Genomic DNA, 72,089 nt, shown 5'->3' on the forward strand with positions numbered 1-72,089 from the left:
CTCTGCAGATTTTCTTTGCCAATTTGAACATGATGGTGTAAAATATCTGGCATTTTCCTTCCTATGACACCTACCTGAAAGCCACAGGGACTTCATCCCTTGACAATTCAATTCAATAAATATTTATCAAAAGTGTCTACTTAGTACAAGGCACCATGCCATTCATGGGGATATGAAGACAAAAACAAAAAACGACAACAACAAAAAATTCCTCAGTTTTGCCTTCATTTCTTTTTTGACATGCATATGTCTTTTTTAATATTAAGAATTAAATGGGGGGCAGCTAGGTGGCACAGTGGATAAAGCACCAGCCCTGAAGTCAGGAAGACCTGAGTTCAGGAAGACCTGAGTTCAAATCTGGCCTCTGACACTTAACACTTCCAAGCTGTGTGACCCTGGGCAAGTCACTTAACCCCAAATATACAGCCAAAAAAAAATTTAAATGGACACAGTATTTTATTGATCACATGGAAAAATTACTATAATACAGAATTTTCATGATTTTCCTCTTCTTCCCCCAATAGTGGACCTGGTTATTGATGATAGAAGTAACAAGCATTAAGAATGACCCTGATAGAAAATTCCCAATAACCCCAACTCTTTATTTTAGGCCAGGATTTCAATACCCGCCACAAACAAACTTGACTGGTTTGTCAACAAGCTGCTTATTAACAGTCTTGATTTTAGAGTTTTCCTTCTTTGATTTCCTGCTTGTCTATCTTGAGAACAGTGACTGATCCCTGAAAACATTCAATGAAAGGCAGGAATGAACAAAGGGAAGGAAAACATGGAGCACAACTCAATTATGAGCAAGTTGTTGAATAATCAATTATTATATTGCTAAAGATGGGAGGCAGCATGATGGGGCTGAGAGCAAATGGGTACCAGAGTCAGGACACCTGATGGTCAATTGCCTTCCTTTCTTCATCCTTTCAGTTCTTCAATCATTCAGCTCCATCCATATGAACATACATTATCTTAAGTGATTTCTACATGCAAGACATTAGGTTTTGATCTCTGTGACTTCTCCTTTAAACTTTCTTCACCTCTCAGCATCCCTCCTCATTGTTCATTCATGCTTCCTTCCTGACCAGAATGGAAAGATAATTAAGTCATACAGAGTAGTAGACAAGCCACTGGCCTGGCAGTCTATGTCTTTGCAATAGCTGTCCCCCAGGTCTGGATTCACTCTCTTCTCACTTCTAACTTTTAGCATTCCTGCTTCTGTTCAAAATCCAGTTAAACGCAACCTTTTATAGCATGAAAGCATTCCTGATTCTCTGAGCTGCTAGATTCCTCCCTACCAAAATGACTTCTACTTTGTTTTCCATAGCTCTAAAAAATGTACTTATTGTTTTCCCTTTTAGAATATAAGTTCCTTGAGAACAGAGGCTGTTTTTCTTTTGCCTTTTTATGCCCAGCACCCGCACAGTACTTGATACTTAGCAGGCTCCTAATAAATGTTTGTCAATTGGTTGATTGATGATTCTGGCTCTGCCACAGTTCCTTACATGACGTTTGGACATCAGTCACTTGCCATACTATCTGCTATGGACAAGTTACATCCGAGGATTCAAATTCATTGGGACAATGTAGGAAACATCTCAGTAAATACTGCATCCAGAGCACTATTCCAGTCTTGGGAGAAATGAAGAATGTGGAAGAGATAGAGCCTTCATGGAACCTGTGGTTTGGTAAGGAGATAAGACATAAGGATGAATAACTTTTATTATTGTTCTGTTGTCTTTTTCATAACCCCATTTTGGGGTTTTCTTGGCAAAGGCACTGAAATGGTTTTGCCATTTCCTTCTCCAGCTCCATGAGGAAACTGAAGCAAATCCTGAAAGAACTTGCTCAGGATCACACAGCTAGTAAATGTCTGACATTGGATTTGAACTCAGGAAAATGAGTCTTCCTGCTTCCAGGCCTGAGTATTATGGAGCAGCCAAAGGATATACTGGATAATGGGTTAAATCTAGAGTAAGGAAGATGTCAGAAGCCTCATATACAAGTTATGTATTCCTGGGCAAATCACTTAACCATTTCCAACCTCAGTTCTCCTAGCTGTAAAATCAGGAAAATAATAGCACTATCTTTTTAGGGTTTTTTGAGGGTTTTAGGGTTATTTGAGGATAGAATGAAGATAATATTTGTAAAAAAAATGCAAACTTTAAAGTATAATAGAAATGCCAGCTAATATTATTACTATTATTATATGAAGACCATTATGGGTAGGAAAAAGTGCTCTTTGAAATATAATAGATTTTTCTTATGCAACATAATAATTGTGGAAATATGTATAGAAGAATCACATATTTAACATATATTGGATTACTTGCCGTCTAGAGGAGGGGGTGGGGGAAAAGGAGGGAAAAAATTGGAACACAAGGAAGAGTTTTTAAAGTTTTGTAAGAAATTTCTATCCTAATTGTATAAATATGTATGCATATATTGGATTTAACATATATTTCTGCCATGTTTAACATATATTGTACTACTTACCATCTGGGGAGGAGGGGGGAAGAGGGGAATTAGAACACAAGATTTTACAGGGGGTAATGTTGAAGAATTATCCATGCATATGTTTTGAAAACAAAAAGCTTTTTTAAAAAAGGAAATATAATAGATAAGGTCATTATTCACAAATACATGGTATCTGCCTTCAAAGAGTAGTTGAAAAAGTTGTTGGACTCCTAGCCCCATTTGGAACGTACCTTTTTCCAGCCTGTCTCTCCAGATTCTGGTGTTCAGTGAGGACTATTAAAGGACATCTGCCTGGAGCGTGGGTGCTCCTCAGGATGACTCTGAATCAGTCCCTGCTTCTCATTTTCTTCAATTATTAAATGAAGCAGTAGAAATGGATGATCTCTAAGGTTCTTTCCAGTTCTGTCAATAATCTTAACAAGCTATGCCCTTATTTTCTCCCCCTTGGGGAAAAAATGATTTCTTCCCTGTCTTTTTTTTGTGCTTGGTTGAAGCAGTGAGCAATTGTGGGGTGTACCTGGGGCTCCCCAGTTGGGGGCATTTAAAAAGTGGTTTCTGGGCATCCCTCAGGAGATGCTGTGGGCTTAACAAAGGCAATGTGTTTTGCAATGACCTTGGCCAACCTTCAGCTTTAATAAGCTGCCGGGACTCAGAGTAGATCACAGCCGCTCCCTCCCTTCCCTGGCAGCTGGGGCTGGTCGGCTGACAGGCAGATGTATGCACCTCTTTGAATTTAGTGATGCTAGAAATGACATCCTAGAAATCGGGGGCCAGATGCCCAAAGATTACCCAGACAACCAGGAGATGATAAAGAGGAAAGGGAGCAGGGAAGGAACAGGATGGAAGACAAAGAAGGTCCCTTTTAAAGCATTAAGTCAACAGACAGAGAAAAGCCTGTGTACAGCCCTCATTTCCACTCGGAAATTCTATTCTTCCTACTTTATAGCCAGATGCCAGTTCTATTAGGGACCGCCGATGATGCTCACATGGGCAAAGGAAGAAAACAGAGACCTGGAAGGATGAGGAGATCGCAGACAAAAAGGACCTTAGATTTCAAGCTAGAAGAGACATTACAAGTGCCCAAATCCACTTTACAGATAAGACCAGAGATACTCAGCATATATCCAAGGTTACATAAGAAGGAAACAAATAAAGCTGGGATTTGAACCCCTATCTTTTCTCCTGAAGCAGCTTTCATTCCATTACACTTTAGTACCTGAAAAGAAGCTTTATCACAAATGAAATCTGTTGGTCCAGAGCCAGCCTCGGGATAAATCTAACTGGTGATGGGTCTGCCAACTTACTCAGAGCAAGAGAACGGAAAGAAAGAAGGTCAGCTCTCAGGAGGCCCTGAGACTCCCAAGAATACAGCTTGGCATTTGTATGGATTTTTTTTAAAAGCAAATCATGCCATATAAGCTGCTACGTATAACCCCTCTGTTAGAGATTTTCATGACCTAGAGGATCCTTTTGAGAGCAGGAACAGTGGGTTTAGTTCATTCTTTCTTGGTTTTTAAGAGACAGACACCAAAAAACAAAAACAGAGACAGACACAAAAGATACAGAGAAAGAGGCAGAGACAGAGAGAGAGAGAGACATAGAGACAGACACAGAGAAAGATAGAGAGAAGAGACAGAAAAAGAGACAGAGACAGAGAAAGACAAAGATAGATACAGAGACAGACAGAGGCAGAAAGACAGACAGACAGAAACAGACAGAGAGAGAAGAGAGACAGAGAGAAACAGAGACAGACAGACAGACACAGAGAAAGAGAGGGAGAGGGCTAGAGGGAGAAGGAGGGATGAAAAGAGAGAGAGGGAAAGGGAAAAGAAGAGGGAGAAGGAGAAGACACTTCCTAGTCCTTAATACAAATTACCTTTAGCACTGAAGGTTCTTTTTTCATGTAAATTATGAAATGGAAAGCAACTGCCAGATTGTGGCCTTTTGTTTCAAAGTGAGAAAAACTTTTGGAAACTGATTAGCCAAGCCAGGTGTCATAGCTGTCATCCCCATCTCTCATGTTTATCTTTGGGCCTTTTTCACTATTCTCAAAGGAGAAACTTTAGTCCTGATTAAATGCAAAGAACATACAGGTGAGGGATTGAGATCAGGGGGAAAGAAAAGGTCAGAAGATCTGAACACTTGTCCTAGCTCTAAATAACCAGCTCTGACTGGCCAAATAATTTCCCGTCTCTGCTCTGTTTCCTCTTTTGTCAGATGAGAAGGGTTGGACTTGATCACTGTGCTGAGAACTTAAGTGTATCTTAGAAATCAACTCTTCCAATCTTCTTACTTTAAAGTAAGTAACTTGAGACACTAAATAATTTGCCCATGATGGTCATGGCAGTGGAGTGAAAATTTTAGCTTGATCTGACACCAAGTCCAGCCTAAGGCCCCTCCTAAAGTTTGTGATTCTGTGAAATAATAGGTTTGCCAGAGTCATCTCTAGGAATTCTGGGAACCTAAGCAAGGTCAGTTGAAGAGGAGGGGGCATGCCTGCAGGAGTCACTTTACCCATTTAAAGAGTCCCCAGGAAAAAGGGAAAAAGCGACGGCAAATGATGGTATAACAGTGGGACAAGAGAGAAGCAAAAGTGAATGGATGCCCATCAATTGGAGAATGGTTGGGTAAATTGTGGTATATGAATGATATGCAATATTATTGTTCTGTAAGAAATGGCCAGCAGGATGAATACAGAGAGGCTTGGAGAGACTTACATGAACTGATGCTAAGTGAAATGAGCACTTCACTTCAACAATGATACTGTATAAGGATGTATTCTGATGGAAGTGGATTTCTTTGACAAAGAGAAGATCTAACTCAGTTTCAATTGATTGGTGATGGACAGAAGCAGCTACACCCAAAGAAAGAACACTGGGAAATGAATGTTTGCATTTTGCATTTTTGTTTTTCTTCCTGGGTTATCTTTACCTTCTGAATCCAATTCTTCCTGTGCAACAAGAGAACTGTTCAGTTCTGTACACATATATTATATCTAGGATATACTGTAACATATTTAACATGTATAGGACTGCCTGCCATCTGGGGGAGGGGGTGGAGGGAAGGAGAAGAAAACCCGAAACAGAAGTCATTGCAAGGGATAATGTTGTAAAAAATTACCCAGGCATGGGTTCTGTCAATAAAAAGTTATAATTATGAAAAAAAAAGAGAATGAGAGAAGCACAACCTCATGGAAGAAGGCAGACCCTCATAGGACCCTAGTGTTCACCTCTTGAATGTCGGTACCTTGGATTAAAATTGGATTAAATCCCAGAAAACCCTCCCTGGTTATAGCTCTGATGGTTGTCCCTTGGTTCCAAGTTCTTATTTTTATTTTGTATATGTAATCACAAACAAGCTTCCCATGCTTTGAACCCTTTTAGTAGTGATATGAATATGAACCTTAACCTTCCTCAGATTCAATTTTTCATTTGTGAAAGGGAATCATTGAGTCCTACTTTGGACTATTCGACAGTACATTCAGTGGGAGAGATTCTCCTGCCTCTTTCTGAGCAGAATGAGAGCCAGGTTTTGAGGCAGGATAACCCTAGCCAGGGACTGGGTCTTCTGACACAAGTCCAATGTCTTTACTCCTACTCCACACAGCCACTAAGTTACTAAGGTATCAATTACATGTTGGATCCTTTCCTGGAAGCAGGTGTTGATTTAATAGAGAGAAAGAATCAATAGAAAGCAGTGAAAGCCAGATGAGAGTGTTGAAAGAGGGAAAGAGCCATGGAAGGGGAAGCAAAAAGATGGAAGACAGATTTCAAGAACTAAACAAAACAAAAAAAAAAAAGTCCAAAGCAAAGCTGGGAAGTCCATTAGAATAATCTCTTAGAATCTTGAAGACAGGAACAATCCCTTCCAAATTCTAAAAAGGATCATAACCTCACACAATATTAGAACTGGGAAGGACTTCTGAGATCCTCCAAACCAGAGTTTTTTAACCTATTATGTGTCCTAGACCCCTGGGGTAGTCTATTGAAGCCTATGAACCCTTTCTCAAAATAATTTTTTAAAAAATTAATGGAAATGTTCAGTTACAGGTTCTGATCTAAATTCTCAGACCTCCTTTAAGGATACACAGAATCCAGGTTAAAAACTGCTCTAATGCAACCTCATCATCTCATAGAAAAGGAAATTAAAGCCATAAAAGTTCAAATGGCTGACCTAAAGGGGCAAAGGTTTTTAATAGGCTAGTTGATAAAGACCACTGTTATGTTTGCAATGTCAAGAAAAAATAAGAATAGTCCCCAGCACAATTAGCACGTTCCCTGTAGTAAAATTATGGGAGAACTTGAACATGGGTTGCTTCACATGGGAAGATATATCTTGTGGTTTGTACTGTTAAAGTAAACATTATAGTAATCTAGATCTGGGATCGTAGAGATCTTAGGCCCAGGGAGGTTAACTAATTTGCCCAAAGCCACATAGGTAAGTATAAGAAACGGGATTTGAATCCAGCACTTCTGACAACCAATGCTCTCATCATTGTCCCATCTCCTCCTTGATAACATTACACATGCATCTGAGTTACAGAAGGGATTCTTAACCCAGAGCCTGTGAATTTGATTTTTAAAAAATATTTTATAACTATATTTCAATAAAAATTGGTCCTTTTTATAATTCTGTGTATTTTGTTTTATTCATTTTAAAATGTTATGCTGAGAAGGAATCCATAGGCTTCAGCAGACATTTGCCAAAGCAAAAAAAAAAGATTGTAAAATCTTTATGTTAGAGGAAGGAATCCTGGCTTTGAGTCTCACCTTAGCCATGTTACAGCTGTGTCACTCTGGGAAGATTGCTTCTCTTTTCCAACCTTAATTTCCTCATTTGGAAAATGGTGACAATGATATTTGTAACCATCTCCCTCCCAGAGTTCTTTGCAGTCTTGTGACCATCTCCTTCCCAGGATTCTTTTTCAGTTAACCACTCTCCAGTGTTATTGAAGTAGGAGTCCACATAACTGTCAAGCCTGCCTGCAGCCCAATGGTCCCTCATCTCCAGCTCTCTCTGGGCAGCCCACTTGAGCAGACAGAGAGAGCCTTGATCAAGCAATTAAGAGGCCAATAGCCAAGGCTGCCCTATCCTGTTCTGGGCTGCAGCCCCAGAATTCCAGGGCTGTCTGTCCCTGACAGGAGTCTTGGCCAGGACAAGTTGGGAGCTTCCATTTGCAGCCCCTCACCCTCCCGCAATAGCCCCTCACTTCCCTGACTGCTTAACATGCATGTTGGAGCCTCCAACACGGAGCCCCATAGATTCGTCTTTGTCTTGGGTGATAATTATTAGCTGTCTCGGAGGGTGAATGCAGGCAGAAACAAAGGCAGTCAGGTTGTAAAACCTTTTATCTCTATCAGGGCATATTATTTGATAAGGTGCTAAGCTAATAGTAACGTATGTCAGATTGTGTTTAGACAGATCACTGTGCTGGGAATTGGAGGTTATATTTGTCTGTGGAAAGTAGCACCTGAAAGACTAAAGAGAAATTCATACTAATATTCTGAGCCCTAAATATACTGCAGACCTTGCAGCCCCAAATGATTATTTCTTACAAATGACTCGGGCTTAGATCATGCACCCAGCCTGGTCCTTATGACAGCCCCAGTAGTCTGAGAAGAAAACCAGGCTCTCATGGAAAAAGCAAAATGAAAGACGGGGGAGAAGGGGGGAGTCATTCTTCTTGGACCCATGTCCACCTTTACTTTTTGTCCTTGACTGTTTCCCCCCAACTGGAAGACCCACCATCCAAATCCTGTCATGGTTTGGCCCAGGTACCACTTATTCCATGAAATCTTTTCAGAATCTCAAACTGAGCTGGAAACAATCTCAGAGATCATGCTAGTCTAACCTGTACCTGAAGAGGAATTCCCTTTATGACATTATTGGATGGCCTCCAGGAACAATGGTTCCCACTAAAAACTAAGGCAGCACATTTTGCTTTTTCTACCAACTAAATTATTAAGAAAATTTTCTTTATATCAAACCAGAAATCTGGCTCTTCAGTTTCTATCAATAAAATCAAGTAAGCAATTCTAATGCATCTACATGGAAAGATATTAAATATGTGAAGACTATATTGTGTCTATCTCTAAGATCTATCTTCTGTAGGCTAAGTGCCCTCAATGCCTTCAGTTAGTTCCAATCTGGAATGCTCTCAATTTTGTTTTCTTTGTTTGAGCTTGGATCTCCTTATATCCCCTAAAATGTAGTAGGATTTCTCAGGTCCTTTCCCTGCTATCAATCTGCAAAGAAACTTTAAGAGGCTTCATTTCTAACTTGAGTTGGTTCAACTATCATTAAACAGCCTGGTACTCAGTCCCCACTCTCCCCCCTTCCTAGGGACTCACCATATTGGTACTAGACTTAACATGGACCCAGTCAACTCTAGCCTGGTTAATGATAGACTTAAGAACATCCATCAGCCTCCCTAGTAGAAGGGATAATAAACATGCACTCAACACCATGCCTAAGTCCCATTTTTTTCACTATCCTGCTCATCTACCTCTAATTTTCCAAAATTAGATTTTAAATGATGTTTAGAATTGGATTCAATGCTTGTCCAAGACCTAACTAAGGCAGAAGACTAAGTGAAGAAGACTAAAAACTTTAGAAGACTAAAACTTCCATTTTCTTCATTTAAGATGCCATTACTGTCTTCATGAAGCCTAAAATCAGAAGAGCTTTTTAGATTCCCAGGTCACACCACTGGTTCCTATAGAGCTTGTGGTCCACTATAACACCCAGAGCTTTTCTACATGAATTACTATTTAACCCAGCTCTCCACCTAAATTGTACTTAAACAGCTAGTTTTTTAACCCATGGGGTAAGAATTGCATTTATTCTAATTCTGTCATCCCCTTAGATTCCAGCCTCCTAAAATCTCTTTGGATCCTGACTCTATTTTCTAAGATATCAGCTATCTCCCAAGCTTTTTGTCATACTTGAAAATTTGATAGAACACTTTCGTTTCTACTTTCAATAGAAGCCTTAGTAAAAATTATTGAATACCGCAAGACAAAAAGCAGATTTCTAGAGTGCTCCATTTACAGTGGCGTCAAACTCAAAAAGGACTAGAAACCTGCCTAGGTTACATTGCATTTTTTTATTTTATTAAACATTTCCCAATTACATGTTCATCTAGTTCAGGGAATTTTCTGGCCCCTAAGTTTGACATTTCTGTTCCACTAGACGTCTCCTCCAAGTGGACCTTTGATCTATTAATCACTATTTTTTAGTCCATTTAGTTAAGTTACAAATCCACTTAATTGTACTGTCATCTGGCCCATATATCTCCATGTTGTCCATGAGGCTATAAATGATAAGAAACTTCATTAGGTGCCTTGCTAAAAGAGAGGTATTCTTTTTATGGCTTTCTTCTGGTCTAGAAACCCTCTGAGGAAAATGTAATTAGGGTTAATGTGCCACACAAAAAAAAAAAAAATAGTGAAAACATGATTACTACACTACTTTCTAAATATTCAGAGATCATCCCTTTAGTAGTAAATTGAATTTTTTTCCAAGACTTCATCTTCTCTTCTTCTAATAATTCCAAGCACCTAACACAGTGTTGGACAAATGGTCAGCATTTAGAAAATACCTGCCAAATTGAAAATACCTGCAAAGCATCTTATGTCCCAGAAATCACACCTACTATAGTCAAATTATAGCACGATCCTGAAACGGTCAGTGTTCTCTCTGAACTAGTTAGGCAAATGAACATTTTATGACATCAATGACCCTGGAACTTGAGAGCTGTTATTGCTCTTGATCCTTAGAGATCTCTTTGCTGTTACAAGGTCAGAAAGCCTAAGGATCATGTCCTGTAGGGATTTAGGTATAGGGAATGTTATAAATCCATTTGGGGAACAAGGCTGATATCCACATTATGTTTAGTTACACTTTGGACAATTGGATGACAGTCACCATGATCCTGAAAAGTTATACATAAGTGAAGCTTTTGAAAATTCACTTTGTTTCTTTCAATAGTGGAAGACTTCGAAAGAGATGTCCTGTATGGGGTCCTCTGGGTATGTGGTATCTTTGGGGGATATCAGAATATCTGCACATGGCCATGGAAGCAGCTTCAGGTAAAGTGAATGCCAAAAGGAAATTCACCAATAAAAATGCCAGTGCTTGAAGGCTCAGCTAACTTCTGTCTGATCATTCTCAATGAAGTCAATTCCCTTCCCTTAGAGCCTGCTTCGGAAGTCATGTCCCCATACAAATAGCATTACTGCTGCTGCTGTTGTTTGTCCTTAATTCTTGAAAAGAACCATGACATCGGGGAGGTGATACCATGACATGCAAGAGGGTTAGATTTAAATGAGAGTGGGTTGTGCAAAGTCACCAGTCTCACTTTCTCCTTCAAAGCCATCTGGGTCCAGTGCCAAGATTTGGAACAGGAAGATTAGATATGATCCTGGATGCAGTGGAAGCAAAGATTTCAGTTTGGCTGAAGCAACACCCATTCAGTGATTAAAAGAATACCCTCCTTTAACTAGTAAAAAAATTCAATCTGGAAAGGGAAGGCTCTCAAGGTTTCTAGCCCCAACACAAAGTTGTTTATATACCTTCACTCTGAGTCAATCAGGAACCAAACAATGATCAACTTGGGCTTGACCTGGGACGTGTTGGCCAATCAATAAGATCCAGAGTGATCTGGCTTTAAGACATGGCCCTTAAAGGAATATAGTGGGTAAACCTCAATATATCTTGGGAAATTTCAAGCAATCAAAATAAAATTTACATTCCTTTGGGCAGAGCACTTGCAAGTAATGATCTGATATGGAATGAAGGGAGGGAGGGAAGGAGAGAGGAAAGAAGGAGGAAGAAGGAATGAAGGAGGGAGGGAGGGAGGGAGGGAGGAAGGAAGGAAGGAAGGAAGGAAGGAAGGAAGGAAGGAAGGAAGGAAGGAAGGAAAGAAGGAAGGAAGGAAAGAAGGAAAGAAGGAAAGAAGGAAAGAAGGAAAGAAGGAAAGAAGGAAAGAAGGAAAGAAGGAAAGAAGGAAAGATGTGTTGCCCAACTGACATATTCAGTTGGTTCCCCAGTGGGGCACCTCTACTCACAGAGATGGTTGTTTGTCTTTCATTGTCAAAGAGGAAAATGACATCAGGAAGGTGATGTCCTTCAACATCCACCTTCTCTATCGCTTTTCCATATCTTTTCTAATGCTCTTCTTCTTCAATCAATGGATTGAACTCAAGCCTTCTCTTAAATAACCTTCTTCGATACTCCCTGCTTCCCTGACCTGTCCCACCAAATTTTATTTTATTTCAAACTGGAATTTGCTTTTCTGTGAATGTGTTGTGAAGCCTCACCTCCAATAGAATCTAAATTACCTGAGGGTAGAAATTGCATCTCTCTTGTAAATATATTTCCAGATATAGCACAAGTGACAGACATATAGTAAATGATTAATAAATGCTTATTGACTGACTGATTATCATGTGAGGCTCATGACAGTTTTAACATTAAAAAGAGACTCTCTTATTTTTATATGTTAGAAACCACTGATCTCAAAATAAAATAAAAAATAGCACTGGACTAAAAGCTCAGGGAACTGGGGTCCCAGTTCTGCCACCAACTAGTAGCAATTCCTAAAGCAAATATGTCATCGGAGTATATGGAGTCTCAGTTGCCAATCTGAAAAAATGAGGATAATATTCCCTCCTCTGTCTGTCTCCACCAGATGAAATAAGGTATTGTGTGAACCTTAAATAATAATGACTCCCTTACCATTGTGGAGCACTTTATTGTTTATGAACACACACAGGCAGTCACAGTTACTGAAACATTGAGGGATGATGACCTCATCATTATAACCCTGATGCCTCATATCATAGACCCCCCACCTTATTCAGAAAATGCTGGGCAGAGTTTCCAAGCCAGGCTGCAGGTCTTGAGTGGATAGGCATTTGTGGGATACAAAAAAGACACAGGAGAGCAGACCTCATAAGAGAAATTGTGTCTGTCCACAGAGCAGGACTGTGCATATCAGATTTTCCACTGTGTTTCCCTGAAATTTGTTTTGCACATCTCACTGCTAAATATAACTCAGTGGATGCCTGAGAAAGAATCAGGGGCCATCAGAAAGCAGATATCTTTGGTGGTTTGAGGTTGGTTTTTACCCAGTTTCATTGGTTTTTACCTGCAACAGCTTCCCTAATGGAAGGTGAAATCTTGATCCAAGTACTAGGGCTTCTCCGGATTCTCTGGCCCTTCTGATGCTCTTATTTCTAATCCTCTTGAGCTTGAGCAAGCTGAAGACACTTTTTATTTGTCACTGAGGGCCCCCAAAGAGATAAATCATGGAAATGGAAAGGGTTGCTAGAACTCCTAATTCCATAGAATGATTGCTGGGTTCAAATTCAGTAGAACTGAATCCAAATTGAATTTCTGTTCCTTGTACCACCTGTGACCTTAAACAGATCATTTTTTCCTTTGGGTCTAAGTTTTCTCATTTGTAAAATGGGAGACATGGACCAAATGACCACAAAGTCCCTTTCTGGATCTAAATATATTATTTTCGTTCGCAATTTTTCTGTATATGTTGAATTTGAATGTGAAGTCCTTGAAGGGATGTCTGGACTTTCTATCTGTATTTCCAAAGCTTAGCATAATAAGCGTTTAATAATGTTTTTCCATTCCTCTTCATGTCTCCTGCCTTGATCATATTCTCCAAAGTCAATTTGAGTTACTAAAAAAATCAGAGAATCATAATTTTAGAATCGAAAGAGACTTTTAGAATACACTTAGTCCAAACTCTTCATTTTACAGCTAAATAGAAAATACTTGCATTGAAATAATTGAATAAATTCTCTATTGAAAATTTTTTAGAAAAAAAATCGCAGAAAATAATGTTCACAGAGCAAGTGCTTTGGTCATGATCACACAATCAGTAAATGTCAAAGATAAAATTGAGATTTAATGAACTTAAGTGATCTGCCCAAGACCACATTTATCTGAGATCTTCCTACCTTCTAGGTACTCACTAACCCCTGTGGCCTGTGAATTGTGTTGTCTTTTATTGTTTAAAAAAATACAAAATAAGTATTAAGTAAGTACTATAAAAAGGCAAGCAGTGAAGAAGGAAACGAATGCTTGTTAAGCATCTACTATTTTACAAGCACTTAGTTTCTTCATCTGTAAAATCACCTGGAGAAGGAAATGACAAATCACTCCAGTACCTTTACCAAGAAAACACCAAATGGGATCACAAGAGTCATACACAATTGAAACAAATGAACAACATCAAAAAATGTTCTAAGCACTGTGCTCAGTGCTTTACAAATATTATCTTGGGGCATCTAAATGGCACAGTGGAGAGAGTACTATCATTGGAGTTAGGAGGACCTGAGTTCAAATCCAGTCTCAAACACTTACTAACTGTGTAATCTTGGACAAGTCCCTCAATCCTGATTCCTCAAGGGAAAAAAAAAAACTATTTTCTCATTTGATCCTCATAACAACCGAGTTTGAAAGTGCTATTATTATTCCCATTTTATAGTTGAAGAAAATGAGACAGACAGAGATTGCCCAGCATCATAGAGGTAATAATATCTGAGTCTGGCTTTGAACTCAAGTCCCCTTGACTCCAGACCCAGCACTCTACCCACTGACTTCAAGTGATGATGAAGGAGGAAAAGGCTTGAGGTAAGTTGTAAAAACAGGTAGAACTCAGGTATGTACAGAGGCATAGGGCATTTGGGTGCAAAAGCCAAATGGGGCTGGAGATAAATGATGAGATCAAAGATAGGAAAATGATGATTCTGAAGGGAGAAATAAAATTCCCCAAATGATAAATGGTCAAAGGATATGAGTAGACAATTTTCAGATGATGAAATTAAAGCCATCTCTAGTCATATGAAAAAATGCTCTAAATCACTACTGATTAAAGAAATGTAAATTAAAACAACTCTGAGGTACCACCTCACACCACTCAGAATTGGTTAAGATGACCAAAAAAGATAATGATAAATGTTGGAGGGGAGTGTGGAGAAATATCTTTGTTGGTGGAGTTGTGAAATGATCAACTATTCTGGAGAGCAGTATATGGCAAGGTATAGTCAAAATTACTGACCAACAGAGAGAAAGCACCAGGATTAAGACAAATTAAGAAAGGCTTCCTATATATTGTTGTTCTATAAGAAATGATCAGCAGGATGATTTCAGAAAGGCCTGGAGAGAGTTAACAAACACTGATGCTGAGTGAAGTAAGTAGAAATATGAGAACATTGTACACAGCAACAAGATTATGTGAAGATCAACTCTGATGGACTTGGCTTTTTTCATGAATGAAATGATTCAGCCCGATTCTAATAGATTTGTGATGGAGAGAACCATCTGTACCCAGAAAGAAGTCTATGGGAACTGAATGTAGATCACAATGTAGTATTTTCACCTTTTTTATTGTTGTTTGCTTGCTTTTTGTTTTCTTTCTCATTTTGCTTTCCTTTTGGAACTGATTTTTCTCCTGCAGTGTGATAATTGTGGAAATACGTATAGAAGAATTGCACATATTCATGTATTGTATTATTTGTTTCTAGGAGACAGGGTAAGGGAAGGGAAGGGAACACAAGGTTTAGAAAGGGTGAATGCTGAAAACTATCTTTGCATGCATTTTGAAAATAAAGCTATTATTTAAAAAGGGGTTCCTGTAAATCAAAGTTTCTTAAACTATCAGTTGTATCCCATATGAAATTTCATAACTTCACCTTATATTCAACCTTGAAAGTGAAAGAGAAAAAAAAATTGGAACACAAGGGTTTGCATGGGTGAATGTTGAAAACTATCTATGCATGTTTTAAGGTGAGAATTCTGAAATTATTATTTATTATCAGTAAATGTTTGATTTATATACTTATCTTATATACTTGGGGTCATGTAAAATTTTCTTGGACAAAAAGGGGTTGTGAGTGGGAAAAGTTTAAGAAGACTGCTGTAAATGTTAAAATTTTAGTTGAGACTTACAGGAAGCCAGGGAGGTCAAAAATCAGAGCAGAAGGGGGAGAATGTTCCAGACATGGCACATGGCCTGATAAAGTACCCTTAGTTTTTCCTATAATCTAGTTTATGTTTTGAGGTAACTGGTGACAAGAAGAAACTTGTTTTCAGGGCCAAGTTTGACCACGTCTTCTCTCAGGTCCATTCACCTATTCAGAGACCACTTTACCTGAACCTTTCTTCTAGCCTGGACTTTGGGATCCTGGGATGATAGAAGCAGAAAAAGAGAGAAGTTTAAGAAGGGAAGTCATCTACTAATACATTACTGGTGGAATTATGAATTGATCCAGAGCAATATGAAACTATGCCCAAAGGGCTATCAAACTGTGCATACCCTTTTATCCAGCAATGTCTGTATCCCAAAAAGATCATAAAAAAGGAAAAGGACCCACTTATACAAAAATGTTTGTAGCAGTTCTTTTTATAGTGGCAAAGAATTGGAAATTGAGTGGCTGCCCATCAGTTGGTAAATGGATGAATAAGCTATGAAACATGGATGTTATGGAATAATATTATTCTGTAGGAAATGATCAGCAGGATGATTTCAGAAAGGATTGGAGAGACTTACATGAACTGATGCAAAACAAAGTGAATAGAACTAAGAGAACCTTATACTCAACCACAAGAAGATTATGCAATGATAAATTCTGATGGATGTGGCTCTTTTCAACATTGAGGTGATTCAGGCCAGTCCCAATGGTCTTGTAATGGACAGAGCCATCTGCACTCATAAAGAGGACTGTTGGCACTGAATGTGCATCATAAATAATATTTTCACTTCTTTGTTGTTTGCTTGCATTTTGTTTTCTTGGGTTTTTTTTTCCTTTTTGATCTGGTTTTTCTTGTGCAACATGATAATTATGAAAATATGTATGGAAGAATTACACATGTTTAACATATATTGAATTGTTTGCCATCTAGGGGAGTGGTGGGGAGAAAGTGAAGTAGAAAAAAAAATTGGAACACAAGGATTTGCATGGGTGAATGTTGAAAACTATGTATGCATGTTTTAAAAATAAAAAGCTTTAAAAAAAAAAAAAAAGAAAAGAAAAGGGAAGTCACCACAAGGAGGTGTCCCAAAAGAATGTGCAGCCCCTTAAAGAGAGGAAAGGACAATGAAAACTCTTAGCTAGAGTCATCATAATGGGGAGGCTCTGGTTCAACTAAGGCCACCAGGCTCTGCTGCCTACTGGTTTACGTAACCTCAGTCAAAGTTCCTTTTCTATAAATTCTATGATAAAACCGGGAAAAATATTCAAATTCCTCCAAAAATCATTATCATTAACAAATCATTATTATTCATGTAATACACTGGTCAAGACCCATTCTGCTGCAAGCTGACTATAGGACCCTTTGCCTCCTTGAACATTTGTTACCCCATCTGTAAATTGGCATCACTGAATCAGCTCATTTTAAACTCATGTCTAAAATGATCCAATTTTTTTTCCCTCTAGTGGATATTTAAATTCCTGTCTCTTTGGAGAGACAATACAGAAAAGATGGATAAACTATCCTGTTCTCTGTGGTATGTCTTTGCCAGGAGACAGCAAGATATTACAGAAAATATAGATACTTTGGAGCCCCTGAGCAGACTGACCCAGAAGTCCCCTTCTGTTCAAAGATTTGAGTTCAAAAGTAGCCTCAGAGGGAAAGGGACTCACTTGTGCAAAAATGTTTGTGGCCGCCCTTTTTGTGGTGGCAAGAAACTGGAAACTGAGTGGATTACCCATCAGTTGAAGAATGGCCGAATAAATTGCGGTATATGAATGTTATGGAATGTTATTGTTCTGTAAGAAATGATCAACAGGATGAATACAGAAAGGCCTGGAGAGACTTACATGAGCTGATGCTGAATGAAGTGAGCAGAACCAGGAGATCATTATACACTTCAACAACAAGATTATACAATGATCAATTCTGATGAATGTGGCTTTTTCCAACACTGAGATGATTCAGACCAGTTCCAATGATCTTGTGATGAAGAGAGCCATCTACACCCAGAGAGAGGACCTTAAAAACTGAATGTGGTTCACATTTTCACTCTTTTTGTTGTTGCTTACTTGCATTTTATTCTGCTTCTTTTTTTTTTTTTTTACTGGTTTGATTTGATTTTTCTTGTGCACAAGAAAAATAATAATTGTTTAAATATGTATGCATATATTGGATTTAACATATATTTCTACCATGTTTAACATATATTGGACTACTCACCATCTAGGGGAGGGCATGGGGGAAAGGAGGGAAAATTGGAACACAAGGTTTTGCCAGGGCTAATGTTGCAGACTTATCCATGCACATGTTTTGAAAAATAAAAAGCTTTCATAAAGAAAGTAGCCTCAGATACTTACTATGTGATCCTGGGCAAGTCATTTAACCTGTTTCCTGCAGGAGGATCAAATTATGTAATATTAGAGGGGTTTTTAGGTATTTAGCACAGGGCCTGGCACATAGCAAGTACCATATTAAGGCTTCTTCCTTTCTCTTCTGCTCTTGTAAGGCTGATGCTAGGAGGCAATACTCGCACCACCCAGACACCGCACCTCCTACTACTCCTCCCTGCTCATCCCCTTTCCCAGGGAAGTTGTGTGATTGACAGCCCACAGGAAGCTCTAATTACAGATGCAACCGGGCTAAGGAGGCAGAAGGGACTTTTTGCTCCCTGAGATTTTGCTCCCCGATTCAGGACACTGGAAAAACCAGCAGAGATGAACAAAGCCCCAGCGTGCATTTAGCTAGGTGATGCTGGGTAGAGGCCAGGTTGGAGACTCTACATTACACACTCACACTCACACACTCACACACACACACACACACAAGCATACACGTTCACAAGTACATGCACATTTTCACGCACATGCATCCAAGCTAACATTCTCTCAGAACAACCCTATTCTCAGGTGCAAATTTGTATCAATACGCATTGTACATGCTTGCATAACATAGATACAATGAAACTTGTTTAATGGTGACAGAATAAAATAAGAAAAAAAATCATGGGTCAATACAGGTACACGTACCGCGCGCGCGCGCGTGTGTGTGTGTGTGTGTGTGTGTGTGTATGTGTACACATAATTAAGGGTTCCATTAACAAAAGGTGCTAGACACCGCCACCTGCTGGAAATTTTTCGTTATTGTTACTCCCAGGGAAGTAGCCTGCTCTTGCCAACTTAGAAGAAAAAAAAATGACACAAAGAAAACAATCCGTCCAAATTAAAGGAAAATAGAGGGTGGGAAGAAGGTGTGGAGCAGGGGAGCAGAACACGAGAGGCGATGGAATAGAAGGCAGGAGACAGAAAGAGAAAGAACGGGATCAAGAGGCAGGAGTCCCCGGATAAGACAATGACAATGAGATCGGGGAGAAAAGAGAAGTAGAAAGAGGGAAGTTTGAAGTCCGGCGGCTGCCCCCAGCTTCCCCCCCCCCCTCCCGGGATTGTAATAGATAAGACAGGGCTCCCCAGATGATGACGTGCTCCCCGCCCTGAGCCTGCTCCCCAATCCCACAAGCAGACATACACAATGATGTCCTACCAGCCCTAACCCGAAAAGCCTTGGGGAGAAGAGCGAGCCCCTTCTGGCTTTAGCCTCCGTGTGGGTCCTGGTAAATCAAGCAGGAGTCCTCTTCTGCCAGTCTGGGGAGATGACAGAGGAAAGAAGTCGGGTCTGTGTGCAAGAGGACAGAGATCTCCAGAACAATCCTAGAATCACCCATTTCTCACGCTGTCTATGGACAGCTAGATGTATTCTCATCCATGTTTCCTGTCACTGGAAAGCAGTGCACCTTAGCTTGTGATCAGAAAGTTGGGAATCTTTCCCAAGAATAAGATCCCTCAGCTTCCCTCAGTGGGACTTTCTGCCTTCCTTTCTCAATCAGTTTTCCTCTGCGGTGGAAAGGGAACGGTAAGAAACAGGATGAAATGGAACAAAAGAGGAGAGAGCAGAAGAGCAGCTTTTAGAGCCATTTTACAGATTAGGAATCTAAACTCCAAATAGGTGAAGCAACTTGCTGTGTCACAGGACTAAGATAAGTCATATTTTCAAAGACAAGATTGAACTTTTGGGAGATCCCAGCTAAAAAGGAACTGAGTACATAAATCCTCCTCATGTGGTTTGGCATCTCCATTGCAATGAAACATTGCTAACTATATGGCTGTGCCCTAATCATATAGTAGGACCTCAGCACATATTTCTTGGATTTGAACTGGTTTCAGAAGACAGATTATTTCTGTCTAGAGTTAGGCTCCCCTGTGTGTTGGAAATTCTGGGATTCCCTTTGCTGAGCTATCTTAATTGGGTATCAGTTTCCTCATCTGCCAAATAGGAATGACAAGAGAAGTTGTTCACAATGTTCTGACAGGAGGCAGCCCACACTATCCTACCAAGAAATGATAATAAGAATTTTTCCATCCAGGACAAAAACATTTGGGATAATAAAGGAAGCACAAAGGATCGGAAATGGGAGAGTGGAAATATATGCAGAGGAAATTCTGATTTAAGATGTAGTTATGCTGAGGATCGATTTCCTGCTCTACTACAGACGCTAAACCCTTCTTTCTCATTCTCTTCTGGATCCCATCCTCCTCTTCCCAAAAGATTTAGGGACATAGTCAGCAGAAGATAATGAGATTCTTTTTTTTTTTTTGCAAGACTATTGGAATTAAGTGACTTACCCAATATCATACAGTTAATAAGTGTTAAATGTCCAAGGCCTCCCGGACACTCTTGGACAACTCAGGTCCTCTAAGACATTGAAATTTAAAACATACATAGGGCCTTCTTTAGAACTGTGGATAAAGTAGTACACATTCAGATAGTCCCATTCAGATAAGAGCTAAAGTAGAGAGGAACAAGGTCAGGAGTCAGGAAATGAGTGCAGCAAGAAAGAAAGGAGAAGACAAGTGTCTGCTCCCTCATCCCAGATCTGGAACAATGTAAGGTCAACTGATGAGTTCCTTGTAGTAGATTCAATACTCTGAAGCCCAAGAGAGAGCTAGTAGTTTCGGGAAACTAAAGAGCAAAGGAAACATTGATACTACTACATGCATTGATTGCCTTCTTTTGATATACTAGAAAGACCAGTAGAATTGGAATTAAAAGACCTGCATTTGAATCTTACCTTTGATATTTAATGTATGAGAAGTACCACATCACTTTATCTCTCTCAGACTCAGTTTTGTCATCTGTAGAATGAGGGAGTTGTCCTAGAAGGTAAGTTTAGGTAAGGTTACTCTTGAATTTCCCCACAAAATATATGAAGAAAGTCTATATTCTTTTATGGTAAAATTCTTTTTTGACTGGATTATGTGTTTTTTGAGGGCAGGGCTTATCTTATTTTTGGCTTCAAGTTCCTAGTACAAAGTACATAGTGAATACTTAATAAATGCTTGTTCATTGACTGATCTTGTGTTGTTGAAATACACGGGAGTCACCTGACAGTTGCTGCTGGAGGTCCAACGCAGAATGGATCTCCTCTTGTGAGAGGATGATGCAAGGAGACTGAGAGGCAGTTGCTGTTCTCTGATCTCTCTGATTGAGAGTCCGTTGCATTGCCTGACTTCTTTCCTCCTCCCTTTGCCTCCAATTTATCTCATTCCCAGTCTGCAACACCTGTGTCAGCAAAGGCTGCCTTGCAACTCCTTCAAATGCTATGATCCACAGCTGTGGAGGCTCTCAGGGAATTGACCTGTCCCTTAACATTGTGTCCTGTTTCATTGTTCTTGGGTCACTTCACCAGCCCTCATTTTCCTCAACTCTAAATGAAGGCACTAAACTAAATGGCTTCTGATTTTGCTTCCAGTTTTATATAGATAACCCTATGATTTATTGATCTATATACCTGGAGACTGATTAGCCTCTGAGGCTCTGCACCATAATCTCAGACACCCCCATTCTCTTGATAGTAAGCACTTCCAATTTCAGGCACAGTGCCCAGACTGGAGGAAACCAATAGCTTCTCTGGACCACACCTGATAAATCCACTCCAATTAAATTAAGTAGTGGGTGAAGTCAGGATTGCCTACAAGCTCCTTGGGAACTGGCCTATAAGATTTATCTTCCTCCTAATCTTCCCTGTTACTATTGAGGGCACCATCTTCCCAATCAGCCAGTCTCATAATCCCATAACCACGCTCCACTCCTCCCTCTTCACATGTAACTTTAGAACCCAGATTTCACTTTTTTTATAAGACAGAACCTCTTTATAGGAGAATCTAAAGTTAGAGGAAAGTTCCAACTGGAAATCAACTTTTCTCCTGGTCCTGTTCAGCTTAATCCTAGTCTAATCCAGTTTAGTTACCAAAGAAAATCTGTTTCCCTTTTGTTTCCATAGATGGAGATAGATGCTATTATAAGAAATTGAAGGGCATCTCCCCAGTTGTTATGCTTTCCCTATCCCTTCTCCCTCAAATTCCCTTGTAATTACTCTGAATTTGTTTTGTCTAGTGTATCAGTGTAAATATTGTTTCCTTACCCCATTCCTGTGCTTTCGGTACAAAATAAGCTTCTTAAAAGCAGGCACTATTTCATATTTGTCTTTGTATCCTCAACCCCTAGCAGAATGCTAGATATATAACAAATACTATTAATGTTTGCTGAAATTATTTAAATCAATTTTTATTTATAATTTAATTAAATCAAGTTTAATCAAACCAAAGCACAATGTGAAAATGGACTTGAAACTTCCACACTCTTCAATGTTTTCTCAAAATATCTTCACAAGTTTCGAGCTATTTCCAAATCTATCTTCCTAAAACACACATCTGATCATGTCCCTCCTCTGATCAAAAATCTTCAGTGATTCCTTCTTTGCCTCTAGGATAAAATCAAATGTTTCTATTCAATATAGGAAGCCCTTCTCAGTTTGGCTCCAGTCATCTTTCCATGTTGATTTCTTTGTTCCCCTCTAACCATTCCACATTCTAGCTAAAATGGCCCATTTATTCTTGCTCTTATGGGACATTACATTCCCTGTCTCCACTATGGATAGTCTATGCCCCCCAGAACCAAGATTTCTTTTTTTCTCATTACTTTTGCCAAAGCCTAGAGCAGTTAAGCAATTTCCCTACAGACCCACAGATAGCAAGCACCAGAGTTGGAATTTGAACCCAGATCCTTTGATTCCCCCCATGCTATACTGATTGAATTCCTGATAAATCATCATCATCATCATCATCATCATTTTACCTGCCATAGAGAGGGATTCCCCAGAGATTCCATGTTATGAGAAAAAGGTGACTGGACAGGGAGCAATGAGTTTTGAGTCCCTCTTAGAAATCAGTCAATCACACTGCTGGACACCCCCAAATAGGAAAGAACTTTAAGTTTCAACCCCCCACCCCAGATACATGGGATGCAGCACAGCAGCTGTTTAAGGAACAAATAGGCGAGTAGGGAAATTTACAGTCAGATAATTGGCAGCTCTGGTGCACAGTCAAACACGGTAAATTAAGTGTTTTCCCGTAAATCAAGTTTATGATTTGCACTGGAGATGTAATTGTTAAAACTGTTCATTTTCCCCGCAAATAGCAGTTGAAAGAAACCAATTTAGCAGTGACAGATTGGTTTTGATTCTAAATGTAGTGCTAAAACGGTTAATTTTAATACCATCCATTGGACAGGAATCTGCTACTTGATACCATAGTCAGCTATTCAAAAAGAGCACATTGGGCCACTGATGCTCTGACTGAAAATTAATAACAATTCATCACCCACTTCCCCAATAAAACTGTGGATATTGAATGCCACCATATTTGGAAATGCAAATTCTAACTGAGACATGAGGTAATGATCTTCTAAGAACAAGCCATCATCTCAGAAAGGCAACATGGTGTAGTGGAAGGAGTCCTAGCTCTGGTGCCAGAGGAACTGAGTTTGGATTCTGGCTCTGATACTTCTGACTTCATGGCCTTGGCTTAATCACTTTACTTTGCAAGCCTTTGTATAGCACTTTAAACTTTGCCAAATGATTTAATGCTATCTCATTAACCTCTTTGGATCTCAGTTTTTTCATACATTGCATGAGACGTTTGTATGAAAAAGTTGCTGAGGTCTTTTTCAAGTTTATGATCTATGGTCTGGAAATTGGGATGCAAAATTTAGGAATTCTCCAGTTAGAAGGGACCTGAAAGGTCTTCTAGTTCAGAGATGTCAAACTCCCAGCTGTGCCCTCTGCCAAAACTTACAAGGCAAGCCATATTAATATGTAATTGGAAAATTATTAATGAAATAAATTTTAAAATGTAACATTTTTAGTTGTTGTACAGTCATTTTTCAGTCATGTGTGATTCTTTATGACCTCATTTGGGGCTTTGATGGTGAAGACACTGGAGTGGTTTGTCATTTCTTTCTCCAGCTAATTTTATCAATAATGAAAGTAAGGTAAATAGGATTAAGTGATACAACATAATGTTAATTTGTGCCTTTACTGGAATATGTTTAGTGAGGGAGAATTCATTCACTCTCTTGTGAAGCAAAACATTCCATTGCTTGAAAATTGTTCCTTGAACTGAGTCTCATAGGATATTCCTTCCAATCAGAGGTTCTAGTTCTTGTCCCCAAAGCAGAATGGAACAAATATTTTTCACCATCATCTTACTAAACCAAACTAAACCATACCTCTTACTAAAATGTGATCTTCAGATCTTTTTGATCTAATTGGTTTAGAATACAATGGAACAATCATCTCTGTGTAGGGTAATGAGTAAAGTGCTGGGTCCCCCTTACTGCTAATGCCTCTTTTTGAAATTATCACTTGTTTATTCAATATGTATTGTTTGTACATAATTGTTTGCTGTTGTCTTCCTCATTAGATTGTAAGCCCCTTGAAGACAGAAACTTTTTTTCTTTCTTTTTTATCCTTGACACTGAGTAGAGTATTGTTCACATAGTAGGTGCTTAATAAATGCTTACTGACTTTACTTCAATTTGGAATCTGAAAGACTCACTTTAAATCCTGCCCCTGACACTTAATAGCCATGTAGCTATGATCAGGTCACTTAAGCTCTCCGAGACTCAGTTTCCCCATCTGTAAAGTGGGACTGGGATTGGTTTATACTCATCATGGTCCTTTTCAGCTCTGAACATGTGAAACTCTGAAATGGAATCATCATTAACCTTTTTTTGTTTTTTAGCCCAGGGACCCTACCTGTCTCTCCAATCTGTCCTTGATGAAGCATCTCACCAAACAGAAATACTCATCTCAACTGAGACATGCAAATTAGGACAGACACTTGAGCCATTTTTAATTCAATCACTTTAAATGATGTTTTAAAAAAATCATCATTTTCTCAGCCAATACTTTAAAGAATGGGATGGCTCAACCCTGGGAAAGTGTTTTTAGAACCTATTATAAGTGAAAGTGTAAATCACATTTATGACTTGCACTATAAGGAAAATGTAGGTATTAAAATTGTTCCTTTTAAGTGACAAACAACAGCTGCAGTGGTCCAATAGAATGACAGCAAAGATTGCTTTCACGCATACACATCCCCCCCCCCCAAAAAAAAAAAAACCCTAACTCAGGAAATTCAGTAAGTAGTGAGTTTTACTGCAGTCTTTATAATGATATCAGATCCCTGGAGGTTGAGGATGGGAGGCAGGAAAGCAAAAGAAATGAGAACCTAGAACATTTAAACCACATTTGTTTAAGATGATCAGAGTTCTGAGATGTCAATTTCTTTACTGAGAAAAGTCTTCACTGAGAGCTGATATTAACAGTGACTGTCTGAGGAAAGAAACAATCACTTGTGAGAAAACAATCTCATTTCATCTCCGATTTTGAGTGCACAGAGAGGCCCCGATTTTACTGGGCATATCACAATTGTTATAGTTTTTATTCTGAGAGGAAAGTAATGGGAACAATAGTTAATCATCCATTTGTAATCTCTTAAACATTATTTTTAAACTGATAGTCGCAAAACAAAAAATGCAATCTTTCTAGCATCTTAACACAATTACTGCTTCTTTCTCCCGATTTCCGCACCAAAGGCAAATGAGGATGGCTTTTGGGGGGAGTTTATCTTGAGTATTTTCAAAAGCCCTGGTTTTTACATTATTTCTCTCCTCTCTTCCCCCCAAATCCAGTAGCACTCAGCTTTTCCCATGAAAGGAAGCAAGATTCACCTGAAGGAATTAGATGGATGAACCTCCTTAATCCTACCCATCCCAAACAGTTTGGGGATCTAATTTCTCAGATAACATGAGTAAGTGACCTTGATAGAGCCGTTTAAGGTTTACAAGACAATTTACATATATTAGCTTGTTTAATCTTCACAATAATATTGGGATATCTGAAAGAGTTATCAACCTCATTTCATAGATAAGGAAACTGAGGCAGGCCAGGGTTATATAGCTAACAAACATTTGAGGTCAGATTTGAATTCCTGTCTTCTTAACTCCAAATCCAGCTCTTTATTCCCCTATAATAACCTTTCTGTGGATACATTGCCTGTATGCACTATAATACATTATTACACTTAATACATTATGCTCTATTTCTCCAATGTGCATATTTTTAGCAACTCCAATGCATATGACCTGGAAGGGGGATAAGCACTACATAGAAAAGACTACATGAAGTCTTTATTTTCCAGATATTCCCAATCGAATAGACTGGGAAACTTTTACACAAGTAAGGGGATTAACAAGAAAGTCCTTGATCATTTTTGCTGAATCCCCCATGTCAACTTGACAAGATTATATAGGTTATGAGCCTTTTTTAGAAGGCATCGAGGAAAAGCTCAGGATGGTGAGCCCATGTTCCTGGGTTCCTTGTTAGCTGGGATTCAGAGCAGACTCTTAAGGGAAGAGCCACTTACTTCCACATTCTCTAAAGATTGAACTGACCCTGAAGCTCACTCTTTCATGCTCTCTTGGATTTTGAGAAGACAAACCCAGTAGAATAGATATGCATCTACTAACCTTTATGTCATCACTACCCATGCCTGAGTTGTGAGCAACTTGCAGAAGTAGAAGTCAGAATCAAACATTAGATGTGCTTGCAGGTGGCTTGGGAAAGTATTTCACAAACAATGATAATATATTTTAATTCCTCCATGGAGGAGAATGGGGCTTTTGAATTCTTTGCAAGATGTTCCTGGTATCAAGATTCCTGGACAACAGCATGAGCTTTGACAGCTGCCTCATGGGAAACCCCAACTTTGAGAGTTCAGGGATGGGACCTTCTAAAGAAAGAAGATTTCCTAATGGAATATGCTCCTTGGAGAAAAGTCTAATGGTTCTTGTAGAGAGTCCTACTTAAAAGAACAAAGCCAAAAGGTTATTCAGAAAAAAACTGCAGGTATGATAAGGAGATTCCTTGCTTGGCAGTCTCCAAAGTATATTTATACTAGTAGTGTGAAAAATTGTTGAGGAGATTGAGCAATACTGTTTCAGAGAGAAGTTCTCAGAATGTTCAAGAGCCATCCTGATAGTGACCTCAAGTTCAATTCTATTCCAAAAGTAGCTGATAATGCATTTTAGCATTCGTTGGATTCTTTAGATTCTTGATGTCTGTTCATGGCATAAATAGCAAATGCTCCTGTTCTAGACAGAAATTCTGAGGGTCTTCTCCTTCCTGAATAATTCTTTGTGAAAGCAAACTAAGGCTATCTCTTTCCTCAGTTATTACCTAGCCTTTAGTCATTGAGTGGGTGTTGTCACAGACATATTGAGACTTGGGGAAAATCTTGGCTTAAAAAAGCCCAGGTCTTCAATTGCTTCTGGAGCTATCACCACTCATCCTGACCCATGTCTTTCCCCTGAAATCCAATGACTCTGGAGGAGAAAGAGGGATGATTACTTTTCACAGCTCTGTCTCACTTAAAATCCAAATTACTTACAAGACCTGATGTCATCAATCCTCTTCAAGAACAAATAATGAACAGTATCTTTTGATGGACTTGAGTCTTTTTAACTATTTTTTGGTAATGGGAGGGGAGACTTAATAAAGGCTTTCCTTAACCCTATTTTAATTTGCTAACTTGAGTACTTATATAGAAGTTGATGACTCCATTACCCTTGTCATTATAGCTACATACCTGATACCTGTAGGCAGACAACTCTGATGCTTCTTAGGCCTATATTGACTGTTGACTGTACGTTAAGTTCCCTCTAAATAAACAGCTACACTTATTTGATGGTGTTCTGAGAACCATATCTATCACCTATTTCCAGATGAAGGGTAGAGGTGGAAAGGAAATTAAAAACCATCTAGCCCAATCTCATTCTTTAATAGATGGGGAAATTATGGCCCAGAGATGTGATAAGATCTTCCTTGGGATTTTTCAGGTCTCTCAATAGCAGCTGTCCTCAACTCTGTTCTATCTCCTAACCCACAACCAACCTTCAAGTGCCATCCTTGTGAAAGAAGGTCCAACTGGAAATGAGTTTTGGAAGAAAATCTGATTTGGGTAGGCAAGAAGGAGGAAGCAGACATTTGGGGAAAGACACAAAATGGGACTTTTTAGCCTTTCCTTAGGGTATAGTGGGTACACCAACATGACCAGAGGAAGAAAGGAAAGATGGAAAAGAAGGAAATGTTTATTAAGCACCAGGAACTATACTATATAGTATACTATACTATACTATACTATACTATATAGGCCAGGAACTATACTAAGTTCTTTATGAATATTAACTCATTTCATTTTCATAATTGTAAGAAGAGGTATCCCCATTTTACAATTGAAGAAGCTGAGATGGAAAGAGATTAGGTGACCTACCCAGAATTTTATAGCCATTAAGTATCTGAGGCCAGATTTGAACTCAGTTTTCCCTGACTCCAAGTCCATCACTCTGCCTACTGTGCTACCTAATTGCTTCCTCTGAAAGGTTCTGTGTGAACCTTTTTAACAAGTAGCTCCCCCATGTGAGGAAAGATAGAAATCTCACCAGCTATTCAACCAGCTCATCCCTCGGTCCCTGCCTTCATCCTAACCTAGATATACCCAGGTGTCCTTAGAGTATCCAAAGGCAAAGGTTTCCATGTAAAGCCTGGGCAAAGCCAAGCTGTAGTAGCAAGTCTACAAAGCCCTTTACTTCACTCTTCTCAGTACTTGATCCACTCCTGAGAATTAAGAACTGAACTTCCCATTTCGAAAGCTATAGAATGTTAGTTACCACAAAAAAAAAATGTAAATCTGCCAGAGAACTATTCATATTGAGGAACTTTTTTCCCTTTAAAAGAGTTTAAGAGAGTGGAGGGGTCAGAGAGATTTTCCCTTCCCTACTGAGACATTTCTATGAAGCCTCTTAGCTCAGTGGGGCAGTTGCCGGCTTTTGATGGGTGTGCAGACAAGACCGGAAATCAAAGAAGAAGAAAAACTATCAACCCACTGAATCCAAGCTATCTAAAGACAAGGAGCAAGTGAGTTGGTTAAAACTGGGTCCCTGGAGCCACTGGAAGTTCTATGGTTGAGTCAGAGACTCAAATCCTCAAATGTTTCTGTGATCTTGAGGAAGGTTTTTCTAATGGTGCAGGTCACAACCTTTCTGTTCCTTCCTATCCTGTGCAGAACTTTCTCATGCTCTTCCATAAGTTCATCACAAGAGGTATAATCAACATGCTAGAAGCCTTCCTCAATTTTTCTGGATATTGTGAAAATGCTAGTGAAGCATTCTAACTGTCTATTTGTCATCCCTTCCCCTCCACATGCCCAGACCAATTTTTTCTTCCTATGACAGAATTCCCTGATTAATATCCTTTATTTCTCAGAGTTCCTTATGTATTGCAGCCTACTTACACCAGTTGGGTACCCACCATGGCCTCTCCATAATATTCATTTTTAATAACACTTGCATTCCATAGTTCACTTTCATAGAATAACACTGGTAACACTGGTTGCTGTTTAAAAAGATAGACCTTTATTTTCATGAAAGGTCTGGAGTCATTAAATGAACTTTGCAATTTACTGATGGCAACCCAGACCAAGCCATTCTTATTCAACTCTGAGCCTAAATCCTTCATCTTTCCTGTCTACCCCAGAAGTGCAAGCTCCTTGAGGGAAGAACCTATCTTTTTCTCTTTTCATATTTCCAACATTTAATACAGTGCCCAGCATGTAATAGGTGCTTAATAAATATTTATTGGTTGATGGACAAACTCTATAGACAGTCCACCCAGATGCATTTTGTGTTCTAGGAAATGGATATCTTCACCTAATTGTTCTTTCCTGGGGAACTTCTGGACAAAGTCATTTGAGTGATTAAAAGTATAGGGTCTGATCTTGCTCAACAAAAATTTGATCATGATTCTGCTTTTATCACATACCTACTATGTAAAAACCTTGCTCTAGAAATGTTGAAATGAGATTGAGGGAGGGTAAGATTGTGGAGCGAGATACAAAGAAATATGACACATGAGTCCTACCTTCAAAAGTCAATAATCTGGTTGATAAACATGTTGTTGCTGTTGTTGTTTATCATTGTTGCTGTTGTTGTTGTTCAGTCAGGTTCCCCTCTTCAAAATGCCATTTAGGGTTTTCTTGGCAAAGATACTGAAGTGGTTTTCATTTCTTTCTCCAGCTCATTTTACAGAAGAGGAAACTGAGGCAAACAGGATTAAGTGATTTGCCAAGGGTCACACAGCTAGTAGGTGTCTGAAATTATATTTGAACTCACAAAAATGTCTTCTGGTTTCAAGCCCAGAACTCTAGCCCAGCACTGACCCAAGGCACATACACATATAAATAAAGCAGACCATAAATCTCGATGTAAGAGAAATATCAAGTAGGATGATGGTGCATAGGAAGAAGAGATCATATCTAGATGGCAAAATCTTCAAAGCTTCATAGAGATAATCTTTCAAGTCCCATATTGAAAGATATGAATGTCAATGATAGTGTTCTATCCCAGGTCCCATCCTCCTCTTTTCCTCAGGATAAAGAGCATTTTTAAGCACTTATTACATGTCAGGTACTTTGTTACTGAAAATGATAAATATAAGTAAGCAAGGCAGTTCTTTTCTTCATGGAACTTAACATTTTAATGCAAGAAAATCACATAATGGTAGTAGGAAAGGATGTGAGGGAGATACATATATCCAGAAAGTGAAGTGGAAGTCTAAATCTAGGCTAAATAGGGCAAAAACCTATTTATCAGAGCCTAGAGACCCAAGGGAAGAGTTCACAGTTCTGAAAAGAAAAAGATGAATATAATTGGCTATACCCATAATATGGAGACAATTTTCAATATCTCTCCTCCTTTTGGTATAACCCATTGAAATGGCCTAACCTCCTATCTCCTTCATGTAGCCTTCTTTGATCACTCTAGCTCACAATGACATAGTGATCTTGATACCATTTTGATTCTCTTTGAGTATAAAGGATAATAACCAGCCGCTGTATGAGTTCTCACCATAGATTGTCTCATATCGTTAGAGATTTTTCCTGTTATACTTTTTTGTTTCTCCCAAATTAACCATAGCTCCTTGGAGGTATGCTTCTTTCTACTCCAAAAATGAGGGGATGGTCTAGCTGGCTTCTATGCCTTTTTCAACTCTAAACCTATAATTCTATGGCCTGTCACCACATTTAGCACAGCCACCTTGCTCAAAGCTAGCATATAATATAGATATATACAAATAGGCATATATGTATGATCCGTAAACACATATGCATATGTACATATACATACTCATATATGTATATAGTTAACATATATTTGTTAACTCATTGGTAGATATGGAAGATCTTATTCAAGTCTGACTAATAAATGAATTCTCTTAATCAATAAACATTCATTAAGTACATACTATATGCCGGATACTGTGCTAAGCTTTAGGGATTTTTTAAAACCCCTCAAAGAGCTGACAGTCTAATGGGAGAGACAACATGCATGCAAAACTATACAAATCAAGCTGTCTACAGAAATAAATAGGAAATAATTCACTGATCTTTCAGTCTTCCTAGTGCCCAGAAGCCAAGAACAGCCAGTTTCAGGTCTTATTCCTTCAATTATGGAAAAGAAGCTTTTTGGAGATTTCATTCAATCACAAAATCTCATTCAATTACAAAATCTCAAAGTTGGATGAGATTTGAGTGACTATGAAGCCCAAACTTAACCATCAAAAAAGATTCCCCTCTACCACATGCCCAATAAGGAGTCCTCCTGCCTTTGCTTGAAAATCTCAAATAAAGGGAAATTCAGAACCTCTTGATACAGCCTGTCTCTCTTTTGGATGATTCTAGTGGAAACAGAAGTTTCTTCCAATATTAAGCCTCAATTCCTCCCTTTGCACATGCCCCTCATATCCTACTTCTGCCCTTTGAAAACAAGAAAAAAGTGTCATCTCTCTTCCACATAATGACCTTTCAAATACTTGATGACAGCTATCATGTTCATCCAGTCTTCTCTTCTCCAGTCTATAACCCTAGTTATTTTGACCAATCCCCCAAAGGTATGAATTCAAGGGTGGAATTCCAACTAGAAGTCTGGGAAGAGTTTCTTTGCAGAAGTCAGGATCCATGAATGTGGAACATTAGAATGGCAGATTTTTTCCTGCTAATTTTTCCTGCTCTTCCTCTTTTTCTTCTTTTAACTTTATATGTTTTGTTTTTACATTACAAGGATGAAATGTCATATGAGAGAAACAAAAAGGTGGTCAACGTTGATGAATCATAGGTTGGAAGGCAAAAAAGTAGTAAAAGAGTAGAAAGGTAAGAAGGCCCCAGCTTATCAACAGAAATGGCCTCGAGTAAATATATCTCTGTGTTTGTATACATATTTCTCTTTCATTCTATCTTGGAAAGAAAAATGCAAAATAAGCCAGCCTGAGTGATCACCCAGGGGATTATATTTGTCAAGTGAGACAGACAGCAGAAAGGGAAAGCAGAAGAAGCAGTCAAAATATTAAGCCCCTTGAATATAAACAAAAGGTGCTCTTGCTCAAACAAAGTTTGCCATTTCCTATCTCCCACTCCTGCTACCCCTAATAGGTCTTGCCACCAAAAGAAGAGAGGACACCTTACTGAATTATTTAATCTGACTCCCCTAGGGAGATTTGCAGGCACAGAAAATGAGGCTCTCATAATTAGATAGCAAGTCTTTTATCAAAGGTAAAGAAAGATGAGTGAGCCTCCTTTCTTCTTACAATGTTGGAAATGCTGTGCTTGTGAAAGAGAATTCAGTCCTGTATAGCCAGAAAATCAGAATTTTCTCTGATTTCCTAGGTGGGAGCTCAGAGTTGAGAAAAGGAAAAAGTTATTCAAAGTATACCTAAAAAGATCATAAAATAGTCTCTGATATAAGAGTTATGCTATATATGCTGTCAGTCAATTAGGTGGCACAGTGGTTAGAGCACCAGACCTGGAGTGAGGAAGATTTCCTGAGTTCATATCCAGCCTCAGATACTTACTAGCTAGTGACTTGCTAGCTGAAGAGATCACTTAACCTTGTTTGCCTCACTTCCTTATCTGTAAAATAATCTGGAGAGGGAGATGGCAAACCATTGTCTTTGCCAAAAGGGGTCACAAAGCCCTCATGAAGAAACTGAAATGACTGAACAACAACAAATACATACTGTAAGGTATGTATATGTAAGACTGTCAACATTAAATTATAATAAAAGTAGCATGTTACAGTTTACAAAAGACTTCCATGTTAACACACTTGATCATTTCACGTATTTGTGAAGGGGCCTCTACATATATTATTAAAAGATGGGGACAGCCCAAGGGGAGCCCAGTTCTCAGAGCATGGATAGGGTTCTCTACCTTCTGCCAAACCACATGGGTTATTTGGTGAGCCTTCTTCTAGAAATGTATGAAGTATTTTCTATATACATGTATTTTCTGTTTCCTATCTACTTACTTCATAGAAAGGCAAAGTCTTTTAATTGGGCACTGATCTGGAAGGGAGAATTTATATGAAAGGCTTCAACAGGGGAACTCAACCTTTCTTTCTCCTGGTAGTGATGGAAGCAAAACCTCCTAAAAGTCTCCAGGGGAAGAATCCTTGTTCATGCTCTGAAAACTCTGAACTCCATTGGTCAGTTCACTACCCCATTAATTATTATTTGATAGGAATTCATTCAAATATTTGTTAATTCAAATTATCCTGCACTACCCAGGAGCCAGGTATTTTTACCTTGAGAAAAGATATGGTATAATGGAAAGAGAGTGGGCCTTGGATTCAAAAGTGTTAATACATACTTATTACATAATCATAGGAAACTAGCTTAACCTCTACTAGGCGAGTCTCTAATGCTATAAATGACCTAAAAAAGATCAATGTGTGAAAAAACAGGAGCTTCTTTGCCATAGTTCCCTTTTTGTTCAGTCAATATCTAACTCTTCATGATCCCATTTGGAGTTTTCTTGTCAGAAATACTGGAATGGTTTACCATTTCCTTCCCCAACTCATTTTATAGATGAGGAAACTGAGGCAAACAGGATTAAGTGATTTACCCAGTATGACACAGCTAGTAAGTGTCTGAGGCTGGACTTGGGTTTTCCTAACTCCAGGCCTGGCACTCTATCCACTGTGCTACCTAGTTGCCCATAGCTTCCTATATCTATGAAATATGAAATCATAACAATAGAGATAAACATAGATGTATGTACTGATATGTCAAAAATATTATAGCAAATATAGTTCTGTAAAATTTACTTGCATGTGGAAACAGATTCAGAGAGATTTCGTATTGCTGTACAACTAAAGAAATGTTAGGTTTTGAACTAAGTGTCTCCAGATACCAAATCTAGCATACTTTCTACCATACCACACTCAAGACAAAACAAAACAAAAACAAAACAAAACAAAACTGACCCCTCATCAGGACTACATAATTTAACTCAACTAATACTAATTGAACACCTACTATATGTCCACCCCTAAATTCAGCACATTATGTGGTGAATGATTAAAAACAAAAATGGACAACTGAGAAAGGTCTCCCACAGAATTCTCCCAGCCCTCTCACCTTGGAGGGAGCTTTTACAATTAAAATGAACTGAATTTCCAGGGTGTCTTTATATCTAAGACCTTTTGGAGCAGCCACTTTAGTGCCTATGAGAAATGACCTCATTCACCTTTGGTTTTAGGGAGTATTGGTGATCCTGGTGTCCAGCCAGATCCTCCCCTGCTCGGGGCTCTGTTTAAGCACAGGGTCAAATGTGGAGATGAAAATCCCTGCTGCTCGCCAGTCCCTCATCTGCCTATTAAGAGAAGACCTGGAGCTTTATGACTGTGAGGTTTATGCCAGCCAGCCAGCGTTAATTTAATTTATTAGGGGGAGCAGTGAGTGATGTGATGGAAGTAATAGATAGGCACACTAGACTGACAATGCCCCTCTCGGCTTGTTAGAGGCAGACCTATTTCAGAGAGCATTTCTGTACTGGAAATCAGGCTTCCCCCAGTGGGATCACTTAGGATTAGGATGTATTTGCATTTCTTATCTTCCTCCTGATCAAAAACTTTCCCCTCCCCTCTCAAGGTTGGGCTTGCCTCTCCAATGGTTCGGTGGAGCCCCCTCCAGGGCATTTTCTGCCATACCCCTTTTACCTGTCTTCTTCCTCTTTTACCTTTGGTTTTCCAGTAGTATCTTGCAGCAATTATGTGAAAGACAACTCCCCCCCCCCTTCCCCATTGTGACAAAGGTTCCCAACTCACTACCGGAGAGGCAAGTGGTAGAGCCACCTTGGACAGCACCCTGTGCATAATAGACACTTGACAAATAGTTGGCCAAAAAAAATGATTGACCAGAAGCCAGAGGACCAAGGTTTTGTTCCAAGTTCTACCGTTGAACTCATTGCCTAACCTGGGCAAGTTATGACCTCTCTGAATTTAGTTTCCCCATCTGTCAAGTAGAAGAGTAGCATTAAGGCAGGTAGGAAAACACCTGTGGAAGATAAGTACAAAGGCATACCTATGCTTTTAGGTGCGAATGAATAGCTGTGCCTACATGAACATGTTCTAAAATGCAACAATACTCATTAGCTTCCCCTATTTATAGCACCATTTCTGGTGAGAAATGCCCTCTATCAATGCAGAGAGATACCTGTCCTGCAACTTACAGAGTTACCAGGAACACCAAGAAGTTGTGACCTAAAGGATTATGGTCTGTATGGATCAGAGGTAAAGTTTGAATTCAGGTCTTTCTAAGTCATAGGATCATACAGTCAAAGTTGGAAATCATCAAATCCATCCTCTTCATTTTACAGATAAAGAGAGTAAGACATAGAGAAGTCCATTGACTTGTCCAGGATCATATTACAATTCAATTCAATAAACATCCATTGAGTACATACTATGGGTGAAACACTGTACTACTACTAAGTGGCTCAGGTGGAATTTGAACTCATCTTCCTAATTCTAGATCTAATGCTCTATCCACTTCTGTGGGGTACTTCTCTTTATCAATAAATCAATCAACAAAATTTATTAAGTACCTACTTTTATGCAACTTTCTTCCATCTATCATGTAAGTTCTCTGTGGGCAGAATTCAGAGAAACTTTATTTCTAATTTTTACTTCCAAAATTAATAGCTGTGTGACCCTATTCATGTCACTTAAACTTTTTGTAACTAAGTTTCTTTATCTATGGGGAAAGGGAAAAAATAATGCCTGTAATACCCTACCTTAACAGGTTGACATGGATAGAAAGAACTAATGTCTGTAAAGTTCTGTATAAACCTTAAAGTGCTATATAAAAGTCAGCTGTTAGTATTAAACTGCCCCAGGGAGCTTATAATCTAATTGGAGAGATAAGATTCACTGGCATGAAACCATTAGAAAAAAGTTAAATGCTACACTGGGTGGTAGTGACCATAGTTACTGTAAGGAGTTTGTACCAGTCTGAAAAGGCTTCAATGGAGGAAGAAAAGATACCAAGAGTGAGTGCAAAATTAATCCTTCTTTGGCTGTCAAGATACATCTACCCAGTGCAAACTATCAAGAAAAGAAATGGGGAAACACCCCAATGATCAACCACATCTCAAAACTTTCCCTGAGGTTTTGGCTTCAGGCAATAAGAATTAATAGAGAAGAAGTCAAAGCAGCAATTCTAACCATAATTTCTCTTAAAAAAAAAAAAAAAGGAAATGGATTCATAGTCCCATTAATCCAAAATGCATTAATAAGCTACTTTTCCAGAGGCAGAAACTGTTTCAATTTTGTCTTTATATCTCCAGCGGCTAACACTGTGTCTGACACATGGTAAGTACTTAACAAATGCTTGTTGATTGATTGATTGATTAAATATGTATTTATGGCCCTTCTACAGTATGTAAATGACTTGGATGGGACTGCAGGGGACACTGAAAAGACAATCCCTGCCCTCTAGTATTTCACACTCTACTAAAGTGAATGAGACAAGTACACAAATTGTTGTAAAGCAAAAGGAGCCACAAGAAAAATACCAAATACTATGAAATTTAGAAGAGGGAAATAATACATCCAGTTCAGAAGAAATCAGGTAAATCTTCCTGGAGGTATTGGAATTTAGACTAAATCCATTGAAAACAAGACTTCCCAGGAAACACATACACCATATACATCCCTGAGAGCTGACAGGAGTCAAGGGGACAAGAGTCCATCAGGGAAAACAGGAGAGGCAAAATGCCCACCTTCACTTTTCAGTGGCTAGAAGCTTCAAAGAACCTTCTACTCCCTCATGTACTATACCATAACCTCAACCAGAATGGGACTAGTCTGAGCAGGAAATACCAATCCTGAAGGTAGCTCTAATTGGCTTTAAATAGACATTGAATCTGGGCAGAGTCTTGGGTACTCAATTCTAGGTCATAGCCCCATTGGAGGCTCTTCATTCCACATCTATTGATACTAGTAGGACAGCTCTAATCATTCAGAAATTCTTATCTCAAGATGAAATCTACTTCCCTCTAACTTAGATTCACTGAACTTATTCCATTCTTTGGGATGTAGGAGAATAACCCTTTTTCATACAACAATCCCTCAAGTATTTGATGAAAGCAAATGAAAAAGCCTTCCCTTGAATCTTCTCTTCTCTCAGTTAAATAACGCCAATGAATCCTTATAGAACACCATCTCATGACCCTCAAGAGCATGATCATGAAAGATTCACTCCAACTTATTAATATCTTTTATAAAAAAGGCAGTACTCAGAAGCACAGCCTCTCCAAGAAGGAAGTGGCAGTCCCACCATACTCTGTCCTGGTCAGAACACAAGGTGGAAAGTGTGCACATTTTACTAATACCACCTGAGATAATATTAGCTTTGGAGCATGTGATATTAAATTATTAGTTCATGTTAAAATGAGCCTTAAACTTGATTGGGAGTAGTGTCAACAAGTAATCACAACTTCATAAAATTTACATGAAAATTAGGTTTGATACAAGTGGAATGAATGTGTATGAGAGTTGACAATGCATAATAAAACATTTATAATAGTAAGACAAAAGGTGGAGAAGGTACCAGAAATTGCTACCTAAAGGGTTATGGCATGGAAGGGAAAAGGTGCACTAAAAATGGGAAAAGGATAAAACCTTTCCAAAAAAGAAGGAACAAGGTGATGACAAAAGTTTCATTTTTATCCCTTGGGAATCGCAAGACTGTGAAAATAGAATGGGCTGCTTATCTACAAGGGTCCCAGCTACATAAGCAATTTTTCAGCCTAGTGCAGACTACCTTGCACCTGCTTCAACTCCCAAGGACATACAGAAAGTACAACATAGAGAGCTTCAATCCTTGACACTTTCAGGACCTCTTGCATGCTCTGGGCCTCTAGAAAATATGGCAACTCAAAAAGACAAGTTCATGGGACCGCTTTAATAATAACCTAGATGGGCAAAGGGACTTCAGGTGGAGAAAACTCTACAGTTAAAAGTAGAGAGTAGGGAAAATATGTGATATAGCATAGGATAGGAAACAAGTAGGAAGAAAGTGAGCAATATGGTTTAGCAGGAATGTAGGGTCCCTGTAGGAAAGTGATGGGAGTTCTGTGAAAAGCCTTGATTCAAGACTGCAGAATTAATAAGACAAAAATGAGCCTCAAAATTTTTAAGCAGAGAAGAAAGATAAAAACTAAGAAGATTCATCTAGCAAGACTGGAAAAGGGGGAGCTTGGAAGCAAGGAGATCATAAAAAGAAGCTATTTAAAATAAAGGCTTTGTGGAAGAAGAAAAGATACCAAGGGTGACTGCAAAATTAACCCTTCTTCTGCTGTCAAGATATATCCACCCAGTGCAAACCATCAAGAAAAAAAATGGGAAAACACACCAATGATCAACCACATTTTAAAACTTTCCTTACAAAGTAGAGGTGATGAAGGCTTTCTACAGAATAGTAATTAGAGCTATTCCTAATTAGATTAGTAGGGATTTTGCCTCAGACTACCAATACAGGGGAAGCAGAATACACTTTCCTCTGGAGGCAATTCATCAATTTTTCTTACCCAGCTAAGTATCTTAAGTAGTGCAGTGGACAGAACACAGAACTCAGAATCAGGAAGCTGTTACTTTACTAGTTACATAATTTTGCCTCCGTTTCCTCATTTTAAAATGGAAATAATAATAGCATCTATCTTATAGTTGCTGTGAGGATCAAATGAGTTAGTAATTAAAAAGCACTTTTCCAACTTTAAAGTACTATATAAACATTAGCTATGATGATGATGATGATGATGATGATGATGATGATGATGGCACAACTGCACCCACTCCTTCACTCCAACATGGGTCACCATTCCTAGAAGCTCATTCTCATGGACCCCACCTAAGATCTACCATTTTCTTATACATTGTTATTCTGTTAATCAACCACTTCCTTCACCCCCTCTTCCTCTTATAGACTTGGAAGTCAGCAATAAACCACAGCCATGCAACTGGAGAATGGGTCAGACATTCTTGGGGGAGTGGGGAAGCATATCATTTCCTCTTCCAATGTGACCTGGGTGTCTAAGGCCTTTGCCCTACTAAGTTCCTGCATCTTAAAGTCAGCCAACCCCACTAATCAACTGATTTTTTTCTTAGAGATCAGGATGTCTGTTTATGAGTCTACACTCGGGGAATGGCACAAGGAATAAAAATAAGGAGAAATCTCAAAGTTTGTCTATGGGATTTGATAATTATTTGAATTTGGATGGAAAAGGAGAAGTCACAGAGGAGCCCAATGGATACAGGCTAGTTAGCCTGGGCCAGATCCCTTCTCCAAAGGCAAGAGAGGGAACATGTAGACAGAAACAGTTAGAATATTAGATGCATGTATGAGAGCTTCAGATCAAAGGAATTCTTCCAACCCCTGTGTAGACAGTCATTTCAATTATTCACGATTGATGCATACAGTAAAGCCCCATGGAACTCAACCAATTCCCAACACAAGAATGGAGAGAAGCAAAAGTTACATATTCTTGTATCATTTTTTTGTTAGCGAGTCAGCTAGTGAGTTTTCACTGTTTATAACCCCTGTAGTTATGCTACAGATGGGCATGGCTGAGTTAATGTTCCTTGGAAGATCTAGACTGGCCCTAATTCATTAATGATGGCTCCAAAGTTGTAACCCTGAGTGGCTGGAGAAATGGTGGCACAATTAACAAAATAAGGAACAGAGAAATAAGTGGCTTGGAGAACAAGTTCATAAGGTCATGGAATCTTTGATTTGGAAGGCAACTGATGCAAGAAAATCTTTTATAATAAAAAAGATATTTCCAAAAAAAGATAATTAGATTGGTTTTCTTCAAGATAAGTCTTGCACACTCAAACATTAATGAATAATGTAAGACCATACTATATTAGTATTTCAGGACTATATATTGATAATCATCAGAACCATCATGGACTGATGAAAATGTTTCTTCTTCTTAAGGACCTTTAAGGAAGGAGATTCCTTTCACACACCTTAAACTCCTCAGTTAATTGTTATTGTACCCAAAAGAAGAGTGAACCAGAAAGTTCTTCCTTGTGCTCACTTTCAGACCTTCCTCTTATAATCCCAGTGTATCTCCAACCCCATTGATGGCAAAGCAAGAAAATAGTCAGTTACAATCTACTCAGTTTTGAATACATAAAGTCAATAGCAATGATTGAATCCAAGCCCCTGGAATTCTGTGGTTGCCAAGAAAGAGCTAGGAAGAGAGAGGTAAAAAAAGGAGGAAAAAAAAGATCGAAAATAGAAATGGCTTAGAAAAATGGCATGGAAGACAGAGAAAAGGGAAAATTGGAGGCCACATGAATTAGAGATAGTTCTGGGTTTTGCCACTTACCACTTGATAACTTGGATGAGGTTAATAATAAGCCTAAAGATCAAATGAGATACTGGATGGGAAATCATTTTGTAACTATAAAGAAAAATATAAATAAAGGGGATTATTTACAGATTTTAACTTCCTTGAGGGTAGTTACTGTGTCTTTCATCCTTATATGCCTTATAATCAGTCATTTTTGTGCAGTAGACACTTAATATCTATTGATATTAATTAAATTAAATGATTACAGGGACAAGGTGACTCAAAATTCTCTCTTGAGTCTCTCCCTGGTGTTTCTTTTAACACTTCCTAGATTCGAGGTCAGTTATCAAATTGTCCCTCAGTCACTTTGCTTCCATACTAATAATTATATTGGCTTAAGTTTCTCGGGAAAACAGAATAATGTAGTGAAAAAAGCCCAGATTTGCTATATCCTAGCTGTGTGATCTTCACTTCTCTGGGCATTAGGACTAGGTGATTCTATGAGTCTACTTCTAGGGACAAATCTATACACTCCACAATCTTAGCTCAGTCCAGGAACTCATTCCCTACAGAGGTGTCAGCATGAGCCTGGGGGGAGCTGAATAGATTTCCAGAGGCTCAGGAAAATGGAGTTTCTTAATAGCATCTCAACAGCCACCTTCCTTGTCCCTTTGTCAAGAATATCTTTCAGCTATTTCCTCTTCTGGCCTCCCCTTTCCAGCCACTCCTCTCCCACTGAGAGCCGCTAAATGCTAATGTAAAGATCACATTAACAGCTTGAATTTCTGAGAAGACTGGCCAGGGATTGATAGTTAAACCCCTAATAGATGTCTTTTAATGATGAGGAGACCTGGATGTCATTTCTATCCATTTGTCATTAAAGATTATTCCAATCTGGAGCTTTTATTCTTGCAAATAAATTGTGGAACAAAAATGTTTTAATAATAATTTAATTTTTTACAGCAAGCCATACTTTTGAAATGGAGAACATTTTATTTTAAGATCAAATAAGCTTATAAAAAATAAAGGAGGGGCTTTCTTTTCTTCCTTTCTTTCTTGTTTAAAATAGGTGCTGGACACAGAGCTGCTCTTGATAAGACAAGGAGAGAAAAATACCCCATGGCATCCTTACCATTCTGAGCCTACATTCCTTCCAGTACACTTCAGATTACTGATAAGAGGAGCTATTAAAAAAGGAAATCTTTAGGGGCTAGATGATGGCAAATCTCTTCTCTGCTGTCTCCCCACACATATACAAATATGCACAATTCATACACACACACACCACACATACACACACACACACACACACACACACACACACACACACAATTCTACCTTCTAGAAACAGACTGAGAGACAAAGGGTATGTTCTTTCTAAAAAATGTCTCTTTTCAGCATATAAAAGTGAACCAGAAAGAGCCTAGGGAACACAGTTCTTTACCTCTTTTATTGTCCTCAGTTCTAAAATTCCATAACTTCTTTAAGGAATAGAAATAACAAGCAGTTACCCATTTTCCTGGCTCCCCCTCTGCTCATCTAAATAAGAAGGAGACAGAAAGGATGAAAGCATTCACACATAGAGTTAAACATTTCATTAGGCCAAATTCTAGAACAATCCATCTCTGGAAAACTTTGGCATAAAAATTTCAGTCAGTCACATGACTGTAGGGGTGGACAAAATCCACCCCTACTATCTGTTCCATATGGAGAAGAGAGAGGAAATGATCTTTATCCTTAGGGAGCTCTATCTCCAGGGTATATGCAGGTGTTTGCTATGCTGAGTAGTACCGCCATATTGCGGAACTCACTTCCAGGCTTCTTAGAGATGAAATCCAAAGAAAATCTCCTCTAAGAAAGGCTCTCTCAGTCCCATGTATTGTGGGATCATTAAATTCCTGTACTGACACACCCCTTTACAATGACAACACATGAAAATAATAAAAGCTTTCCTATGCTATCACTGGCTCCTGCCAGAGCAATAATAATGATAACTCACATTTTACATTAAAGTTTACAGAGCATTTGCCCCTTCACAAATCTGTGAAGCAGACTATGCAAATATTTTTCTACATTCTTGCTCACCTTACACGTGAAAAATTGAAGCTCAGAAAACCCTGGATGGTCTTAGCAAAAATTTTTTGATTTATATAGGAAAGAACCATTTCAAAAATATTTCATGAATATTGGCAAGCATGTGAAAGCTTTATAGGTATATTTCATCCTCGCATATTTCTATTACTTGGGACAAGGGAGGTGGTGGGTAGAGGGGTGTCTGGAGAAGAATGAGAAAATCCCTCAAAGGTTTTTGCCTTTGTGTTTGCTTGAAACCTGGTAAATCTCTCTTAAATTATAGGGCAACGTGGGGGTGATTATATAAACAAGTGTGTATAAAAATCCTATGGGGAAATTTAAGCAATGTAAAAATGAAACATATCAATAAAAATGTTTGGGTTGTGTTTTGTTTTGTTTTGTTTTTAAGTGACATGTGAGCTTAACTTAAAGGGAGTGAGGGCTGTATGGGAGTGCATCCCCAGGTGTTTATATGAGAATGGCCCCTGGAAAGTCAGGGAGTGGGGGATGAAACAGAAGAGGAACAGAGCAAAGATCAATTTGGCAGAACCATGGACAGTAGGAAGGGTAGTAATGTAGGATGAGGCAAGGTCTTGTGTCAGGCTTGAAGAGAAAGAGAGAGGAGAAAGTCAATTAGTTGAATGTTGGATGTCACATTTTAGGAAGAACATTAACCCATGGAATAAACCCAGAGCAAAGCAATCAATAGGTGATGGAATTCAAAAACCATATCATATGGAAAATCAATGGATGAACTAGGAAAAAAGAAGCCTTAATGAAGGCATGATAGCTATCTTCAAGTATTCAAAAAGTTGTCACAAGGTAGAGAGGAAATCAACCTCTGGCATTTAGGTGGTATACTGGGTAAGAACAGCAAACTTGGAATCAATAAGACCTGAGTTCACAACTTACCCTCGGAGAGATTTGTGACCCTCAACAAGTAACTAAATCTCTCAGTCTCCAGAGGCAACTTTTGAAGACTATAAGATATAGACAGTCACCAATCTACATCAATTGAAAAAGTTTCTAAAACAGAAATTCTCAACAGTGAAATCACAGGTAAAAACCATAAGAATGTACTTCCTAACTATTACAGCTGACCAACAAAGGGATGTGTTAGCATAAAACCTTTTTGTATTCGTAGACTCCTTTAGCAGACTGGGGGAAATCTATGAATTCCTCAGAAAAATATTTTAAGTGTCCAAAATAAAATACATGGGATTAAAAATAAAATCAACTAGATTTACATACATTTATCAAAACATTTTTAAATAAGTTCACAAAACCCAAATTAAGAATCTCCATCACTCAATGTGTTCAAAAAAAGACTGGATAGTTTTCTGCTGAAGATGCTACAGAGGGATGCTTATGGATTATTCCTAATGTCATTGGTGTCTCTAAAAGTCTATGATTCTATGATTCTGTGGTCTTTCAATGACTGTCCAGAGGGCAAAACTGGACTAATGGAAACAGAGAAAGGTGTGCTGATGTGGTCATTTCTCAGTGTAACACCTCTTCTGGAAGTACTGCTCCAAATTGTACTCACTCCTGTGGTTTGTGGTCCCCACAGGGCAATTACTATCTCAGGCTATAATGTAGCTCACTAGGTAGTTACTTTTACCATTGGAGCTCCTGAGTCGCAAGTATGGTGTTTCCCACTAACAGTCAAACAATAGACTCAGTTAGCTTTTACCAAAAGCATTTGTACGAATGACATAGCCAACACAGTAGTTAATAAAACATTCTCCATTCCCCAATCTATATATTTATGTGTGTATAAATTCGTGGGAAGAATGAGATCAAATTTAAATTATAATGATAGTGAGATGTACTTCTAGGATAAGTGTGTGTGGCAACAAGTAACTCATACCTTCTGGTACCAGAAGTCCTTCCTTGAATCCAGAGATAGCACTCCTGTCTACCACCAAAGGTGATGTTCTCCAAATCCTTCTTCCTCAGGTGACTGCTTTCTAAAACTGAGAAAAGTATTCAGCCAAACTGGCTTGAATTAAAATTCACTTTAAACGAAAAATTAAAAGGCTTATAAACCTAGGGACCATAAGTGATACTCAGGTTGCTGGTATGGGAGGGGAAGGAAGGAAATTGTGTCCATTACAATCAGAATTCTGACTATATTCTCAATGGAAAAGATTAACATGAGATTCATCTGAGAAATCTGGGAAACGTAGAGAGAGGATTTGAGAATTGTCAAGAGACAACATGGCTGATATAGTATGTTGGACCATGAAAGGAACTCAAATTCCTTGAGATTTCTTTGTTTCTCTTTTTGTACCTCAATGCCTATAACAGTGCCTGGCACATCATCATCATCTAATAAATGCTTGTTGGTTGACTGCCTGAGTTGTGAACTGGGAGTTATGGGATTATAGATCTAGAAATGGAAGGGACCAGAGAAGTCCTTTAGTCTAATTCCCCCATTTTACAGGTGGGGAAACTGAATCACATAAAAAGTGAAATGCCTAAAATCATATCAGTCCTAAGGGGCAGATTTGAAACTTGATCCAATGTCCTTTAACTCCAAATTTATTATCTATTATATTACTATATTATAATATTAATATGATAACAATATTTCTTTTTTATTTATTATCTCCAACATTTATACCCTCTCACAAGACTTGGATTCAAATCTCCACTACAAAACACAATAGTTATATGGTCATTGGCAAGCTTTTTCAACTTTCTGAGATCACAGGGAGTAATATCTACAGCATCAAACTCATAGGGTAGTTGAGAGGAAAAGGACATCATAAATCTTAAAGCCTATATAAAAGTAACCTATTAAACTGAGCCAACAAGCCCAGGCTATGAAAGCCAAATAGTGTCTAGCTATGTCCAGGAGGCTTTACCTTGAGAATACTTTACCTTAGAGAAGCAGAACCCAATAGACTCAGCTCTGTGCTCCCTGAAATCACAGGCAACATCTTGGGCACAAGGCTTATTCATTTTTGTGTCTAGTCCATAATTGATTCTTAATAAATGCTTATGTTTGATTGATTAATTGATTGGGTCTTCCATCAATATGAATAATCACAGTAAGTATTGGCACAAAGGACAGAGTTGTGGAAGACAGGAAGATGCAAGTCTAATTTCAGCCTCAGACACTGCTTAGCTATGTGACCCGGGGTGAGTCAATTAATGCCTCAGTTTCTTCATCTTTAAAATGAGTTGGAAAAAAAAATTCTTGTATCTTCATCAAGAAAACCCCAAATGAGGGTCACAGAGTCAGACACAAAGAAATGATTGAAAAACTATAACAACAAAACTAATAATGGCTCACATCCATAATTTTTTAAGGTTTACAACAAACTTGTAAAGTATTATTACTATTATCATTATCATTATTTTATTGAGTTCAAATCTGACCTGATATTTCCTAGCTGTGTGACCCTGGATAAATGATTTAATCTTTATCTATTTCAGTTACTCTACCTGTAAAATGGGGTAATAATAGCAGCTATCTCACAAGATCAAATGAGATATTTATAAAGTACTCAGAGCAATGCCTGATACACAGTAAGGACTTAATAAATATTTGTGTACTTCCTCCTATTGAGACAATCATTTCATTAACCTAAGATGCTCCAATGGGGAAACTCTTCCGCCATTGATGCAAAAAGGCACCTTTTTCACTTACACCCTTAGAGAGTTTCAAGGGACACTGAGGGTTTATATGGATAGTATATGTCTTATTCAAGACTTGAACCTGGGTGAATTTTCTGTCCACTATAGCATGCTACATCTTTAGGTGTTATCCTCTTTCACAGATAAGAAGACTGAGGCTCAGACAAGTGATTTGGTTTACTCAGGATCAGATAGCTGAGAGTAACTACCTTAAGTAAATGGTGAACATGAGTTTCAAATCTAAGTCTCAAAGTCCAATCAGTATTCTTTCAGCTTGATTTATATGTCACTTTGAGCAAACCATTAGCTTCCTTTTGACCTCAGTTTCTCGTTCTGTCAGATGAGGGACTTCAATCATAAAGTCTCTAAGGTTTCTTATCATTCTAATGCTCCATAATTATCTGATTTGGGGGTGCTGTTTCTCATCACTTACCCATCTAGTTATCCCCAAATATTCCTGTTTTGTCCAATAAGCCCAGTCCCCTCTCCGTTGTTAGGCTGAAATAGAAAGATTAGGTTAATGATAGGGGGGGTGGAGGGAGGAGAGGAGGAGAATCAGCTTTGTCGGCAAATTGTCTCAGATATTTATTTTGAACATTAAAATGAATCATTCAAACTAAAGAGCTCTGTACTAGGGAGGCCCATTAAAATGCATGCATTATGTATCACTCCCTGCTTCCCCTACCAGTATTATCAGCCTAAAAAGCAAACATGGTTTTTAAAGCCACTTCTTCACTGTGTCCCTTGACAGCTGATTAATAGCCACAGTTTCAGGATCTGAGAGTTTAGTAACCCAAGCTCGAAAATTCAATCTTATTCTAATATAGCAGGCCTAAAATATAAGGGGAGGAAAGAAAAAAAACTGCAAAATACAGAGTTAGTCATAAAGCCTTCAGGGAACCCTCCTTAACATCTTAACCATGTGTTTTGAGGTTCCTAAGTGGCCCTCATCCCCTTTTCCTCATTAGTCTCTCCCACCTTTTGGGAGGAAACATTACAGGTCCATCTCTCTTGGATCCTTGTATGGTAGAAAGAGGGTTTGATCTAACCAGAATAGATTCTATGGTCCTTTGTAGTCCATTCTTAATCTATCTCAAAAACATTTAATAACTCTAGGCATATGCAAGATATTATGCCAGATCCTAAGGATATATATCTTTAAAATCTATTGTTCCAAATTTCCTAAAGCTTACAATTTCATACAGGAGACTTGATGTATTCATATAGTATAGAGGCAAATAAGGATAAAGGAAAGATCCAAAACAGAACATATTCCTTTTAATCTATCTCTAGGATTATTGTGTTGTTTTGTTGGATTATTTTGGTATCATCATTATAAGTAGGTAATGTAATGTCTAGAGTTGTTTCAATTGGAGTTGAAATCAGGAAGATTTGAGTTCAAATCCTGCCTCAGATATTTAATAGCTGTGTGACCCTGAGCAATTCACTTAAACAAATTCACAACTTATCACTGATAATGATTATCAGCTCTCTGACTCTAAGTAAGTTGAATCACTTCTTTAGTTTTCCACTTTGCAAAATAGGAAGAATAATAGTTCCTACCTTCCAAGGCTGAGGATCAAGTGAATCCTCAAGTGTTTTGCAAACCTTAAAGCACTCTATAAATATCAATTTATATAAATTGTCATATCATTTTATATAATTATATAATAAATTATGGGGTGTTGTGCAATTATTTTCATATATAATGGCATATAATTTATATTCATTTTATACATTTATATTTTATGTATTTATTATAAAATATACATGTCATAATATATTGCATACGTATAATTATATACTTATGTATACTTATTATATAATGATATTTATTATGCTGCATATCATATATGCCAATGATTATAAATACTACACATCACAATATTTATGTCATATATTATGATTATATTATAATTCTGTCATTATTATATGATATCTGATATATAATGATGATATGTATATTATATGGTACTTGTTAGATAATTATATATTATAGGGTATATAATTATATAATAGATTACAAAATGATATTTATATAAATTATTATTACCTAGAACACTGCCTGACAATAATAGATATTCAAATAATTGCTTGTTAAATTTAAAATGAAATCTTATAAGGAAATTTGAGGAGGGAGAGAATATCCTATGCCAAGGGATAGCTTTCCAACCTTATTCTCGTTGCTTTCCTTCAGAGCATCCCTTTCCCATTTCAGTCTAGCTGCACTCCTCACTATCTCCCCTTCCCCTAGACTTGCACATGAGTGTGTGCCCTTGAACACACACACATACCCTATCACCATCACCATCATCATCATCCTGGACTTGTTGCTCATGCTACACCTGTCCCCCTCCTAGAATTTTCTTCCCTCCTCTGTGATAATCCAAATCCTGCCAAGTGTCCAGAGCCCAGTCCAGACTGACCCTCCTCTGCGAAGTCTTTCCCACCCATGCAGCCAGCAATTTATCCCTGGACTCCAGCTGCATTGAAATAAAAGCTTCATGTAATTCAGCAGCTGAATTTTCCTCTAATTATTGGATGTGGGTTAAGTATGTCTCCTTAGCTAGGCTATAAGCTTTTAAGGGAAAAAACAACTTTTTCCCTACTTCCATCCACTTTCCACCCCATCAAAGTGCTAGCACATGGGCCACTGGGGTGTCTTTTTTAATGATGGTCACATGATAAGAAATCCATATGTGTGAAGGACACCTGAATTTAATTCTAAAAATTAATTATATTTGCTTCCGATTACATTTATTCCTTGCTCACTCCTACTAACATGACACCTGGTGGCAGTCAGTTACACAATAATCACGTCAGGTAAGTGAGGAAGCCCCACTGGCTCACTGGTTCATGTGTGCTAGTTAATTGGGTAACAAATTTTTTTGACTAAAAGATCAACAATAAATTATCATGTGTAACTCACTGTATATAATTTCTGTGTACCTGAAAAGTTTAATATTCTTATTTTGTAAATCCAATCCTATTTCTTCTCGAGAGAGGGGGAGGGAGGGAGGGAGATGAGAGATAAGAAATAAACATTTATTTTTTACTATGTGACAGGCATTCTGTTAAGTGCTAAGGCTACAAATAAAGGCAAGTTAGTCTCTGACCCCAAGGCTCTTACTTTCTATTAGAGGGAAGGCAGCATATAAAAGAGATCTGGAAAGGGAATGGTGGATGGGCATGAGATTCTGGCTAAGGATACTCAGGAAGTGCTATGGAGGCTCTGAGCACAATACAGCCAGAGCAAGACTATTGAGGAAGAGGTTCCAGGAAAAGAGTCCAATTTTCCTATGTTGACAGAGTGGAGGTGATGGCCCTGGTAGAAACAGCATGAAAAGAGAGTTCTGGGAGAGAGAAGTTGTTGAAGCTAGCAAGGCTTTGAAATGATCTTTTTATTCCTAATACTAAAGCTTAACATGTCTTTGAAGCTCTTCCCTGCCAGGTTGTTTACAGAACTTTAAATCACAATGGCCTCTCCTATGTTGAAGCATTAATTAAAGGAACCTTATGGTGAATCCTCCTAGAATGAAGAATTCCTTTGTAACATTAACAGTTGCTCCTATTGGGTCTGATTTTTGTATATTCATCCCACCTGTATTTCCTTATAAAACTGTACAAGCACTGACTTCTGCTGTCTTTGATATTTATTTATACCATAAGAGCTGACATTTACATAGTTCTTTAAGGTTCCCAAAGCACTTCACACATATACCTTATTATTCGATCCCCATAGCTACCCAGTCATATTATCAGATCCTTTTTAGCAAGGAAGGAACAGAAGCTTGGAGGACTTGGATGGTTGACATCATGGTCTAGTAACTATCAGAGGGAGGACTCAAACCTCTAAAAATGCCCTTGATCACTGTCATACCTTAATCTCCCCTTGGTTTCCTGACCTATAAAATAAAGGGGTCAGACTAGGTGGTCTCTCAAGTCCTATCCAGCCTTGGGATTCTTTGTTCCTAGTATTTACAATAACAGGTCACAATGACAATGAGTCAAATTTAGGTGTACTAAGGCTAGCCTGCTTATACCTTATACCCCATTCCATAATACCTCAACAGCCAGGATTTCAATAATCCTTCCACCTATCAAAAGCCTCAATTTTCTGAACATTCTATTGTACTTCTGCTAAATTCAAGCCATGTTCATATAAAATTGAAATGTGATGGTAAATATTTAACAATCAGGATTGTGAAGAATGAAAATATATATATATATACACATACAGAAAGAATTTAAAATTTATTCTAGATTATTAACATTTCCTTAGGTCTACACAATCAACAAAATAGTCATTCAATTCCCAATATTACAATATTTCTCCCTATCAAGTACAAAAAAAAAAAAGTTAAAGTGAATAACACCTGTCCCAAGTATCTCTAATACAAATTTTTAAAGTCCTCAGAGACAGGGTCCAACTTTTAGTATTTCACAGACCATTCTTTATTGTCATCTCCATCTGTATGTTTTGATAACTGAGCTACGGTCCCTGGACTGGAAAGAAAATAAATACCTGACTTTCCCAGAGGCAGAGCAAGGTTTTCCCTTCACTGTGGATACAGAAAACCAGTTCATAGGATTGTAGCTCCCAAGTTAGAAGGGATTTTTCATACTGTCTGGTCTAATCCCCTCATTTTACAGATCAGAAAAAAAAAAGATACAGAGAGAATAAGGTAATAAACATCAGAGATGGAACTTTAACCAGTGGATAGAGTCCTGGGTCTGGAATCAGGAGGAATCATATTTGTGAGTTCAAATCTGTCCTCAGATAGGAGCTGTGTAGCCCTAGGTAAGTCACTTAAGCCTAGGTTTCCTCATCTGTAAAATGATTTGGAGAAGGAAATATTAAACCACTGCAGTATCATTGCCACAGGATCACAAAGCTTCACTCAATACTGAAATGACTCAACAACAACAACAATAAATGGAAAGATCTGTTTCTGGACACAATATATCCCCAAATGCTAAAGGGACCAGAATGAAAATTCCCATTCAATCCATTTATTAAAAACATGTGCATGGCACTTGGTCAGGTTATTAGAGATAAGTCCAAAAAACAAACAAACCTGCCCTCAAAGAGTTTGGATATTGTGTTGTAAAGGAAGTCTAGATTGGATGATCTTGCAACTTGGTGATTATATGATTATATAGTTACACTTCTTAAAATACTTACAAATCCATTCTCTGATCTTTTAACAGTAATTTAAGGTTCCAAGGCTAGGGTCAGAACTAGAACCTGGAGTTCCTAACTTCCTATCCAGTATCCTCCTTTTTCCCTCTTGAGCCCCTTTACCCCTCCTTTTCTATGATTCTTTTAAATGCTCCCTTTACACGATCTGGCTCTGTAGGGAAGGGCTGTGTATCTCTTGCTGACCTTCAGGTTTTTCAATCTCACCTCCCCTCTCCTTTTTTCCCAAGAGATGTTCCTTCCTGCTTTCCTGCCAACCCCCAAAGCACTAGGGATCTGTCTCATCGGCTCTCCAAAATAGCTTCTGCGTATCTCTTCACCTCATCAACTCTTCATTACTTCTCAAATCTCATTGGGAAAACACTGTTTTTTGTCCCCTGACTAAAGCTCTGACTTTGCTTCCTCTGTGATTATTTAGTTCGGTAACTGTGAGTCACTGAGAGCAGCCATCTATGCCAGAGCATTATCAAGGAACGGGTTATTTCACTGCCCAGACTCTTATCAGGGACTGGTCCTTCCAGGATGGCCTCTGTGACAAGAAAACCAATTGCCTGCCTTTAAAAACTGCTTTTATCCACTCCCTCAAGCTGTTGTACCTAATAGTCATCTCCTAGTCCATTTGTTGGTATGCTGGGGATTCCTCTGCAACTCCTGCTGACCATGAGGATCCTAAGGTATATGTAAAGAGGTGAGATTGTTGCATATGAGATTAATTAAGTGAGATTGAAAATTGGACAGACCATCCCCTGCAGCTCCCACCAGAGAGAGAATGCTAGTAGGCAGAAAGCAATATGGGGACATTCATTAAACCTACCTGATGAATACAAAACAATTAACATAGCATTCAAGACCCACAACACCCATAACTTGGCTTCCAATCTATCCTTCCATCCTTTTCTCTCACTGTCTCCCTACTGGGACTCTGTGCCAGCTAGATGGCCCATGAACACTTCCATGCTCTTTCTAATTCCCTGCCTTGATTTTGTGGGAAATTTGCCAGGTTTGGGCTCCCAGTTTTTGTAACCTCAACCAATGACTACCTATGTAATCCTGAGCAAGATATTTAAATTAATCTCTGGTACCCGGTTCCCTCCCCTGTAAAAATGAGATTGGACTAGATGACTTTCCTTTTGGCTCCAAAGAACCCTCACATTTAATTCTATTACCTTTTTCTTCCTATTAAATTCTACCCATCCTTCTGGGTCTACTCTCTAGGCAGTTTTCTCACTTGTAGGATGAGCATAAGTAACTCATCCTTGATTACCCAGCCACTAAATTGAATAGCCAGGATTCAAACTCAGGCTTTATTTTAGGACACTTGTTGTTTTCATTTATGCTCTATTACCTTTTGTATCTGATAGGGCAGAAAGAATACTCGATTTGTAGTCCAAAAAAGTGTTCATATCACGTCTGCTATTTACTAGTTGTATGACCTCAAAAAATTTACTCTGAGTCTCAATTTTTCATCTGTAAAATGAGGTTGACATCTATGACACCTAAGTTCTTTCCACCACTAATTCCTGTGATTCTGAGATATCTTGTAAGCTTGAATTGTTTTGTCCTTTGTGCTTGTAACCCTAGCAACTAGCAGTGTGCCTGGTACATAGGGGCTTAAGAAATACTTGTTGACTAGTTCACCGATATCAACAGGCTTAAGTCCTTTCCCTAAAGTGCTTACAGCTTAAATGAGAATGTCTCTCACACATCTTTGCCCTTTTTCATGGCACCTCGCACAGTGCTGAGAACCTGGATGATTGGTTAATCCACTAATATTTATTAAAAACTTACTGTTGATTTGAAAGCTAAACGCAAGACTGTAAACCTGCTTCAGCTGCCCTCATGGACATTGGAATAAATTGTTCTCATCCCTCCTATCCACCAGGAGAAGTCTTCATATGTTTGGGGTAAACACTCCCCTTACTTACTGATGAGTTTGAGACCCCCTCAATTACCATCAACCTTGTTTAATCCATCTGTTGAAATGGTTTATTGGGGTGTGTGCTGTGTATGCTACAGCATCTTGGAGCCACATGTGAGAGGTGATCGAGTTTCCACCAAAACCAAAGATAGAAAGCATCTCTGAAAAGGGCTCAACAGCTCTCACACACCAGAGGGACTAATCTTCCCTCAACATGCCCTACATCCCATTTTGATTCAAAATGTCTAAGTCCCAGACCATCCTCACTCATTGAGAAACTATGGAGACTAAACCCATCAGCATTTTTTGATAAGAATTACATAATTCAAACATTTCATTGACGTAATTTTATTCTTTACAAATAAAATCAACAAAAAGCTATTGACTATTGGATAATGCTAGTGAATGAGCCTTGGGGTCTTGGCTTTACCATTGACTAGCTGAATGATCTTTAATAACTTAATTTGCCACTGGAGACCACAATTTTCTGGAACATCTATCAAACATGATATCTGGATTAGCCATTCTCTAAACTCCTTTCTAGCTCTAGAATTTGGTATATTTAGAGCTACTCAGTAAACACAGAATAAATTTAAAATTTGGTAAATTTGGTGACATCCACATACTAAAAATAGCTTCACTAGCTTAGTCATTTCCTGCATACCAACTGGTCTCCATTATTCATTTGCTCATAAAACTTTTTTCTGTTAGATAAGGTATAGGTTGAACTTTTATCTGTGCACAGTTCAAATTCCAAATTATCTACAAAGAATTTAATACCATATATTGCTCCTTTGGTGAATCTATGAGAACAAGTATGCTTCACCTACATAGTCAAGGAATCAGGAGACAGAGATATAACTACAGATGTTCAGTAAGGGTAATCTACTTTTATCTAGAAGTTTACAACTATCACTAGAGGTGTGACAGAGGTAATCAAAAATAGGTCCATAAAAATATCCAGATAAAAAAGATATCTTGGGAAATTTTAGCAGTCAAAATAAAGGAATGGGCAGAGAATTCCCAGGTAAAGGAATGATATCCTATGAAGAAAGGAAGGAAGGAAAAAAGAAAGAAGGGAGGGAGGGAGGAAAGAAGGGAGGGAATGAAGAAGGAAAGGAAAGGAGGAGGGAGGAAGGAAGGGAGTGAGGAAGGGAAGAAGGGAAGAAAAGAAGGAGGGAGGAAGGAAGGAAAGAAGGGAGGAAGGAAGGAAAGAAGGGAGGAAGGAAGGAAAGAAGGGAGGGAAAGAGGGAGGGAGAAAAGAGGGAAGAAAGGAAGGGAGGGAGGGAAGGAAGGAATAAAGGAGAAACAAAAAAAAAAAATAAAAGGTCATTGACACATTTTTAAATGCTCTGAAGAGAACAGTAGGATAGCCAGAAGGAAACAGGCAAGCAGGATAATTTTAAAAGTTACAAGCTGAATTTGTTCTATGTCTGGAGGGAAAAATAAGCTATATATGGTGGAGATTCACAATTCCACACAAAGTCTTCTTTTTCTGTTTCTCTTTATATAAGAAAATGTTCCTTTTGTTTATTGTTTGTTGGGTTCAGAATTTTTCAGACCATATTTGCCTAAGTCTTGCAAATCTAATCAAGAAGTTTTTAAATGAAAACGGAGGATGGTGAAAAACTGCCCACATATATCAATGATATCAGATATCATAGAAAGTAGCAGACACAGCATTACTGAATAGGAAGAACAACAGTAAGAAAATGACCAATAGCACAATGGCACAGAAAATAATAACCAAGAGAAGAGCTAACCAAAAAAGTCATGACTCTCAATGACTCCCAATATACAAAGGCAGACAGAACTAGAAATCTGTTTTAAAAATAGTAATAATAGTCCAACATTAGAGGTATAATATTTTACATTGGATTTCACATTTTAACTCATATGGACTAAATTCAAGCTTTGGGATTTCTTTTTAAGAATAATCTTTTGGGCTCAGACTCCACCTAGATTCAATTATGGAGACATCAGAAATTTTTCTCACATTTCTCTGGTGCTTTCCTGTTATTGCTCCTCTTACATGAAATGAGACTTAGAAAATATTTTAAAATGGTAATAATAATAATAAAGATGAAAATATGGAATACTATCCCATATTGGAGAAATGAGCTATTTAATTAATCTTACTGTATGCAAAACTGACAAAGGTCACCCGCAGCATCCCACAATAGAAATGCATTATAGCTTAAATATACTCAATTATCAGGTACTCTCTTTCCCCCAAAAAAAAAAATTATATGGCTTTATACAAACAAGTGCCATCAGATTCTGTGAGTAGCATTGTTGCCCATCATCCTTGTTGGTCTGATCACTGACTAAATCACATAGTCACTTATGCAATGACCCATTAATAATAATTCTTTAACTTAGAGTCCTCATCCTCACTGTGAAACAAAGTGTCTTTGGTTTAACATATAGCCAAACCCCCTTATATCCCTCTTGGCTATCCCTCAACATCATGGTGCTTTTAAGTCAGTCACTACCATATATTAAGTTTCTTTTGTGTCCCATACAAGGAAAGAGTCATCATCCCTTCAAAAACCATCATTACTCAAAATTGATAATTATGAACCTCATTTTACAGTGAAATTTACTAGATCAAATTAGAAGATGCATAATTTCAAAGGGAAAAAAGTTTAAAATAAGAAATTAAGTCAAATAACATTATCAATACCTACACCTAAATGGCTATCTCTTATTCTTCCAAAGGAGCTTGGAAGTCAGCTTTCTACTCAATCCCACTACCTCTACTTCCAAGCTAACAGAAAAATTGTATAGCTTTTATAAGAGAAGTAGGACAAGAGTCTAAGAGGCTAAACTGTGATACCTAAAGTTGGCCCAAAAGCATAGGGAGTATTCCTCTCATAATCAGTTTAAATATACCTCATTTAAGAAGCCATGACTTATTTCTGGATCTCTGCACTATTTTTTTAATGTCCTTTATTTAATTATTTGTGAACATGTTGCATTCCTCTAATCTGGTAGCGCAGAGATAGGAAATATGTATTCCAAGCACTTAACTCATTACCTGGCTTACAGTAGATACCTATATAATGTTTCTTAATTTATTGATTGATTGATGATCCATCACCACTATCAGGATCCAGAGAGAATACTGGCATATGGGAAAACCATGTCACATTCTCACACACTGTCTCTTACTCCATTCAGCCATCACTTTCTTTTCCACTACTGGAAATGAAATTCTATTCATTTTTTCCAGTCACACCATCTCACCTTTCCAGAAATTTTCCTACCCTCCTATTAAATTTCCCAAACTGTAAGCCACGGAGATTCACACAGCCTTCAGAGACATAGTCTTGATGCTTTTCTGTCCCCCACTATACAATAGCAACCACAAAGACTTTTTCAGGTATATTGGAGACAAAAGGAAAATCAATAGGTCTGCTCTGCAGGGTCCAAAAATGATGATAACAAGTGACAAAGGGAAGGCAACTTTTTCTCTCTTTGGTTGCTTATTTTCTTTAGCAAGAAAAATAATCTTAGGACTGGGAAGGAGAGAAAAAAGTAGTTGACAGGGAGTTGAAACCTACGGAGATATTGTTATTGCTTAATAAATACCTATTGATTGATCACATTTAAGTGAAGACATGGTAAAAGAACAAAAACCTCACTGCCTTCACTGAGGTCAGGTCATTAGGTCTGGATGAACCATTTGATTATAAGAGCAAACTTTTATATAATACTTTAAAGCTGGCAAAGTGCTTTACATGTTGTATCTTATTTGATCCTCACAACAACTCTGTGAGTTAAATGCTATAATTATTCCCATTTTACAGATGAGGAAAGTGAGGTTTAGCGAGGTCAAACTAGTTGTCTAAAAATCATAGTCTGGTAAGGGTCTAAGGCAGGATTTGAATTGATATTTTCCTGACTCTAGGACTTACAGTCTAACAACTTGCACCATGTAGCTGCCTTTCTATCTCAGAGTAATGAAAGGATTGACCAATAAGATTCATGATCTCTGAAAAATCAGTGCAAACAAGGTGAGAAGAAATGTTACAGGACTGAAAAAAGGCAAATGAAGTCCCCAAAAGAACATTGAGTTCTCAAACTGCTTGCCTCTAAGCTTGACTTGGATTACTGACAAAATTCCTGAACTTATTATCAAATGATTCTTGAGCATTTAGAAAAGGAATCAGTTTCATGTACAGCATGATAATTGTGGAAATATATATAGAAGAATTACACATGTTTAACATACTTACTTGCCATCTAGGGGAGGGAGTAGAGATAAAGAAGGAAGAAAAAAAATGAAACACAAGGTTTTGCAATGATGAATGTTGAAAATTGTCTATATGTATGTTTTGAAAATAAAAAAGCTTTAAAAAGAAAAAAGAAATAAAAAAGCAATGAGAATATCAAAAAAAGAAAGAAAGAAAGGGAATTACTTATCACTAAATGTCAATCTAGAGCAATGACCCTAAAGTTAGCTCTGTATCCAACCCACCAAGTGCTGTCTTTTATCGTATCATATTATAAATAACATTTAGGTGGGGTTTGTACCCCTTCCCTCTACTGAAATTGCTAGGTCAAATTACAGAAGGCAATTAAGAGAGGGTGGTTGAATTAATGAACCAATTAAGTGATATTAAAGGGTACAATCATACAAGGACATATCCTCCAAGATTATCACCTCCCAGTTCCTCCCCTAGTGTCTAGGCTGAGACCTCAGAGGACATCTGATAGCCCCTGACATGAAAAAATCACAGGATCATAGAATTTAGAGTTAAAAGGATCCTTAGAATTTATCTACAACCAACCCATATGTGTGTTTTCCCCAAATGAGAATGAAAACCCCTATCAGCAGGGATTGTCTTGCTTTTTAATTTGAATTAAAGGCTGAGTATGATGCTTGACACGTAGAAGTGCCATCCTGGGACACTGAGTCCAAGGTTGGTTCATTGTATGTTTTCCTGTTTTATCTTCTAAAATTCACCCTTTACCTTGATATCTTAGCGATCTACATTTTCCAACACAGAAAGACTAGGTTTTTGTCTCTTCTTAATCAGTGATTTTTTCATTCAGGTGAGGAAACTGAGGCTCAGGAAGGAAAAATCACTAATCCAAATAATAATATTAGAGTTCGTATACATGTTCATATTTTCTTACAAATCTTAAAAAAAGGTGAGGATAGGGGTAGCTAGGTGGTGTAGGAGATAGAGCATCAGCCCTGAAGTCAGTAGGACCTGAGTTCAAATTTGATCTCAGACACTTACCACTTCCTGGCTGTGTGACCCTGGGCAAGTCACTTAACCCCAATTGCTCCGCCCCCCCCCCAAAAAAAAGGTGAGGATAGACTTAAAGTACAATGAGGAAATAAGGACAAAAATTAAAAATTATGTCTAACATATAATGTATGTAATTAGTTATATATAAACATGTACTACTGAAAAATATCAAAAATGTAAACCAAAATATAATTTTGCCTTTTCCTTCTGATTTCTTTTTCACCACATCTTCCCTAAAATAAAAGTAGCAACTTTGGGCAGTGGAGAATATACTAAGGTGGGTAGGATTCCTTTGGATGACATTTAGTAATTACTGTGTGGGAAGCTGTCTGGGGTGGTACACATGTATCTATCCATCCTCCCTTGTGATCACAGATAAATAGCACCCATTTCTGTTCCAAAATCTCTATCCAAGCTATTAATGGTTCTTTGTCAAGTTCAGATAGTATCCCTCACCCCTCACCCACCCACCCATGACACAGATCATCTATCATGACCATATATAACTTCCTCATCTCAACACAAATTTAATACTGACTACAAAATGGACTCAGGGACCTTCCAAGGGAGGCCATTTCATATTTTATCTTCTAAAACTTACAGTTTTTCTCAGTGTCTCATCAATGTACATTTCCCCACATGGAAAGACCAGGCTCTTCTTCTTTCCTTTCACCTCCTCTAGCCAGCCCAGGATCACAATGAAAACATGCCACATTCAAAGCCATTCATCTCAGTTCACCTATTTAATAAGTACTTGCCAGATGCCCATATCTTTTAACAGCACTATGGAAAGTATATAAAAAGTATAATCCATTGTCAATCACCTCAAAGAGCTTAGAATCCAGTTGGAAAAGATGAAACAAATCCTTAGTCTCTTTGTTGGTTGGTTTACCACTGTTTCATATTCAATCAATCAATGAACATCTATTAAGCACTTAAGGAATATAATATAAGAATTATTATCACTTTTTTTAAAGAATAGGAAACTGAGAAAGATTCAATAGCTTGTCCATAGTCATAGTTGGCAAGTAGATGAGCTGAAATTCGAACTCAGGGCTTTTGATGCCAGAGCTCTGATTTGTCCCCCTTTTGTTCCAAATGATTCAAAATAAAGGATGCTAAATATCAATCCAGTCAATTACATTGGCTTTGCAACAATTTATATTTAAATAAGTTAATTTTGACACAAAATGTCATAGTTTTTCGGTCAGTCCTTTTGAATTTCCAGAAGACTTTTTTGTTTGGTCATTTGTATTGATTTTCCCTCTTAAATGGTTGTGATGGTTGTAGTTTGTATGTACTCTGTTGTTCTCAATCTGCTTTTTATAAATTGCATTATTTAATAATGGGAATTGATTCTGCAAATAAGTAAGGAAATGTCAGAAAACACTCATTTGAATTTGAGAAATTGTAGTCGCCTGACCCCAGCAAACCCTATCCTTGGATCCTGAAAGAATTGCTGAGCTACTAGCAAAGCTATTTGAAAGATAGAGAAAAATTAGAAAGCTACCACAACATTGAAGAAGGGCAAATTTTCTTTTCCTGTTGATTCTACTTTTGAATTTCTGGCTTTGCTAGTATGACACTATTGCAATATTATTCTGAAAGCTCCCTCAGTCAGTGTCTTTTACCTTCTCAAGCTGAAACAGTTATTCCTTTGGATCACATTTTCTAATTACCCTATGGAAAGCTGTCTAAGATGGTGTATGTATATGTATCCATCCTCCTTTGTGATCATAGATAAATAGTAACAACTTCTGTTCCAGTCTTTCTCCAATTAATGCTTCTTTGTTGAGTTCAGACAGTATACCTCATCCCCTCATCCCCCCATCCCCCTATCCATGACACCTGTATCATGACCATCCATGTCTTCCATATCTCAATACAAATCCATCAGCTTTCTCATTAGGAACATCCCTCTGCACTTCTTTTCTCATTGATGAGTTCTTTCTGGGGCCTCCATTTTGGGAAGGAACCAAGACCAGGTAAAATCTCATTTCTTTCTTAATTTTGCTTATGACTTTCCAGATATTGCCATCATGGCATATCATACTTTCTTGTGGAAAATATGAAAAGAAATTGATTTGTTTTAGATAGCTCCATCAGAATTGGTTGAATAAACAGACTCAGAATTGTTGTTAATGGGTCAATGTATGTAGTAGAATGACTCCAGTAGAGAGACCAAAGTATCTGTGCAATACTGGATATTTTTGTCAATGAGTTGAATAAAGTCAGGCATAAATGGAAAGCTCATCAAATTTGCCAAGGACACAAGACTAGAAGGGATGGTTGACACACCGGATAATGGGGTCAAGGTCGAAAGGATCTTGACATGCTGGAACATGAGATGAATCTAATAAGATGAAATTCAACATAGATAAATGTAAAGTTACATTACATATGTACCAAAATGCATTTAATAATTTCCCTATTGTTTGATATTCAAGTTATTACCAGTTTTTCCCCCAATTACAATTAGTGCCAATATAAAAATCTTTGAACAGATAGTTGGATGTTCTCTTAATGCTTGATAAATTTCCAAAGTATATTCCCAACATTGGAGTTCTTGAATCAAAGGACATGATTGTTTTCTAAGATTTCTTGCATACAGCCAAAATGCTTTCCAAAAAAAAATAGATTTTATTAATTTTTAATCCTGCCAGCAATAAATGAGTGTACCTATTTTATCCACAACCCAACCAAAATGGAATTTTATTGCTTTTCATTATTTTTGCAAATTTAATGGCAGTGAGTTGGTATCTCAGAGTTATTTTAATTTCTTTTCATTTAGTATGAACTTCTTTCAAGCATTTATTAACCATTTATGTTTTATCCTTTGTAATCTAACTGTTCACCTTCCTTGGCCATTTATCAAATGGGAGTTGCTTTATAAAATGTTTAATAGTTCCTCATATGTTTTAAATGTATTTTTAATCTTTTCTTAAAAGATTTTAAATTCTTCATAAAATTTCCACATTTTACATAAATTTTAAACTAATTTGTTATTTTTTATTTATAAATTATTTTGGTTTAATATAATCAAATACAACTATCCTGCTCCTAATAATTCCTTCTATAATCAATTTTACCTCCCTCTCAAAATCAAAATAATTCCAAATTTCATTCAATTTTCTTCCAGCTTTAAATGGATTTTTAAAAAATGTTTAATATCCAGATGGAACTCCAGTTGAGTTGTATGATGTGAAATGAAAATCTAAATCTATTTTCTCACACATTTATGACCAGTTTTCCCAAGTGTGTTTGTTAAATAATAAATCTTTTTTTTTTATTTACTATAGTGTTTTAAAATTGCTTTTTGGATCTCTTTATTTAGATGTCTGTTATCCTTCATCTGTTCTTCAAATTATCTTATACCTTTCTTACCCTTTACTCTGAAATCCAGTGGCACTGGCTCCTTGCTGCTCTTTGAACATGAACATCCATCTCTGGAAATTTACTACTCTCTTTCTCTTCATATCTGCCTTCTGAAGAATATAGTAGCAAGGTCTTTAGCTAAAATACAGCAGTATTGGCTTCAGAAGCCAGTGGATCAGCAGACTAGATGTGAAATCTCCAATGCAACTGCAGAAGGCAAATAGTGAGCCCCTCAAGCCCATCATAACAAGCTGGACTTGTTTACACCCACCTAGCAAGGAAGGAAGTCAGCAGCACCAAACCCAGGGCAGCATAAAATCTCTGTCCACCCGATAGAGGAAGCTTGGAACAATCTTCTCTTTGCCCTAAGAACAGACTTCAACCTTTAACAAATGAGCAAAAAAGCAAATACATCTCTGACCATAGATAGCTATTATGGAGACAGGGAAGAAAATACTTCAATCCCTAAGGACATCAAAAGCAAAACACCTCCAGAGCCTCAAAAGCAGGTAAAAAAGTTAAGCGAAGAAAATAATTCACTAAAAATTGGAATTGCACAAATGGAAATGAATAACTCAATGAGATATCAAGAATCAGTCAAACAAAACCAAAAAAAAATAGAAGAAAATGTAAAATACCTCATCAGAAAAACAACCAACCTGGAAAATAGATCCAGGAGAGACAATCTAAGAATTATTGGACTATGTGAAAACCATGATGAAAAAAAAGAGCTTACACAACATCTTTCAAGAAATCATCAAAGACTGAAGTCAGGAGGACCTGAGTTCAAATCTGATCTCAGACACTTAATACTTCCTAGCTGTATGACTCTGGGCAAGTTACTTAACCCCAATTAAGAAAGAAAGAAAGGAAGGAAAGAAGGAAGGAAGGAAGGAAGGAGGGAGGGAGGGAGGGAAGAAACAAAGAAAAAAGAAACAGAGAGAGAGAGAAAGAAATAAACAAAAAAACAAGAAAGCAAAGAAAGAAAGAAACCATCAAAGAAAACTGCTCTATATCCTAGATATCCTAGAATCAGAGTATAAAATAGCCATTGAAAGAATTCACCAATAACCTCCTGAAAGAGATGTTAAAATGAAAACTCCAAAAATATTGTAGCTAAATTCTAGAATTATCAGATCAAAGTCATTGCTTGTTGTCTCCCCAATTAGACTTGTGAATTCCTTGACAGTAGAAGTTGTCTTTTGCCTTTCTTTATATCCCCAATCCTTAGCACTATGCCTGGCACATGAAAGATATTTAATAAATCCTTATTGTCTCTGCTGTTCCATAAATCTATTTCCCTATATTTTGGCTAATAACATACAGTTTTGACAGCTGATTAGTAATATGTTTTAAAATCTTAGAGTAAAAATTTATCTTCAATTATTTTTTCATTAAACCATGTCACTTCACAAAGAAGTATAGATGGAAACCAGTCATAATATACTTGACTATCCATTTTGCCATATAAATTTGATTACAATCTTTTTCTATGAAAAGAAACCCCATGGAATTTTATTTGGTGTTGCAGTATTAAATATATAAATTTATTGGGGAGTATTGTCATTTTTATTACATTGATCCAATCAATCCATGAACTTTGATTGTTCTTCCAGTTATTTATGTACCCTTTTATTTTAGTCATTATAGTTTTATAGTTGTATTTATAAAGATCATATGTATTTCTAGATAGTTTAATACCCAAATAATTGGTAGTTTTGTTGTTATCGTATGTGTTATTAATGCAATGCTTCTTTCCTATAGACTATGCTGTCTCCTCAATGGAAAAGTCCAGTTCCTAAGTTTAATATCTAAACTCTTGTCTAGCCATGCTCCTATAATTTTGTGCTTGTACTATTCACATTAAAGAGACTTAAGGTTTTAGAGGTCTTCAAATTCATTATGAATTGACACTATAAAATGATATGTGTTGTTTTTAAAAAATGGAAATCTCAAGATTCATTAGTAGAAGCATAATGCCCAGAATAAGAGAGATATTAGTCCACCTATACTGCCAAACTACATCAGGAGTATTTATTGAGTTCTGGGCATCATATTTTAGGAAGGACATTGACAAACCAGAGTACGTCAAGAGGAAATATGTACAGAAAGGATAGAAAACTAGAAGCCATGTTATATAAGGATCTTTGGAAGGAACTTAGAATCTTTAAGCACAAAAAAGAAAAGATTTAATAAAGACATACTAACTGTCCTCAATTGTCTGGAGGGCTTCACCAAGTTGCTAAGTTTGTTTCATTTGGCTCCAGAGGTCAGAGGTTCCAATTCTCAGGTTCTCATATGATTCCCTAAATTGTGGTCCCTGCTGCTGAGAACTTAGGTTCAAGCTTTTGGAGAGAATACCTTAAAACTGTGGGCAACAGAGTATAAGTCTAAGCTATTGCATTTGAATGGAATGTTAAAGTGATAATTCCTAATTCAAGTGGATCTTCAGTTTTCCATTTGCAATGACAACATTAAATTTGGCTGGGAAATGTCTTTCCAAACCCTTCTTCCAAATATTAAAGAAGCAATTGAGCCATCAAATACAATACTTACTTTTGAATGAAGATTGGGAAGGAGTCCCTAATAACATAAAAACCTCTAGAAGGTGATCATAGAATTACAGATATATAGATAGAAGGGACCTTATTGACCATAGAGTCCAGCTCCCTTACAGATGAGATGACTGAGGCTGAGAGATCACTTGATCACTTTTAAGGTCATAGTGATCTTTCTAAAATAAGGTAGGAAAGAAGGAAGAACAAGATCATAAGGTAACTGACTACAGCATTAATTGTAATTGGAAAAAAGCTGAAAACAATTTAAGTGACCAATAGTAGACCCTACTGAGTTAGAAGGGAGCTCATAAGTTATAGAACTCAACAGAATCTTAGAACTCATTTAATCCAACTCTCTTATTTTATAGATAAGAAAACTGAAACTCAGAGGGGGAAGTGATTTATCCGACGTTATAAAGGTAAATGGCAGCATTGTAATTTGAACTTAGATTGTGCAATTATTTCCATTGCATCCAGAGAATATTTCAGAAAGATCTTATATGAAACTCATGCCTGAGATCACTGAGTTAGTGACAAATGGAGCATAGAAGCCATCTCCTGACTCTCAGACAATGAATTTTCAAAGCCAGGTACTAATTTTTCATGATACCTACAGCTCTTCCTGCACTCTACAGAAACCCCCCACCTAGAATCAAGGAAATCTAGATTCAAGCTCCAGTTCTGCCATGAATCACATGACTTTATACAAACCAGTCCACTTCTCTGAGAGTTAGCTTGTTCATCTGAAAAATGGGCTGGTTGATCTCTAAGACCTTTTTCAGCCCTGCAATTTTATAATTCTATGGCTCTCCATCTGGAAGAAACCAGACTTTCTATTCCTAAGAGATATCATTAACTTGGAAAAGTTGCTAGAGAAATTCTTCCTATGGCCTATGGTACATCAGTCTCAGCCCCCAGAGAATGTGTCCCTGGAAGAAATACCAAGGGGTGTCAATTTTTTTAAGTTCTCAGGACCCCAAGGAAAAAATTGTAAAATTTTCTAAACTTTGAAATGCCTTCACCCAAGTAACCTCTCCCAAATCACTAGAGAAATGATGTGAATAACTACATCAAGAAAACAACATATTGTAGAGCACTAAAAAGTCATAGAATATTGTTTCTAATTCCAGGTATTTCAATAATAACAATGAATGATATACAACGAAATACCCATATCAGCTCCTTTTGAGGAAACAAAACACTGGGAACAAAGTATTATTTATATCCACCCTCTGGTAAATTATAATATAGAGCTGTACCAAATTATAATATAGAGCTGTAATACAATATTATCATATCATAAGAAAGGATGAGTGAAAAATTCAAAAAAATATGGGAAGATTTGTAGAAACTAATGAAGTGAAGAAGGCAGCACCAGGAAAACAACATTATATATACATGCATACATGTATATATGTATTGCATATATATATATATATATATATATATATATGTAGTTAGGTGTATATGTATATATGTATATATATAATAACTACAATAAGGCAAAAAAAATACCAAAAGACTACCAAACTCAGATTAGTTGAAATGATTCATCTTAAGTCTGGAGAAGAAAGGATGAAAAACATATCTATCTTCTCAATAGATAGGTTGGATGGACTTGAAGTACAGAGTGTCACATACGTTCTCTGACAGAGTTGCTCTGTGAGGTGAGCTTTACTACCTATTTTTCTTTCTCTCAAGGGAGAATTCAATATACCTATATTATAAAAACAAAAGGCATTCATAAAATGCATTTTTAAGAATAATAATAAATTCATACCAGCCCTGAAGTCAGGAGAACCTGAGTTCAAATCTGGTCTCAGACACTTAACACTTCCTAGCTGTATGACTCTGGGCAAGTTACTTAACCCCAATTGTCTCAGCAAAAGAAAAAAGAAGAAGAAGAAATCTATATATGACATTAGGAACTTAGATGGCACAATGGATAGTGTGCGGGGCCTACACAAATCCAGCCCAGACACTTATTAGCTGTGTGACCCTAGGCAAGTCCCTTTACCCAGTTTGTCTCAGTTCTCTCATCTATAAAATGAATTAAGGAAGGAAATGGCAAACTCATCCATTATCTTTGCCAAAAAACAAACCCAAATAGTGTCATAGAGAATCGGACATAAGTGAAATGACTAAACAATGAACACATTAAGCCAGTCATTGGGCCTCGGTTTGTTTTTCTACAAAAAGGGAATGGTCTCTGCCTGCCTCAGAGGGCTGTTATGAGAATCAAATTAGATAATGTAGGTAATGTGCTATAAAACCAATAAAGCATTACATATATATGGGACATTGTTGTTGTAATTATTAAGTGACCTATTAAACATAAAAAGTGCTCTTCAAATGTGAAGGATTCACATATTGATATTGACCTAGTTCAAATACCTGATTATTCTCTAGAAGGCCTGTTAGCTAATAAAACAGTTCCCTCTTATTTAGAAACTAACATTGCAGGGAAAGTAAATTTAGTGGTCAGGCTTAAACGAAGGATAGTTTGTTGGTTTTCTCTTTGATATTTTATTAATAAGAATAATGCTATGCATGTATATATAATGTAATTTCTCAAATACTTTGCTCACAGTACAGTAGAATTATCATGAGGATTTAAGGTAATCAATAAGTCAGTCAACAAGCATTTAACCATTTTACGTGTGTCAAGCACTGTGCTAAGTTCACGCAATAGAAAGACAAAAACAAAAACAGTCATCGCCCCTGATTTCAAGAAACTCACATTCTAATGGGACAGATAACATGAGAACTGTGCATATAACTTTTATACAGTATAAATGGAAGGTAACCTCAGTGCAAGAATGAGGGGAGCAAGAAAGGGACCAGAAAAAAAATCTATAAAAGATTCGATTTGTTCTTGAACCTTGAAAGAGGCTGGGGTAAAGTGGAAGAATATTCCAGGCATAGAAGAATAGCCAATGAAAAAGCAAAGTAGGAAAATGGAGTGTCAAGTTGTGGGAATAACAAGGAGACCAGGGTCTTGCATCACTGAACGTTTAAAATGGCAACCTAAGTGGAAGACTTGGCAGGGGAGTCCTGTGGGCTGCCTTCCCCTAGTAAGAGCAGACATTTTTGTGATGTTTTTGTGACTTTATGATATGGACCATAGTGACCCTATTTAGAGTTTTCTTGGAAAAGATAATGGATTAATTTGACATTTCCTCCTCCAGATCATTTTACAGATAAGGAAACTGAGGCAAGCAGGGTAAAGTGACTTCCCTAGGGTCACACAGCTAGTAAGTGTCCTTTTGTGCAGGCCCTGCACATTATCCATTGTGCCATCTAAGTTGCCTAATGTCACATATAGAGTTATCATTATTCTTTAAACAATTTCCTTTTATGAATGACGTTTGTTTTATGATTTGGCCCATTGAAGTCTTAATGGGCTAGGGGCTTTTTAAAATTATAGTCACATCATATTATTTTTAAAATTATTATTATGAGTGGTGAGTAATTAAAATTTATATTAAATGCAATTTTTTATAAATTATCTCTTATCTGTAATAGCCTAATCTCCAAAATTTCATGAGTAAAGCCCACAGCATGCTCATCCCCTACACCCCATGCTCTGAGAATGTGTTATTAAACATGATAAAAGGAGGTAATCAATTTCTGATTCTCCTATACATATCCTAACAATTGCGCTTCCTCCCTTAGGCAACATGGTAAAAAGCTGATTTTGGAATAAATTAAAAGACCTGTGTTCAAGGTCTGCCTTGGCACAATTAATGGTGAACCTGGAAAAATTATCTACTTCTTAGATAATCCTCCAGCATTATAAATTGAGAAATGACTACACTGGTGGTAGACATCTGTTTGGAATGAAATTTCAGCTCTACATCGAAACAAAAATAAAACCTAAATTATAAGGCGGGGCGGGGGGGGGGGGGGAGTGTTGTGTTTTGGACTCAATCAGTGACTTACCCAACTTCTCAGGGCTAGCAAATTTGACCTTACTAAAGCTCTGACTTTAAATCTAGGGTCTTAAATGAAGGCATCGATGAATAAGGCATGGATCCAGCCATCTCTTACAAAAGTTGTCATGATTATTTCCTTAAAATCCTCTTTCATTATACGGCAGTGTGATACTCATAGGGAGAAAATTCTCTAGAGCATAACATTTCAAATAATCATACCTCAGTGCTAGAATACACCTTAAAACTCATCTAGCCCAATATCCTCATTTAACTCATAAGAAAGAGGCAGCCCCCCAACTGGAACATAGCTAAGCAAGGATCAGAACACAGATCTGCCAATTCCCAAGTCAGTTCTCTTCCCACTACACCATACTGCTGCTCAGTTCCAATCTGATATCTTGTAGTATTTTTGTTGCTTGATTATTTCCATTTGGAATTTTCTTGGTAGAGATACTGAAATGGGTTTGCCATTTTCTTCGCCAGCTTCTTTTACAGATGAGGAAACTGAGGCAAACAGAATAGTAAGTATCTGAGGCCAGATTTGAATTTAGAAAGATGAGTCTTCCATACTCCATTCAGACACTGTGTCACTTAGCTGGCCTTTCACTAAACATCTCATTTTATCCTTACAGCAAGGATGCTACATCTCAGGTGAATGCCATTATTCCATGAGGTACACCTGTAAAATAGGGACAGCACCTGTTTTCCCAACAAAACTAGAACTTAGCTGGGAATCAGATACTGACAGTGGCTATTTCGCCTGTGCTGTGCTCCTCCCCTAGACACAGGGACCTCGGCTGCTTGCCTTTCCTGAGGTGGGGAGGTGGGAGCTGTAAACATGATGGAGAAAAGCATCTTCAGTTCTGGAGCATCTTGGACAAGCTGACATGGCAACTACACTGACAGCCTCCGATTTGCCAAAGGGGCTAGTTTCCAGCTCAGCCTCTTAAAATGTCTCTTCCTCAGAATCCCATCCACCTGGGTGGGGCCAGACTATTTAGATAGATCAAAGAGTCTCCCTCCTTCTTTCATGCAGCCAACAGCGATCTGAAAGGAATATAATAAAAAGAAGACTTCCTCTGACAAGCTTTAGTGAACAGCCAATTCTCTGACATTTCTCAAGACTTCAATTGGCTCCAGTCAATTCTATTGTGGAAGTGAGCACAGCTATATAGTAATAATATCTTGTTTCTACGGTGCCTTTATGGTGGAGTTTTTTTTTCTAAGTGCTTAAACATGCATTATCTCACTGAACCTCCTAAGAACCCTGAGATAGAAGCAGGGTAGCTATTATTATCCCTGTTATACAAATGAGGAAGCTGTGGTCCAGAGAGGTTAATGACTTGCCTACTGTAGCACAGTAAGTTAGCACAGTAGCACTGAGTCTCTCTTAGAAAGGTACTGAGAGGTCATCTCATCTAACCTCCCACCCATTTGAGGACTTCCATCGATAGCAAAGCTTCTTAATCTGGGATCTGGAACTTGGATAGGAGAGAAATACATCCTTATTTGTACTAACCTTTGGTTTCCTTTGTCATCTTGTACGTCGTATTGTATGATCATAAAAGCATTCTACTGACTTTATCAGCCTGCCAGAGGGGGCTATGACTAAAAAAAAATTTATGGACCCCTACACTACACAGTAGACCTGCCAGAGAGATGCTTAAAAATTATAGCCTGTATAAATGCATTTCTATATTTTTATGCTATCGATTATCAGATAATCAGACACTTTTGCTCCATGTCATTCTTCTAGTTCTATTAAACATAAGTTGGGCCAGTCCTGAGAAGTTGTGAAGTAAGCAGCTAGACAGTGCAGTGGATAGAGCACTGGATCCGAGGTCAGGAAGAATTGAATTCAAATTTGTCCTCAGGCAGTTATTACCTATTTGAACCTGTGTAAGAAACTTAATTTCTGTCTGTCTCAGTTTCCTCATCTGTAAAATACTGATGATAATAATAACACCTAACTCCAAGGTATGAGGATCAAATGAGAGTGTTTAGCACAGTGCCTGAGACAGAGTAGGTGCTTTATAAATGTTAGTTCCCTTTTCTCTTCCCCCTTCCCTTTCCTCTATAACTCAGCTTCTTAAACTGAGGGTCATGACCTCATATAAGGTCTCATAACTGAATGTGGGAGGTCACCAAATTATGATTTATTATCAGTAAATATTTTATTTATATGCCTATTTTATATACTATATATCCATGGTCATGAAAAAAATTTCTCTGGAAAAAGGAGTTGTAAGTGGAAAAAGTTTAAGAAACCCTAGTCTATAGAAATCATACGCTATATATGTGATTTGAAAGTCTAGAACCAAAAGCAAGATCATTGTTAGCCTTTGGAAAGTGAATATGAAGAATGTACTAGATCATGGTATATTAGGATAGAATGCTGGACCGGGAGTCAGCAAGGTCTGAGTTCAAATCCAGCCTCAGACATTTACTACCTATCTGACCTCTCTCTCTCAGATTCATTTTATTCATCTATAAAATGAGGATAATAATAGCACTTATCTCCCAACTTTCCCAAGAACATAAATAATGAAAGGTATCCCTCCTGGACCACTGCCAAGGTGCTAGCACAGGAGAAAAGGAAGATTGATCAATAGCAGCTTCAACAAATTCCCAGAGAAACTGGAAATTGGTCAGATCAGAAACAAACCCTCCACACTGAGTTTTTGATTATCGCCATCTAGCCACTTTCAAGTAGAAGGTCTGGCTCCAGCAGTGGGGTATGACTGGTCCATCACCAACTTAGCAGCAGGTAGATTTTTCTTCCTATTAATCATTCAATAAATAATTATTAAGTGTCTACTGTGTGTAGAGCACTGAACTAGGAACTAGGAGCAATCAGCAGCAGGTGAATTTCTCTGACCTGAGCTATCATTGCTTTAAATGCAATAGAATTGCAGAGAAGGAAGATCAATGAGCTGTGGACAAACCAAGGCTAGCTTAGGCAACACAGATAATGGGTAGATAATACAAAACCCCTGCCCTCCGGGAATTTATTGCCTTTTATTGGAATTCCAGTCCAGTCAACAAATAGATAAAATCTACCATGCATACACTTAGCTAAGTGCCACATGTGGATGCAACAATGACAGATGATATAATCCCTACTCTCACAGAGTTTACATTTTATTATGGGAGATTATCTATCTATCTATATACATACATCTATGTATGTATGTATATAAAAGTATAATACAAGGTAGAGAGTGATTAGATTAGGGGGAATAGGAAAGCTACAAAAGAATCATGGAAAATCTAAATGGAAAGAAATCCATTTTAGTTTGGTAATCAGGTGATGACACCTGAACTGAATCTCAGAAGATTCTGAAAAGTAGAAACAGCAAGATGATGCAATGGACACAGACCTGAGATCAAATCCAGCCTTATATATTTATTAGCTGTATAACCTTGCACAAACCATCTAATCTCTACCTATGTCAGTTTCCACATCTGAAAAATAGGGATAATAATAATCCCTATC

Source organism: Sarcophilus harrisii, chromosome 2 (genome assembly GCF_902635505.1).
Source record: "Sarcophilus harrisii chromosome 2, mSarHar1.11, whole genome shotgun sequence".
In the NCBI taxonomy this organism is placed as follows: Eukaryota; Metazoa; Chordata; class Mammalia; order Dasyuromorphia; family Dasyuridae; genus Sarcophilus; species Sarcophilus harrisii.